This window comes from Ochotona curzoniae, unplaced genomic scaffold (assembly GCF_017591425.1).
Source record: "Ochotona curzoniae isolate NIBS_2020 unplaced genomic scaffold, NIBS_Ocur_1.0 scaffold_3890, whole genome shotgun sequence".
In the NCBI taxonomy this organism is placed as follows: Eukaryota; Metazoa; Chordata; class Mammalia; order Lagomorpha; family Ochotonidae; genus Ochotona; species Ochotona curzoniae.
The window spans coordinates 4684952-4757040 of NW_024467115.1; the positions used below are offsets into that span (position 1 = coordinate 4684952).

Consider the following 72089-nt stretch of genomic DNA (forward strand, 5'->3'; position numbering starts at 1 on the left):
AAGAAAATGATGCTGCCGCATGATCTATGAGTCAATAAATGATTTAATCAGAAGAAAGTGTTTTGAAGAGATGAATCTGATAGAAAACAACAAAATCCATGCAATTTAGTTTCCACTGATATTTGTCGGTGAAGTGTGTCTCTTCTAGACAATAAATACATGTTGTTTTGTTTTTTAATCCAGTCTACTAATCTATGACATTTGATGGAGCTTAAGCCAATTACACTCAGAGTTAAATATACATGGGTGGTACTATGGTCCTGTCATTTTAGGAATGGGTTGTTCATTGGTTTGGTCTTCTGTTGTCATTTTACTGGGATGTTCTTCCCACTTGCCTTTGGTTTTGTTTAGTGCTATTCCTCTTCTCTGTCAAGAGAACATCTTGAAGTATCATTTGTAGGGCAGGTTTGAAAGAGGCAAATTCTTTTAGCTTTTCTTTACTGTGGAAGAATTTTATTTCATTTTCAAAGATGAAAGAAAGCTTTGCTGGGTATGTTATCCTAGGCTAACAATTTTTTTCTTTTAGAATCTGGAGTATGTCACTCCATTCTCATCTGGGCTGTAGAATTTCCTGTGAGAGATCTCTTGTGAGTTTAATTGGCATTTCTTTAGATATAAATTAATTTTCTTCATTTGCACATTTAAGGATCTTTTCCTTATGTTCGATTGAAGAGAGTTTGATAATCATATGTCTTGGTGAAGATCACTTTTGGTCAAGCGTGATGGAAGTTCTGTGTCCCTCCTGGATCTTGTTTCCCAATTCTTTCTCTAGATTAGGGAAATTTTCCTTGATTATTTCATTAAATACATTTGCAAACTCAGCTTCTCTTTCTGCACCTTCTGGGACTCCCATAACTCTTATATTAGGCCTCTTAATAGTGTCTTTCAATTCTTGAATACTTTTTTGGTCTGATCCAGCTTTGCTTCCAGCTTTTTGTTTGCTTCCCCCAGATGACAGAAAATATCTTCCAATTCTGAGATTCTTTCTTCTGCTTGCTTCATTCTATTTTGGAGACTCTCCACTGTACTTGTAATTTGTTCTACTGTGTTCTTAATTTCTGATATACCAGCCTTGATTTGCTTTATTGCTTCCTTAAATTCCTTGAACTTTTGCCTGAGCTTCTCATTGTTGATCAGAATCTTTAAAATGAGTCTTATGGATTCTGTATGCCCCATTTTCTCAATGTCTTCCTCCGTTAACTCTGAGGCTGACATAGGGTTTTGCTCCTTTGAAGGGGAGTGCTCAGTAATATTCATTGTGCCTTTGTCTCTTCTTTTGCTCTTGATCATTGTACTTCGGGTTAACAGAGTCTTCTCATGCGGGCAGGTTTCTGAGTTGTGTCACCCACAGGTCTACAATGCGATTTTACTCATTGCAGTAGGTACACAACTTTTTGCTTGCAGCCAATTGTGCCACAACCTCCAGTGAGTTCCAGATCTGAGTTCTTATGTCAGATTTCCACCGTGGTCTCCACAGCCCCAGCTCTTAGCTCACCACTCTCCACCTCCTGTGATACCGTGCTGAGGCTGCACCTTTGTCTCTGCAACCTTTCTCCCACTTCCGGTTGGACAGGTCCCAGGATTAGAGAGACACCAGGTGTCCTATCTAGTTAGGTTGTTGGTGGCGCTGATCTTGTCTGAACCTGTTGGATGTTACGTCTGGGTGCTGCACGGACCTGTTTTGACCCATACAACACCACAGTTGGTATTATTTTCCTGTGGGACTTCAGTGAGTTCTTGGAAGCTCAGCACATGCACAGTTCACTGTTGTCCCTTGTAATCCCAAAGCTATTGCCGCAGTGCGCAAAATGGTACCTGATGCACCACCACTACAGTTCTTGATCTGCTGGCCGTCAGATGTGAGGGCTACCCCACACTGCTGTGCCCACTGCTTTCCTGTGTCTGTCAGTCTCCAGGTAACCCTCTGCTATTGTTCTGTCTTTTCCTATTTCCTGAAATATGACCTCTCTGCTTCATCCTGATTAAATGTTTCTCCATCCGTTTGAACGTGTCCTTATCCTATTCTGCCATCTTGATTTATTCCAATCAATCAGTTCTGTGAATAATTTGATTATATCTGCTTTAATCTACAGAGCAGTTGGAGTTTTTTGGTGATTGGTCATGTTGGTGTAAAGGAGGTCATGAAGTTCCTGTAGACAGTCCATCAGCAGTATCAACTTCTGGATTTCCCACATGGCTGCAGGTCAGTAATACCAATGTGCAAGGGAAAGTAAGATTAGGTTGAACCAGAGCTAGAAGAAGAAGTCTGATTCAAGGCTAGATGGGAGTGTCCAGCTGAACAACTCCAAGTAGATCTATCCAAACTAGTATTGATACTCCCAAAATCAGAAGCTAGGAAACATTGTTTTACCTCATTTATTACTTTGAAAGGCAGGGAAAATAAGAGAATACACAGAAGAGAATATGTGCATTTAACAGAATAGGCATGTTCTCATAAGAGAATACAGAAACTGGTTAGTCTAAACAGTAGTTTATTTTCTCACAGTTCTGGACACCAGAAGTTCAAGACCAAGGGGCCAACAATCTGTCAACAATTATCAAGCAGTTACCTTCTCACTCATGGTGTCCTCACACTGTAAGTCCTCATGTGTTTCTATGCACTCACTAGTCTCTATTTCAAGGATGCCAGTCATATGGATAGTCAACCCACATGACCTCATTCAATTCAGTTACTTCTTAAAACTGCTTATCTCCAAATACTGTCAAATTCAAAGGTACTAAGGAGGGACTGGAATTGCAACATAAAGATTCTGAATGAACACGCATCAGCTGATAACACCTAGCACCAGAATCTAAGTAATCCGGTGACACATGACTCAGTACCAAAGTATGCAAATACCTAACTCAGCACTAGGCAAAGCAAGAAAGCCAAAATGTGTGTGTATTACAGATTTTGATATTCAAAAGTAATGTTAAAATAATAATTATAGAATTAAACTTTGTTATTGCACTTTCTCACCCCAATAACCACAGAGTTTTCATTGTTAGCTGACCTCTGGCTAGCCTGTGGCAAATCCTGGGTAAATCTGTGGGAGCAGCAAATGCTACTGGTAGGTGCCAGAGGCTTTGCATATAATATACAAACCTGCAGGCGAGTTTTAGTTTTGAGAGGCCTAAAGAGAAGAATCAAAAGAGACTGCAATTTAATACTTTCATTCCTATCCAGTGGTGAATTCTCTCCTGAGCACCAAAATATTAGATTCTTTTCTGTCACGCTTAAACATTTGCTATTCTCATAGAAGCATGATGTTGACATTTCTGGTTGCTAGGAGAATCATAGTGTCGGATACATATACAATAGAATTCTGTTAGTTCAAACATGGGGCTTTTTAATCAAAAGCACTCTCCTTTTTATATAAATAAAATCTGAATTTAGTGGTACAGGGAAATAAAATCACTACTATTTGAGAATGTGCATTAAAGGATTTTTTGGAGCAGCTTTCAGAGTTAAAGAAAAATAAAAGCCTTGAAACAAAGTGGATGATCACTAGTAGCAGAATAACTGAATATATCATACTGTATAAATATGTATTTATATATATATACATACATTGTATATATGTAACATGAAATGCCATAGGTTTCCTAAAAGGAATCAATTATATATATGCCAATTGAATTGTAAAATTTTCACCATATGTTGTAAGTGCGGAAAGCAAAATGCATAAGTTCTATATTTTCACCAGTGCTCACAGTTTTTGCAGCAACTAGAGGTTGCTGCAAATGTCCACTGACAGAAGGATGGATAAACAAAATGTTGTACGTTTATATACATATATACACAAATATATTATTATTGAGCCCTAAAAGGAAGGCAATGACACATGCAAGAACATAGATGAACCTTAAGGACACAATACTAATTGAGATAAGTCAGTCATGAAAATACAATACTCTGTGATGTGACACATATGAAGTAACTAAAGTAATCAAATTCATACAGACAGAAACAAAAATGGTGGTTGCCAGGATCTTGGGGAAGAGAGAAAATAACGTTTTTTGTTTAATGAGTGCAGAGTTTCATATTTGCAAGATGAAAGGAGTTCTAAAGACTGGCTGCATAAAAAACAATATCACTGTATTTAACATGACTAAACGATACCGTCCAAGATCATTAAGATGGTAAATTTTGCCACATTTAAATCTTAAAAATATCACATTGGCTATAATTTACTTCAACACACAGGACTATTTAAACAGTTTTATATAGAAAAATCAACACCCTAAATACAGTTAACTTTTGAAGTTATAATCTATAGTAACTGGGTATAGCAGCCAGGTGGGAAGGGGAGGAAGTGAACTTGGAAGGGGAGTCCCCCCAAATAACTACAAGTCCTGCTGCTTTGTTTGATCCTAGCATGGGCAGAAGTAGTGGCAGTGCCCAGGCAGTCAGAGGTAGGAACAGGATGGATTTTACAGCTTAGATCCCCACCAGTGCCAAATATGATACCATTTTGTGACCTCAAAAAAAAAAAAAAAAAAAAGCTCTGGAATAGGGACAACAGCAAGCCAGGAGAAACCAGAAGAGCAGGCACTTGCAGCTCTATGCATTGTACTGATCCCACCAGGAAAACAATACCAACTCAGCATCACTCGAGTTCCACTCAAAAATAGTCCAGGTTCACAGAGACCTAATTTTCAGCAGATTCTGGCCAAGAAGCAGAAAGAAAAAATCTGTGTAATGAGCATGACTGACAACCCTGTGAACTAGAATAGCTGGTGTCTCCCTAATCCTGGGTACTGCTAGAACAGGAGCACAAAAAAGACCTAGCAGGCAAGAGTGCAGTCATATCACAAAATTATAGGGGATGGATAGTGGTGAACTGGGAACATAGCATGGGAGCCCCGGATTGTACCTCACTGAGGGAGTAGCATGAGCAACAGTAAACAAAGGATAAGGCTCTGAATAGAACCAGTGAAGTCGAACTGTAAATCTGTGGACAGCATAGGTTAAAAACAAGCTACAAGGAGAAGAATTTATTAATCACAGTAGCAATGACTAAGGGCAAAAAAAGAGACAGAGGCACAATGAATGGAGTTACTGACACCTTCCCTGCAAAGGAGCAAAAGCCTTTGTCAACCTCAGAGTTAATTGAGGAAAACATGGAAGAACTGCTGGATAAGGATTTAAAAAAAAAAAAATTGTTACACAACTTCTTAAAAACAAGAAGCACATAGAGGAGTTCAAGGAATATGTTCCATAAAAAATAGCAACATTGAAACAAAAATCAAGGTGAATTATTAGAAGTGCAGTACACAATATAGCCAATTAAAAACTCAGTGGAAAGGCTCAATAATAGAATGAATAATGCATAAGAAAAGAATCTCAAAATTGGAAGGCACCCAATAGTCTGCAAAAAATGATCCTTGCCATAACATATCATAATCAAGCTTTCTTTGGCTAAACATAAAGATACTGAAATATACATGTGAATAAAATCAGCTTGCAGAGGAACTGCAACAGACTAACAGCTGACCTCGCAGAGGAAACTCTATAGGCCAGAAGAGAAGGGAGTGATATATTCCATATCCTAAAAGGAAAAAAAAAATGCAAGCCCAGAGTAAGTTATCCAATAAAGCTTTTCTTTGTCTTTGAAAGTGGAAGAAAATTCTTCCATGGCAAACAAAAGTTCGAAGACTTCATCTCTACTAGATCTGCCTGACAAACATTACTTAAGGATGTCCTCTGACAGAGAAAATCTGAAGGGAATTGTGGAGAATCTCCCAATAAAATAACAAAAGAGGGACCAGCACAGTAGCCTAATGGTTAAAATCCTTACCTCACATGTACCAGGATCCCATCTGGGTGCCAATTTGTATCCCAGCTGCTCCACTTCCCATCCAACTCCTTGTTTGTGGCCTGTGAAAGCAGTAGAGGATGTGCAAAAGCTTTGGGACCTTGGACCCCTCTGGGATATCCTGAGGAGGCTCCTGGCTCCATGCATCTTCTCAGACCATCATGGAGTGAAATTATAGACCAACAACAACAAAAAGTACCCCCAGATCATATGCAAATACTTGTAGACTGAAAAATATGTGCCAAATGAACAATGAACAATGAATTACAGAAGAAATGAAAGAGGGTATCTAAAAGCTATTTGAAATGAATAAAGGCAATGATACAATAGTAAAACTTACAGGACACAATAGTGCAGTGTTAAGAGCAAAGTTAATTTCAATCAATGCTTATGTCAAGAAATTAAAAATACACTAAGTAAGCAGGGTAATCACACACCTGAAGGAAATAGGAAAGCAGCTGCAGAACAATCCTAAGATTAGCAGAAATAAGAAATAATAAAAACAAAGGCAAAAATAATTCAAATACAAAACAAATAGAATAATACATAAGAGCATGAATCAAAGAGCTGGTTCTTTAAGAAATCAACAAAATAGATTCCCTCTAGCCCACTAATCAAAAAAAAAAAAGGAGTGAAAAGAAACAAAATTATAGAAACAGAGACAAAAAAGGAAATAGAACAACAGATATCTCAGACACATACAGATTAATCAGGAACTACTACAAGCAACTATATGCCAAGAAATCAGAGGCCAGGGAAGAGATGGATAGATTTTTTTTAACAAATGTAATCTGACAAAATTGAATCATAAGGCAATTAATAATCTAAGTGGGCATATAACCAGTACTGAGATTGAATCAGTAATTAAACACCTCCCAAAAGAGAAAAGCCTTGGACCAGATGGCTTCACTGCTGAATTCTACCAAATATTTCAACAAGAAATTACCCAATCCTGCACAAGCTTTTCAAAACAACAAAAAGGAATGAAATCCTTCTAAACTCTATGAAGCTGACAATACCTTAATACCAAAGTCAGACAGACACACAACAGAAAAACAGAACTACAGACCAATATCGCTGATGAACACAGATGCAGAAATTCTCAACAAAATACTACCCAAGGCCCAGTGGTGTGGCCTAGCGGCTAAAGTCCTCACCTTGAACCTGCATGGATCCCATATGGGCGCCGGTTCTAATCTCAGCAGCTCCACATCCCATCCAGCTCCCTGCTTGTGGCCTGGGAAAGCAGTTGAAGATGGTCCAAGACTTTGGGACCCTATACCCACGTGGGAGACCCAGAAGAAGTTCCTGAATCCTGGCTTCGGATCGGCATAGCATTGGCTGTTGTGTACACTTGGGGAGTGAATGATTGGATGGAAGATCTTCCTCTCTATCTCTCCTTCTCTCTGTATATCTGACTTTGTAATAAAAGTAAATAAATCTTAAAAAAAATATATTATCAAACAGAATCCAACAATAGACCAGAGATGCCATTCATTCAGATCAGGTGGGATTTATCAAAGGCATGCAGGGATGATTTATCATTCACAAATCTATAAATATAATACAGGACATCAACAAATAGAAAAATAAAAACCACATGATCATCTCAATAGATTCGAAGAAGGTATTTGATAAAATCCAACAGCATTTCATGCTAAAAAAACCTTAAGCAAGATGAGCCTAAAAGGAACACAATCAAAGCAATATGCCTGAAAGCCAATGCCAGCATCATACTAACCAGGGAAAGAACTGAAGCTTCTCCACTAAGACCTGGAACTAGACAAGGATGTCCACTTTCACCACTTCTATTCAACGTAGTATTGGATGTCCTTGCTAGGGCTATTAGGCAAGAAAAATCAACTAAAGGAATGCAAATCAGAAACAAGGAATTAACATTATCCTTGTTCACAGATGACATGATTCTCCACATAGGAAACCAAAGCTCAATCAAGAGATAATTGGAAATCATGAGATTGGTAGTACCACAGGATAAAAAAGTAATTAATATGTATATAAGTGGTATAAGTATACACAAATAACTCAGCGCTTGTGAAAACGCCAATAAGTACAGTTCCCTTTAAAACAACACAGATGTAAAGACATGTATGATGAAAATTACAAAACATTGAAAAAAGGAATAGAAGAAACATTAAAAGATGGAGAAAGCTACCACTTTCCTGGATCAGCAGTATCAACATCATTAAAATGTCCATATTACCAAAAATAATATACAGAAAAGATGATAAAAAAAAAAGTTCATCTGGAAACACAAGCGACCACATGTAGTCAAAGCTGTTCAGAAGAATAAAAATAAAACTGGAATACTCACAATTCCAGACCTCAAGACATACTACAGGGTAGTGGTCATCAAAACAGTCTGGTACAGGTATAGAAACAGAAGATCAGTGCAACAGTACAAAAGCCCCAAAATGAGCAAAAAAAAAAAAAAATACAGCCAACTAATCTTCAACAATAGAACTGAGGAGTCTTGGTAGTGTTCATCTGGAGGGCTGAGGCAAAAGGAGACCTCTGCAGTATGGTGGTTGCAAAGAGTGCCAGAGCCTGGCCGAACCCCAATGCTTGAGACTCAGGCCATGGTCACTGCTGCCACATGGTGAGTGAGTCCTAAGCATTCCCAGACCCAAGGGATTTCTTCCTTCAGGGTAAGTACACCATGAGGGAATCTTGGGAACTAGATTAATCCCCTGACTCCACCCTGCCATCACCATATTGCAGCAGGAAGAATTTGGGCAGTATTCAGCTGGGGGGCTAGGGCAAAAGAAGCCCTCTGCAGCGTGGTAGTTGTGAAGGGTGCCCTAATCAGATTGGACCCAATGCTTGGGACTCAGCCCAAGGATACCATAGTCACATGGTGACAGGGTCCTAGGCTCTTGGGTGGCCAGTGCACCCGTAGGACGCCAGGCTCTGGCTGCTGGCTGCCCAGCGGTAAGCTCTAGGGTTTAGAGGGTATGTAATTGCTGACTAGGGACATTGATGGATAAGGCCAGTGTGAGTGTAGGTAAGGGATGAGTCTTGTGTAATTCCCAGTGACGAAGTCATGGAACTTGCTTGCAAGCATGGGGACTGAGATATGGTGGTTTGGAGGGGAGAGTCCATAAGATCTATTTGGGACAGTCTGATTCACCAGCCCACGTGGGAGTCCTAAGATGGGCTATTCGCATAGAGCATCACTGACTGCCACAGACCAGTCCACACGAAAGCTATTGATGGGATCCTGTCTGGCAGGGCTAGGGTACCAGTACCTGACAGAGTGGTGGAACAGGGGATGGGTCACACTTGGCAGGGTCAAGACACTAACCAGCATGCGGGAGAACCAAGTCCAGGGATAGATTCTGTGGGGGATGTGTCGGGCTCACCCTATGGAAATACAAGTCACGCTGGTTAGTTTGAGTTGGGGTGGTAATGGGTTGAGCTACGTGTGACCATGGAACCTGCCATCTCTTATGGGTAAAGGAACCAACAACAGTCTGGGCAGGTCAAGGCAGCAGCACCTGAAGGTGCATCCTAAAGCAGGATGTGGGTTGGGCTGGGCTGCAAATGGAAGGGGGCAGACTAGGCAGGGCAGAGCAAACCTTGGCTCCCAAGGAAGACAGAAATCAGGTTGGAGAACAGGTCATGCTGAGTATATTCTTACACCGACTAGCCTGCATGAACCAGTGATGCTAGGCCACAGCATTGAAGGCAAAGGCTGAGACAGTAGAGAGGCTAAACCAACTGAGTCAGAGCAACCACTTGCATGTGCACAATCCATGGCTGGGAATAGGCACAGTTGGGGATCTGTGAGAGTACACCCTTGCTAGCTTGGGGTTCCTGCTGCTGAGCGTAGGAACTGGAATGAGCACTGTGTTCTGGTTTGGACATGTTTGCAGTCTCCCTTGGTACAAGTGTGATCTGGGGCTGGGTGCACTGGACTGAGCTAGACTCCAGCACCATCCCATGCTCATGAGTACTACAGTAGATGTAGGACAGACAAGGCTTTGTCTCTGCCCCTACTGAGCCATGTGTGAGCTGTGTCTAGGTATGGACAAGCCTTAGCTGTGCTGAAACATCCAACAGCAAGAACTGGAATGGGTTGAAGGACAGTCAGGAAAGGCCACTGTTCCTAGTAAGACAGGAGGTAGACTAAGCAGGGCTGGCCCATGGACCCACTGGTACGCACAAATCTGGCAATGGGAGAGGTTCTGATGGAGGAGCTTGGGAAACTCATCTGTTGAGACACAGTCCCTGCAGGTGAGCGCAAGAACCATGATAGGGAGCAACCCAGACCAGGCCAGAAATCATACCCATCAACATACATTTGGCATAGGTCGGGGGCAGACCAGGCTGAATCAGTTCACATCACCGCTGGTAACTCCAAGTACAGAACAGAATGTGGTTCAGGCCAGGTCGGTCGCAACACATACCAGTACACATTATGGCTGGGATTGGATGCTTGTTGGGCTGGGCGAGACTGTAACCCTAATCAGTGTCAACTGGAACTGGGTGTGGGCTGGGCCAGGTTATAATACCCACTGGCAAATGCCAAGGTGATGTGGGCCGTACCACACTTGGTTGCAACACCCAATCAGCACATGTGACAACCAGGGAAGGAGGGGCCTAGCCGGTACGGGGAATGTGGAGGACTCCCATGCTGGACCACTATTACCAATGGAGAGTATGAGTTCGGATGAGGGCAGACAAGACTAGGCAGGGCTACAATACCTGTGGGCCTCATGTAAGCTAGATTAGGGAAAAGCCAGGCTGGGCTGACTGTTCCAACTGGTACAAACATGAATCAGAGTGGGTGAGGGTTGGTTGGGCTTTGCTACAACATCAGTTGGCAGAGGCTGCCATTGGGGGCTAATTCTGTCAAGTTAAACTGCAGAACCACCTGGAGAGTGCATGATCTGGGAGTGGGAGTGGCCCAGTAGGGAAATAGTGGGTGCCTCCCTCTTGGGTTACCATTCCCACTGGGGAGCATGAAAAATAGGACTGGTGTAGGGGTGTCTAGACAGAACCGCACTCACCAGCATATGTGTGGGCTGGATAGTAGGGCTGGTTGGGTTAAACTAGGCTTCAATTCCCATTGACATGTATAAGAACTGAACGAGATGTGGGACAGAGTGAACAAGTCTGCTGTACATTCTGGCAACCACGGGAACCAGGGAAGGGAACAGGCTTGGTGGGGGTTATTGGGAGTTGCCCCAACAAGCCTGCAGCTCCCACTGGTTTATTTGAGAACCAAGTATGTACTGGGCAGAATCAGGCTTGACTGCAACACCCATTGGTTCGTGTGGAAGACAGGGCTGGAAATAGAACTGACCAGCAATTGCAACCACCAGAATATGCATAAGATGATTTGGGCGACAGACTATACTGGACTCTGTACTAGCAAGCACACACAGGAATCAGATCTGGGATCACCGTAGACAAAGTTTCTTTGGGGATCCTCCCAACTGAACTGCTGATCTCAGAACCTCAACCATGCAAAGACTATGTCACTCAGTGGATTCTGAAGAGATTTCATTCTGCTTGGAATGGCAAAATTGGCAGCAATTCAGACCTATTGAACTATCAAAACTGCTTGAGCAGGACCCTCGGAGCATTCCCCACATCAGAGACCTGGGATGAATGGGAGGTTGGGTGGGGCTTCTCCCTTTATCTCTTCCCTTACTCCAGATACAGAACTAACATATATATATATAGGAAATACATATAAAAAAATAGAACTGAAAATAAGCCGGGGGGAATGTATGGTTTCTTTAGCAAATGCTGTTGGAACAATTGAGTAAACAGCCTGTGGAAGTTAAAACAAGACCCCCACCTACCACCTTGTACAAAAATCAGTTCTAAATGGTTCAAGGACCTAAATCTGCACCCAGAAACTATCTTACTCTCTGAGGAAAACATGGAAAGTACTCTAAAAGATACAGGCATTGGTAAAGGTTTCTTAGAAAAGTCACAGGAAACATAGGCAGTCAACACCAAAAATAAACAAATAGAACTACATCAAACTAAGAAGCCTCTGTACATTAAAGCAAATGAATAACAAGTGCAGAAACAACCAACAGAATGGGTGAAAATCTTTGCACAATACACAACTGATAGGGGGCTAATATCCAGGCCTTGAAACTCAACATCAGCAAAACAAACAACACTGTGAAGAAAAGGGCAAAGGAAATGAACAAACATTTTTCAAAAGAACAAATTCAATGACTAACATATGAAAAAAAAAAACGCTCAGGCTCCTTAGCTATCTGGAAATACAAATAAAAACCACACTGAGGTTCCACCTAACTGCAGTGAGTTTAGCCTACATTCAGAACTCTACTCTAACAACACCTGCTGGTGTGGATGTGTAGAGAAAGGTATGCCTACTTCACTGTTGAGTGTAGATTGTATGCTACTACAAATACTATGGAAGTCAGTAGTACTACATGAACCAGCTATCCCACTTCTGTGAATATATTCAAAGAAAATGAAATCTGCATATGAGGAAATGACCTGCAATTCTATATATTAATAGAAACACAATCTAAAATAGTGCAGACATGGAAACAAGCCAGATGCTCATCAAAAGAGGAACAGATACAGAAAATGTGGTACATCTACTCCATGGAATACATCTCAGCATTTAAAAAATGAAATTCTACCTCTTGCAAAAAAATGGTCCCAACTAGACACCATTATGCTCAGTGAAATAAGCCAATCCCAGAAGGGTAAATAACATATGTTTTCTGTGATAAAATGCAATCTTCATGTAAAATACCAGATCAACAGATAAACAGGTAAGCATGTATTTACATATATCCACTACATGAACTCTATAATGGAAACTAGTATATTGAGAAGTAAAGATACACTGCATTATACATCATTACTCCAAAATAAAAGGACACCCAATTAAACTGTTACATATGTATTTGCAAATAGGATACTAGATTTTCTACCATTTTCTATACCTATAATGTCAGGATACATTTAAACAGAATGATGGACTTATGTCTATTGTCAAAGGACTTTAATATTGTTATAATATAGGTAAAAATATGAGGGGCTGATGGAAGATGGGGAGGGTGAGAAGGAAATCCCTGAGTCTAAGAATTTGTAATACGAAAATTAAAAATTAAAAATAAATACACTACAGCAACTATAACAATCACTAAATGCTTTTACAAATCCAGAGTTGTACTAATAAGGAATTCTTCAAAGTGCCTTAGTAATCCCTAGATTCATTTAATGTCAACTTTAATATGAAAGTTGAAAGGTCATTATATTCTATCCTAGAAATACTTATGTTTCAAGGAAGTGGCAACTAGATTTTCTACTTGATCTTTGCTGTACCACACCACACTGTGAACACACAAAGTAGAGAAGCCTTCATTACTGTGTACACCCAGCACCTGGATGCTCCTCACAGTACCCAGAATACTGAAAGAAGCTGAAGATGTTGCAGCTCTTGCTACCAATCCCTATGCACTTGACACACATCATTAGCAGTCTCTATCTCAGCAAAGTCACTTTCTCTAGTCTAATATCCAAGGTATGATTACAATTCTGTATTCGAGCCATGTAAGTTTGCCCATTTAATCATTAAGAGGGGCTCAAGAATATTATCATCAAATTATTTGAATAAAATCATCATTTAAACATGCTTAGCTCAAAAAATGAACTTGAAACACCTTGATGAGTAGCTCCATGTGGTAGCGAAACCATTCCTGGAGAGATGGAAACAGGAACCCTTACATAATTTTAGTCTCGTGAAAATAAAGGGAAGTACCCTAGGCCATTTTGCTGATCCATCGCATTTTCCAAAGCTTCTAGCTCTTTTCTAGCCTTAAGTTTTCTTTTTTTTTTTTTTTTACCTATATCCTTCTGCATGTATCATGGCATTCATCGGGACCTTGAGTTGTGGAAAGCACACTCCTATTCATCAGCCAGCTGTTGTAATGTCTATATTCCTCCTCCAGAAAGGCTAAAAACACCATTAAAATTTTTACATTACTCCATTCCATTAGGTACTGTGGAAAACTCTGCTATTTTATACGTCTTCATTTTGTGTCTTATATCAACTCAAGAGAAGCTGGAGCTGACCAACCATGCTATTAGGTTTGGCGCTGATGGAGTATCTGAGGCACATGACTTGTAGTACTAAGAAATGGCAGCACCCTAGTTACATGACTTTGGTAGATTCTAGCAAGTCTGGCACAGGGTCCAAGTGAAATGTAATGGTATTTCATGTTATATATACTACATGTGATGCTAACATATTTCCATATATGAAGCACCTCTGGCCAGTGTCTTTGGCATGTAAATTTATATCCCAGGAAAAGGAAGGTTCTTCTTAGATTGCCTTGAAAATATTATAAAGATTAACTTTCACAGTCTTCTTACTCTCCACTTCATTTAAAAGTCTACCAAGAGGTCTACTAGAATTTTCCTACTATTACTTATTTGAAAGACATGGATGACTTCAAAGCTGAACCTCCATAACATTCCATTAACAGCTGACATTTCTGAGATTCTGGCATTTTCTCAATATTAAAAGCTCCTTAACCAAATGCCTGAAATCATTTATTCTCAAGCTTTCTTTCTGGGGATTTCCTTTTCTTGTAAACAAATAGATTATTGAGAAATAAGTTGTAATGTTTCCATATTATTAAGCAGGGTTTTTTTTTTTAAAATTCAAGGCTTTAAAAATGGAAATTACTCATTTAACAGAAATTTATTGTTAACGCTGTATTTAGTTCTAAAGATGGTGTGGGGGGATGCAAACATAATCAGCTGGCTAAGTAAGGGCTGCTGAGAAGTAATGAACAAAAAGTGTATGATGATATTATGAAACTGCACTTCCATAAGCTAGGAGAACAGAACGGAAGAACTCTTTCAGATTAGGAATCACAGAAGATTAAACGCATGGTTAATGCTTACCCATTCACAAAATAATGGACTAATTCAACAAATATTGATAGCTGAATGTATACCAAGCACTGTGATAACTCTTATAGATAACTGAATGTAAATATGATATAGTAATTGTATCAAGGGAGTTTCACAATATATTTTTTTAAAACGTGACAATTTAAATAAGACATAAGTGCCATTCTAAAGGTTCCTAAGGGAGGTTTCACAAAAGAGCATGTGGAAAAGTTCAATGTGAAGAAACATGGCCAGTAAGCGGAGTAGAGCCAGCAAGAGGTGTCAAGAGTGAGCTGTTTGAGAAGAACAGCAGCTAGCTAGCTGAGGACAGATGTTTTCTAAATTTTCCTTGAGTTCTACTCACTCCTTATTATATACTCCCACCATGTCAACCTATTTTAGGCAAAGAGGATCCATTTGCACAAACGCATTCAAGCCTACAAGTTAAAAGGCCCTATTTGAGTTCCTAGGTTCTAAACCCAGCTAAGGCTCCGGACTTCAAAGGCTCAGTACTTCAGCCTCTTGTTGATGCTGCTCCCCTGGGGGCAGCGACGCCAGCTGCTTCCCTGAGGGGTGCCTGTCAACCAGCTCCCTTGCCCTACACGGGCCTTGGTCACCAAGTGGTTGGGGGTTCTCTCTTTGCCTCTCAAGTAGATTATTTTAAAAAGGACAACTATCTAATTGACAACAATGGTATTAACTGAGAAAGCACTTAGTGGGTGAATCAATAACAACATACAATCTGCTTCTAACATCTCCTGGCTTAAAATAATATATGTTCATTAATTCTTTTTGATGAACGCACTTAGAAAACACCGTGCTTTTTTTCTACTCAACGCTTAAAGGCAACGTTCATTATTTTGAAGTTTCACTTCAAGGCCTACCATGGCGTGCCTGAGGACTGCGCTCACCCTTCTCCCAGCTGGATGAATTATCCCTTCCTCTACACGGGCGTAAATCATATTTCGGCTGCCAAACTTATGACTCAAACGCCTCGGAAGATATTCGGAGCCTGCCGGCGGTATCCTCCCAAAGCAAAGCTGTTTCCACGTGAAGCAACCAAACACCATCTCCTGAACTGAAACTCGGCGACCGTGAAGGCTCCCTTTATAAAAAGCAAATGAGAAGGCAGCGCCCCCTTTTGCGCCCACCCCTCCAAGAGCCAGCATCCAATCAGTGTTCAGCGTGGTGCGCTCGGCGCCTAGGATTGGCCGGGCGCTGCCGGTGCGGCTGGGGGAGCGCCCGGAGCCCTGTCCGTCACTGGCGGCCGCTCGGCTTCCCGGCTTCGCCGCGCGCCTGGCGGGGCCGGGGGGGCGGGGCCCGGGAGCTGCTGCGCCTGCGTGGTGGGCGTTCTCGGAGAAGCAGCTGCCGCCGCCGCCGCCTCCTCCGCCACCGTCGCCGCCGCTGCCTCCGCCTCCGCCGCCGCCGCCGCCGCCGCCGCGTTCGGGTGTAGAATTTGGAATCCTTGTGCCTGGTTAACAATGAAGCAGAGTTCGAACGTGCCGGCTTTCCTCAGCAAGCTGTGGACGCTCGTGGAGGAAACGCACACGAACGAGTTCATCACCTGGAGCCAGGTACGGGTCGGCCTGTGGACAGCCGGCGGACGACGGGCCGCCTGCTGTCGGTGGCTCGCGGCCTGCGGCCGGGCGCGGGGGCGGCGGGGCGCGGGGCCTGGCGCTCGGCCGCGCGCGGGGACCCCCGCCCGCTGTATTGTTGGCGCGCGGGGAGCGGCCGGCGCCGCTCGCCTCAGGCCGCGGTGGGGGAGGGGCGCGCGGGGCCGGCCGCCCGGTAACGGTCCGGCCCGGTCAGCGTTCGGAACCGGCGGGGCTCGGGCAGCCGGCGAGGGAGGGCGCGGGAGCGCGTCACCGCACACTCGTGCTGACCGGGGCGGGGGGCGCAGCGGGGCCCCGCGCCGGGATCCTCCACGCCGAGGTTGATCTGAGGAGATCTTTACCCTGGAGACGCGATTCTGCACACGGGCTCGCTCGCTCGCTCTCTCTCTGTCTCTCTCTCACACACACACACACACACACACACGACACGCGCGCGCCCGATCTCCCTCCGCACACACACACATGCGCACACACACACACACGCACACAGCTTTGTAGCTGGGGTCTCTTCGGAGGAGGGCAGGCAGGGAAGTGTAACGCAGCTTATCTGTCGGTTTTAAAAATATTACGTAGAAAATGACAGAATAGTCATTGGCGATTGTGAGCCATTTGAGAAAAAAAAAAAAGGTTTTTATGGCTCTGGTATGAAAAGTGCTGATAGACAGGTGTTCAGGAGCCTGGGGGCTAAAAGGAATCATTGAATTTCACTCGTCGCCAGCAGATGGGTACATGGATGCCCTTCCCTGGTTGTTGGTTTGATCTCAGCGCGGCTTCTAAACAAGGGTGACCTTAGTGGAGCCCCCGGTCTTGCAGAAGTTTCACCCTCATGAGGTCGATGGGTGGCCGAGGTGACCCAGGGTCCCTCTTCTAAATACAGGAAAAGAGAATAATAATAATAATAGTGCATTATACTTCTTAGCTGTCGGAATAATTTTCTTGGAGAGGATTGGGTTTCTCATTGAGGAGGAACCCCTGTTTGGCGGGTCGGGACAATTTCATCTGTAGAGTTCTTGAAGAAGACTTCTGTACTGTCTGGCACCTGTTAGGTGCTGAGTGAATGTTATCTCCCCTCTACTCCTCCCTTTGATTTGTGTGCTTTTCCTGTTACAAGAAACTTTCAATTTTATTTATCTTAACAGGAGCACCATACTGAGTACAGGAAGTTTTAATGACTTATTCTGTATTGTGTCACTTGTTCATTTTTGTTTTTTAAATTTCAGGGTTTTAGTTTCTTTTAATCAGCATTGTCAGCCGTATTTTTACTCAGGCATGAATAACCTCACCCACTATATATGTGCATATTAAGGATTTGATGTGTAATGTACAGTTGTTCAGAGAAAGGTGAAAAATAGGAAGCCAGCCACTGGCCTGTCCTTAAAATAAACAGATGTCTCATGCTTTTCATCTCTCAGAAGGATTAAAAGTCGAAAGGATGGGTCAGCACACACTCATGTACTCATGTTAGAGGTTGAGATTCTCTTTCCCACTCCTGTTGACTTTATTTCTTTGAAGTGCTCTTTAATTATATTGATAATTGATTTTAGTGGCAATGAAAACTTTAATAAATTCTCAATAGCCAAAATAATTTACTAATATTGCTGTTTTCTGGGAAGTATCAGTTATGAGCATTTCATATCAATCTGCATCATTTTATGAATTCTAAACTAAGCAAGTTATTCATATTTTTGTTCTATTAAGTCAAAGTTTATGTTGTAACTACCTGTTTTGTAGGACACCAGTGGGACAATAAAACTCAATGAGATCAGTGTTGCTGCCAGAAACAGAGAAACAGAAACGTAATAAATGTGTGACCAATCAGTGAAATGGAAATGCAATGCGAGTAATAGGAATGATAAAGATTGTGTTTGAAAAAGAATATTAGAAGTCATCTTGTTTTAATCTCATCCTTGTATAAATGAGGTTTTGGGATTTAAACAGGGTAGGTTATTTGTTCTTAATTCCACGGCTTGCCAAGACTGGAGATGGGACTCTGGCATAGATCGTCCAGCTCCCAAGTCAGCCTCACATACGATCACTGAAGTTAACACAGCTTGGTACTATAGTTAGTTTCATAACAGGATATGCTCCCCTCAAGTCAGGGGACAATCCTGGATAAATGTTGACCGGGGCCAAGACTAAGACTACTGTCTTTTAATTCTGTTCTTCCACAGATTTTTCTGAAGGCAGTGTTAACACTAAAAGGTAAAACTTCATTTAAGACATGATGTTATTAGATGGGGGAAAAATGTTACTTAATTTTTTAGTTGCTATTTATGGTTGTTTCTGGTTTTCTTCAAACTTATTGTGGTGAACTTCTGTTGAGGTAATTTAGCCTTGTATTATCTGAGTGAAAATCGTATTGAGGCCTTTTAAAAGAAGCAGATGTTTTGTGAACCATTTTTTATGTTTTTTTTTTTTTTTCTTAAACTGGTGGAAAATAATTTAGTTCTCTAACCTCAGTACAAAGCAAGAGGAGAAAACTCTTACCAGATGCATTTTGGAAGGCTTGGTTTAATGTCCCTAAAACATTATATAACTTTAGTTTTCCTTAAACCTTGTCATATGCAAAATTGAAAAGTGAAATAGTATCTTAGTTCTCATAATTAAACAGATATGCTGAGTGATCAAAATTATTCTAAAGATGTTACTTTTTTTAAAAAAAAAGCTTGTTGCATGTACATTTTAAATTTCCCCATATTCTTCCCCAGAACAAAATAAAATTCTGCCCCCTTTCCCTCCATTTTAAAAACTTAACAGTAACTTCAACAATTTATATAGTTAGCTATAATAGACACTAATACATTGCCAGAGTCAAGGGCAGAAATGGTATTGACAATCCAATAACTTAATGCAGTTTTAAATGTGACATGGATCTAAAGAGATGACACATGTGTAGTTTAGAAACAACTGGGGAAACTTGATACTCAGACAAGAGGTTGTGGAGATTAAATGCAAGTTATTGCCATAGATGGTAAAGAACAGCGTTTGTTGCTAATGAAATTTGGTATTTAGTATATTTGAAAAAGACTTACTATAAAAGAAGGAAAGAACAGAAATCTCATGGCTTTATTAGTGTTCTTGGCCTTGTCCTGCATTATTTAAGACTAAGTGATTTCCATTAAACACCTCAAACTCCACTTTTCTGTGCTCTAAGGCTTTTTCTGCCTTGTTTTCACTCCCAGGCCAGCAGAGATGAATCCAGAAAAGGGAGCAGTAGCAAAAGCAGAAGTTTTTGTTTTTTCTGGCTCTTTCGAATAAATGTGAGGAGTAGTTTCCTAGATTTACTAGTAGTAGTGTTGTTTTGAATATCACAGAAACCACTGGGATATGGAGATCGCCATACCCCAAAATGAAAACAAGAAAGGCCATAGATATGTTCAAATAGGGTTAAATTTCAGTGTAGATGGATATGCAAAAAGGTTGAAAAGTTTAATTACTGTGTTTATGTGTACATAAGACAGAGAATGACCTGGAGCCTAAGAAGGAATGGTTGGTGAACTTACAGATTGGTTTTTAAATTCACAAAGTTTTATTCTGAGCGAATTTTAAATATAGGACTGAAAAATTAGATTATTATTAAAATTTTTTGAGTATTCTAAATCAAGAGTGTCACCAGATGAATTTGGGCAGTAACAGCTGTTACTGCTCTGCTAACTTGCCAATATTTGTGGATGGGCTTTAAAGAGAAGGTACCTATCTCCTGTCCCACTTAGTAGTGGCTTTCTGAATTTTGTTAAATGCTCAGAAGAGGAGAAGTTTTGTATTGTGTTGCTTATGCCTTGGAGTTTTAGGTGGTAGGTGGACTTTTTTCACTCAGAGGTCTTTTTGTTTTGTTTTTAATAATTTTGTGTATAGAAAGAAGTACCGAAATAAATATAAGCAGAGACACAATGATTAAAAAAATGGGTGAAGAGTGTGTGAGACAGGATAAGAGGTCAGGAGGTATTCATTTCTCCATTTGATATAATCCAAGAGTTGAAATTCTCTAAGTATAATGTTGTCCATTTAGTCAAAGATTAATGTAGTAGACAACTCACAGATTCTTGCAGTTCCTGTGTAATTCTTGTGAAATTTGTATGCTAGGAGTTCATACAGTAGTGACCCAAAGTACCTGCTTTCATTGAACTTAAACTCTAGTAGAGGACACTAGAATATAAACTGAAAAGTAAGAAAAAATAAGTTAGTGGCAAATACCATAAAGAGAATAAGACAGGATAAACAAATTATATAGATTAGGGTCCAAACAGAAGACAGAAGATTTATTTACTTGTTACTGGGAAGTTAAGCTCGCTACTGTGAGGTAAATGAATATGCTGTTGTAATAATTTGGGAGAAAATACTAAGGTGGGAGATAGGGATGGGGAAAGAAGAGTGTGGAGTGCTTATGCTTTATGTGTTGTGAAATAGGTGAAACCCCTTTTATAGAAATTAAACATAATAAGGATTTATTTATTTGAAAGGCGGAGTTAAGTGAGTGAGACAGGAGGACCAACTTTCCATGTGATAGTTTACTCCCCAAATATCCACAACAGCTGGAGCTCGGCCAGGTGTAAGGCAGAAGCCTGGGACTCCTTCCGGGGTTCCTATGTGGATGGCAGGAACCCAGTCACTTGGACCATTTTCTGCTTTCTGAGACACATTAGCAGGGAGCTGGATCATAGCAACCAGTACTCAAAACTGACACTCACTGGGATGCTAGTGTGTAAGATCTAACATAATGAGCCTCAGGGCCAGCTCCAATCACATAGTTCCAACAGGAAAATTTTAATAAGCCTACTATTTCAGGGAAATTGAAATAAAGAAACTGGGGAATGTAGGTTTAGTTTTCAGAATCAGCCACTACCAGGGCTGATTCAGGTGAGAACTCTTAAAGTCAGTGCTAAGCTCTTGACCTTTGTTGGACAGAGTATTGCCACATCTCAATGAATGGGTAGGGCTGTCAATGGTACTTCACTGTTGGAACCTATTGGAAATTATTTCTTTGAAATTTACTGGCATATGCGTGAGACCCCCCCCAGAAGAAGTTCCTGGCTCTTGGCTTCAGGTCAGCTCAGCTCTGGCCGTTGCAGCCACTTGGGCAATTAACTGGCATATGAAAGATCTTTTCTCTATGTATTTCCTCCTCTGTACATCTGCCTTTCCAATCAAATAGATCTTTAAAGAAAATGCTGGGATATATTCCTTCTAGGGCAGGAGTTGAAAAACTGCAGCCCATGGGCCAGCTGTTCATAAATAAAGTTTAATTGGAACACTGCCATGCTCAGTCTATCTAGATATTGCATGAGCTTTTTTGCTTTTTCCAAAAATTGGAGTTAATGAGATTAATGATCTACAGGCCTAAAATATTTATTCTCTGGGCTTTAAGAAAATGTTTGTCCATCTCTGCTCTTGAGTACCCTGAAAGATCATTCATGGAGAGATGTCTTGCAAACCCTCAAAGACAGGTTTGAACCAAGGAAAGCTAGTAGTCATTGAGTGCTCCTCACTGCCATGCGTTAGAAGAGCTAGGTGCTGCAGAACCTGTAGAAGCCTGCCAAGTGTGCACTGGAATCAAGAACAACTTTCTTTTGTGATTTCTCTCTCTGGTATTCCTGCTGCTGCTGAAGATTAACTTAACAGAAAGCAAGATGATTAAGGGGTTCTGCTCCATGTTTGCAGAACAATGAATTTGGAACAGTAACTTAAACTTCTTGCAGATGGAATTTAGGTAGGATGACGAGGAACTTCTCCCTGAGAAGGGGACATTTCAGCAGACTCAATGATTTAAAAGGGTGGGCCAATAGCAGTTATGGCATTATGGGCTAAACTGCTGCTTGGAATGCCCACTTCTTGTATCTAAGTGCAGGTTTTGAGTTCCAGCCCCTCTGCTTCTAATCTAGCTTTCTAGTAGTGTGCCTGTGGGAAAGAAGATTCTGGCCCAAGTGCTTGATTCCTGACACCCATTGTGGGAAAGTTGAGCGGAATTCTTGGCTTTGGTCTGGCCCTGGATATTGGAGGATTTATCAGGTGAACCTATAGATGCAAAACAGTTTAGTTTTTCCCTTATTCCTCTACCCCTTCCTCTTCACTCCTGTTTGACTACCTTTCAAATAAATTAATATTGAAGGATATAAGAATTCCCATATGGCTGGAGTATCTTTAGAGAAAGCAAGAGTGAGGTCAAGGATGATAGTCAGCCCAAGAGCTATGGTAAAAAAAAAAAAAAAAAACTGGAAATGAAAGAACCTATTAGAAGATTAATAAAGATTTCCAAACTGATACTAAAAAAAAAAATTGGTGACTGTGATAGGGTAGTAGCAGTAGAAATTATGAGCAATAGTCAGACTTGCTACTAATTTTTAAGGTGAAGTTTTAGAACTTGTTCATAATTGGCTGTATTTGGAGGAAGGACAGAGAATGACTCATAGATTTGGCATGATCAGTAGGGTGAATTCTTTTGCTTGGATGTGGAAAATTAGGAGAAGTGCAGCTTTGGGATTCTTTTTAACCATATACATTAAAATTAAACTTTAAATTAATTTTGTAATCAAAAAGGGATCATTACTGCTACTAGTTGAGCATCACTAATCCAAAAGTCTGAAATACTCAAAACTTAAATTTTCTTGAACAGAGAAGGCACTAAAAAGTTGTGGATTTTAGAGCATTTTGGATTCAGGTTTTGGGGTTAGTGATGCTAAGCTAGTAAAATCAATACAAATGTTCCAAAATCTGAAATATTTCTGAATACCTTATCTGGTTAAGTATTCAGATAAGGGATACTCAACTTATATTTGAAAATGATCCATTTTGCTTACATTGGTTGACCATGGTTAGTCATATGGCCAGTCTAATTTCAAAAGGGGTAAGGAATGCAGTGCTTAGAATGTTTCTGAATATTGGGACTAGCACAGTAGCTTAATTGGCTAATCCTTTAACTGTAAGGGCCTACATCCCCTTTGGGTGCCAGTTCATGTCCCAGATGCTCCCTTCCCATACAACTGTTTTCCTATGGCCTGGGAAAGCAGTGGAGGGCGGCCCAAAACCTTGGGAACCTGCACTGTGTGGGAGACGTGGAAGAAGCTCCTGGCCTCAAATAGGCTCAGCTCTAGTGGTTGTGACCATTTGGGGAGTGAACCAGTGAGTGAAAGATCCCTCTGTTTCTCCTTTTCTCTCTAAATCTGCCTTTCCAATAAAGATAAATTAAACTTTTAAAAATAATATATCTGAATATTTCTACACAACTGGAGTGACTCCGTACTTTAAGATGTCCAAGTGGAAATGTTAAGTAGATTGTTGGGTCTAGTACTTTGATTTTGAGGATTGCATTCAGAGCTTGTAAATGATAAAGTTGTGGAGTGTTGGAAATTGTGGAGGGACATGCAGCCACTTAAGAATGAACTAGCAGGTTGAAGATCTGTAACTCTAATTTTCCAGTAAATAAGCTTTTCTTGTAATGAAATAACTGTGTCATATATTATAAATATTTTTGTATGGGGTAACTTCTGTTAATTGCTGGAAATTAGAACATAAAGTGCTTAGCCTCAAGGGAGTGCAAACCAAAGCAATCAAACTAACTTATTCTTATTTCATTATTTACCTGTTAGTTGGATATTATTGCTAGTAATTTTTACCAACCCAGTGGAGGTAAAGTGTTATCTCAGTGAATTTTCTGAGATTTTTATTTGAAAGAGTTACAGAGGGAGGGGGAGAGAAATAGAGAGAAACAAAGCTCTTAATTACTCATTCACTCCACAAATGGCAGCAACAACCTTGGCAGGACCAGGACAAAACCAGGAGCTAGGTGCTTCTTCCATGTCGGTCTCCAGTGTGAGTGACAGGGGCCTAAGCACTTTGGGCCATCACCCACTGCTTTTTTCCAGGCCATTATAGAGCTGGTTCAAGGCTTGCATTTCCTGTCTACGTGTTCAATCTATCTGAAATTCTTTTTTATATTTGGTTTGAGAGATCCAATTTCACTGTTTTCTGCGTTTAGGTGACAAGCACCTTTATGGAGTATTTATGGAATACTTTTCTCCTTTTTTCAGTAGTCTGTATTGCTACTTCTCTAGTAAGTCACAATCCCATACCGTATATTGAGAAATGCTCTAGTCACTGGTTCAATCCCAAATGGTTGCAATGACCACAGACAGGACCAAGCCATAGCCAGGAGCCTGGAATTCCATCTGTCTCCTGTGTGTGCAGGAATCCATGTACTTAGGCCATCCTCTACTGCCATTCCTCGGCACATTAACAGGACACTTAGGAGCTAGGCAAGGAAGAGTTGAGCCAGGCCTCTGCTGAGGCCTCTAGATTACTGCAGCAGAAAACTAGTTTGGAAATGGAACAGCCAAGACTCAAAACAGCACCCATACAGGATGGCGACATTGCAGGTGGTGGCCCAACCCCCTGCACTTCAGTACCAGCCCCTGGACACTGTCTTAATTGGTTTAGCTACTGTAAGAGAATTCTATAAATGGAGTGCCTCAAACAACAGGACTTGTTTTGTACAATGCTGGAGAGAGTGATGTCTAAGACCATAGTGCTGTTCAGTTCAGTTCCTTGGTGAGAGTTGTTTTCCTTGTTTGTGGACAAGTACTTTGTCCATATCCTCATATAGAAGGAAAGAGAGAAAGGGCAAGTGAGTATTCTTTGTCTCTCTTACTGTAAGGATGCTAATCCTATGGAGGCCTTAACCACTTCATGGCCTTATGTAAACCTAATCATCTCCTAAAGACTCACCCTCTAAAAACCATCACATGACAGGTTAGAGGTTCCTCATAAAACTTTGGGGACATATACAGAGATCCTGTGATTTTTTTTATCTCCTAGATTCTTTATTTTGTTCCATTGAACAGTCTATCATTATGCCTGTATTGTACGGTCTCAGTTGCTCTAGCTTTATACAATCCTTTGGTGTAGGGTATCTTGTTCTTGAGAAATACCTTGACTTTTGTTAGCTTTTATGTTTCCATACGTGTGTCTTAAAATCATGTTCCATTTTTAACAAGTCTATTGGATTCATTTTGTATGCTTTTGTAATATTTTGATATTAGGTTTTGCATATCTGGGTTTCTTAAATACCCTACAGAAGTTATAAGTTGCAAATTTTGTTCTAAAGCACATTTCTAGATACTGTAGATAATTAGAAATACAGCATGATCATATTGATAAATCAATGTGCTAATCATTTTACTAATTTGCATTAATTACGTAATTATATCCCTGAGCAACTGTGGGTAACTTTTTTTTTTTTTCTTTCAGAATGTGAGGCCTTCAGTTGCTTTCTTTTGCAGAGACCACAGTTTTAGAGTGTTAAATAGAAGCATTGGTCATTTGATTTTTGCCCTGTTCTTAATTTTAAAGGGAAATATTTGGAATATTTTCTCGTTAAATTCTGTTTGAGATTTTATCTAATTTTTATTTGGTATCAAACAGCGAGTTGGAAGGAAAAAGTGTAGAAAATAGCTTTGAAGTAGATGAATCACTGAGAAATACTGAATTTAAAAATGTATAAAATTGTAAAGAATTGTAGATTCAACTTGAAATTTGAGGAAGAGACAAGTATGGATGTGAAGATATAAATAAAACCAATAACTCTGGAGTGGGTGAGATTGTCTAGGCGAGTGTGAAGCATTTTTTTTTCTCTTAAGAACCATTTGAATATTTATAACATCATTCACAGGCCGCACAAACTTTCAGTTTAAAAATTAGCTTGCTATTTGGGGCCAGTGCCATGATGTAGTAGGTTAAGCATTCACAGTGATGCTGGCATCCCCTTAAGCACCAGTTGAGTCCCGGCTATTCCACTTTGGTTCTAGCTCCCTGATAAAATGGCTGGGAGAGCTGCAAAAGATTTTGGGGGTCCTGTGTCTGTGTGAAAGACTGGGAAGAAACCCAGGCTCCCTGTTTTGCACCTTCCCATCTCTCGTTGTTGCAGCCATTTGGAAAATGAATCAGCAGACGAAAGATCTCTCTGCCTCTCTCTTGTAAATATACCTTTTAAATAAAAAGAAAGAAATCTTTAAGTGAAAATTAGCCCGTTAAAGATTTTTTTTTTTTTAATTTCCAGTCTTCTGTAGTCCAGAGGCTGCTGTTTTCAGTCGCTAGAGCTTCAAGAAAATAAAGTGTCATCATCAAGGATAACAGTCAAAACAACAAAGAAAGGAATAAAGCCTGCTCTTTTATTTAAGAAGTAGAAGAAACCTTGAAGGAATTATAAGAGGAAAGTAGTTCCTAAAGCCTCAAAGCAGAGAAAGTTGATCTAGAAAGGAGGAGATAGTACCAACTGAGTTTGTACAGACAGCAAGGGAAAGACCAGAACTGATAGGAGAAATGAATTTGTCAAATGACTTTTTAAAATAGTGTCAGTAGCTCATGAAAACTAAAACAAGTTTTTCTTGTGGGTGAATGGATTGTCCTAAATTGCAGAAGAGAGATTTTAAAATAACTGCTAGGTAAATTTCACAAAGAAAAATATGAATAGGAAGACTGGGAGGGAAATAAGGTAGAGGGAAAAAGAAAATGTTTGTATTTTTAGTTTTAATAATTATCTAATTGCTGACACAGATACTGTTGGACATTTATAAGTTTATTCTGGTAAGGAAAATTATTTGTTTTACTGAATAGTCTGCAGTTATGAATGAGACCATCTGCTTCTACACTTCACATTTGATCTTTTACCAAACATAATTATGTTATTATTATTACAAAAACAGAGAGCAATAGAGTTAGGGCAGGAAACCGCAAGTCTACATGAGTAAATTTGTTGTTTTATCTGTATGTGTTAGAAATTTAATATGTGATTTTTTTTTTCCAGTAGCTTGGTTCTAAATGTTAGATAACATAACATTGAACTTCTATTTTTGCCTTTCAAATGCAAAGTTTATTAAATAATCCTTTTCCCTCCTGATTTCATGCCCTCTTTTGCATGCCAGCCTTATTTCTTTATCTGTTACCTATTAAATCTTCAAATAGATTTGTTGCTGCTTCTGCCCTCTATTCTATCCATTTATCTGTTTAATTGCTTCTTGCTTAGTACCATACTTTAAAAAATTATTTTCATTTACTTGAACTGCAGAGTTACAAAGAAAGGGAGACAGAGAGAGTGCTTCCATCCTCTGAATCACTCCCATAATTGTTGCAATGTTGAATGGTAGGCCAGACCAAAATCAGAAGCACAGAACTCCATGTGGATCCCCTACATGGGTGGCAGGGGCACAAGTTCTATAGTTTTCTACTGCTTTCCAAGGTGCTCTGTGAGCTGGATCAGTAAGCAGCCAGGAGTAAAATTGGTATCTAAGGGAATGTTGTGTCAACAGGGTTGGCCCTAATACAAACTCTTTTTAAACACTAATTTGTCAGCCTAGAGTAAGTTAACATTCCTTCTCATTGGTTTTAGCATTTTCTTGCTTATTCTGTTAATATCTTTCACATATGTTCATAAGCTTAAGTATCTAATATTTGGTTTTATTAGCATCTCTTCATTTTACTTTGAAGTCTTTTTAAGAGTTGAAAGCTGTACAACACTATGTTTGTATTCTTTATATCCTGTATTTTTACTATTTTCTTAAATGTCCTCAGTACTTCAGAAAATTATTGGAAATGGACTTAAATGTTTATTTTAGTGAAGAAAATTAGAAGTCAATGCATATTTTCATAATGTGTGATTTCTCCAAGATTTTTAAGTATCTCCATATTTTTTAAATGTTATTTTTGCATACTTGGTATTTTTGTTATTAGACTCATTCCATTTTAATTTCAAACTTTTTTTAAAGTAGTGGCAAAATATAGTTAATGTAAAATTAACTCTTATACCCATTTATAGGTGTCCAGTTTATTGGCATTAAGTACATTCTTTTTTTTAAAGATTTATTTGTTTTTATTGGAAAGTCAGATATACAGAGAGAAGAGGAGAGACAGAGAGGAAGACTTTCTGTCTGCTGATTCACTCCCCAAGTGACAGCAACAGCCAAGGCTGAGCTGATCTCTGAAGCCGGAAGCCAGGAGCCTCTTCCGGTCTCCCATGCGAGTGTAGGGACCCAAGGGTTTGGGCTGTGCTCGACTGCCTTCCCAGGCCATAAACAGGGAGCTGGAAGGGAAGTGGAGCAGCTGGGGCAGGAACCAGCATCCATATGGGATCTTGGTACATGCTAGGTGGAGATTAGTATTAGGCTATCATACCAGACCCAATCTATAACTTACAACTTACCCCTTCCTCCAGGAGAACAACTGTTCTCCTCTGTGTCTCCGTGAACTGGCTAATATGTGGAATTGTTCAGTATTTTTTCACCTGAGACAATTCTTATTTCACCTGCCATAATGTTTTCAAGGTTCATCTGTGTTATAGTTTGTAAGGCTGAGTAACATTTTAAATATTTATTTTGTTTATCACTCAGACTTTTATCTTTTGGCTACTATGAATTCTAGTGCTATAAATATGGTCTATAAATATTTGTCCAAATCCCTGCTTCCATTTTTTTGATTATTCAGATTATCTGAAACTGAAATTTCTGAATCACAGGAAGAGCCACCATACTATTTTTCACAGCAGTCATAACAATTTTACATCTGCCAACAGTGCACAACAGTTAACTTTCTCTATTAGTTTCCTTGCTTTTGATAATAGCCATCCTAATGTTTGTAAAGTAATAGTTCATTGTGGTTTTAGTTTTTCATTTCCTAATGATTACTAATTTTGAGTGTCTTTTCATGTGCTTATTGCATTTTGTATATATTTGTTGGAGAAATGTGCTTTTGTTGCTCATTTTTTTTTTAGTCACATTGTTTCTCTGAAATTATAGAACTTCTGTGAACATACCTACTCTGGATATTAAGTGCATGATCTGCAAGCCTTTTCTCCCATCCAGTGGATTTCCTTTCCATTGTATTGATAATGTTCTTTGAATAAACGTTTTAAGATTTTATTTAGTTAGATTTGACAATTTTTGCTTTGGATGCCTATATTTTGATGTGATATCTAAGAAAGCACTGCCAAATCCAATGTCATAAAGCTTTTCTTTTGATTTGATTTGATTATTTAATACTTGAATATTTATTTATTTGAAACTCAGAGTTACAAAGAGAGGAAAATATTTAAAGGCAGACATTTCATCTGCTGGTTCACTGGCTAGATGGCCTAACAGCCAGGGCTAGTCAGTCCTGAGCCAGGAGCTTCTTTCAGCTTTAGAGTGCATATATATTTTCATATGTTAGAAGACTTTACTAATTGGCTATTTATTTATTTATTTATTTCAGAATGGCCAAAGTTTTCTGGTTTTAGATGAGCAAAGATTTGCAAAAGAAATTCTTCCCAAATACTTCAAGCACAACAACATGGCAAGCTTTGTGAGACAACTGAATATGTGTGAGTACAAGCCTCAGTTTAATTAGAGTGCTGTTATCAACCAGCAGTTCATTTTTCTCATGGGGATGATAAAATGTATTCTATACAATCACCAATAATTTTTGCCTTTTTATTTTCTCATGTGAATTTTCTTTTTAGATGGTTTCCGCAAAGTAGTTCATATTGATTCTGGAATAGTAAAGCAAGAAAGGGATGGTCCTGTTGAATTTCAGCATCCTTACTTCAAACAAGGCCAGGATGATTTGTTGGAGAACATTAAAAGGAAGGTAAACTATTGTTAACATGAGTTAATTAGGATATTGACATTGAGTATATTCAAGGAGTTTTATTTTCACTGTTGAAATTAAGAACTAAAGAAATACACAACTACTCCTTGCATATAGTAGGTATTCAGTAATACTTTTTTCAGTGAATTATACCTTTTGCTTAAATCAAGTATTTATTAAATGTATAAAAGGAAGGTGGAACATGAAAGAAAATGGCTTAGGATTTAGTTAATACTGAAAGAAAGGAAAAGAGATAGACCCTAAGTTGTTCTTGCTTTTGAGAGCTCCACATTGGGAGAAAAAGTAAATTGATTATTCCTTGCTTCATCTACTATTGAAGTTCATTATTTCCTGAAATTCCAAACTGAGGTTTTTGGGACCAGATTTCATTTATTGAACAGGATACAAAACCTGCAATAGGGAAGGTATGTGTTATAATGGTGTTTCATATCTGATTTCTAAATTTGCCTTTGAAAGGTTTCATCTTCAAAACCAGAAGAAAATAAAATTCGTCAGGAGGATTTAACAAAAATTATAAGCAGTGCTCAGAAAGTTCAAATCAAGCAAGAAACTATTGAGTCCAGGCTTTCTGAATTAAAAAGGTAAAGTATTGTTTCCAAATATTCTAACATGGCACTTGGTTCTGTGTTCTGGGATTGGAGACTGTGTATTGTATATGTGTATATATATATATTTGTTACTCTGCAAATGCAACAGCTGGGACTGGGCCAGACCAAGCAGCTAGGATCTCAGTCTGGGCTCCCACATGAATGATGCCTACCAGGTACTTGGACAGGGTGTGTCATTAGCAGGAAATTGGAATTCTTGATAGAGCTGAGATATGAGTGGCCCAATTAGTGTCTTAACTGCTATGTCAAAAACCATTCCAAAATGATAAGTTTTTAAGTTCATATAGCTTTTGTAATGGTGTTCACACACCATAAGTGCAGGCATTTGGCCTAGTAGTTGGAATTTCTGCATCCCCTATTACAATGTCTGGGTTTGTGGTGGCTGTTCTAACTTGTACCAGTTGTTGACCTTGTTTCATGGCTTCTCACTTATGGTATAGTGATGGAGTTCTAGGGTCTATCATATACGGACGTGGGAGTATAATGGAACATGCATCCCTGTATCCAGATGAAAGATGGATTCCCAATGAAACTGTTGGACATGTGTAGACAATGGGATGCTGGACTGTCTGACATTGTCTGTAGCAACAATGTCGGGGTATGCTTAAATAAGAGACTGATAGAATTATAATTCCTTATGAAGGACTACACTATTGTAACAAAATTGGAAAAATCGGACGAGGGTTGGGAGTTTGGGGAGGAATCCTAGCCTATACAAAATTGTATCACATAATTCAAAATTCAAAATAAAAATATATTAAAAAAAAAAAAAAGAATGGGTTTGATGCCCAGCTCCCAACTTTGCCATCAGCTTCTTGCTGGTGCTGACTGAGACTGTGGTGAGGGCTAAAGTACTTGGATTGCAGATTCTCTTATGGGTGACCCAGATTGACTTTCCCAGCACCTGTCTTTTGCCTGTCCCAACCTTGGCTGTTGTGGATAATTAAGAAATGAGTCAGTTGATGGCGTACTCTGTCCTTTCTATCTTCAAATAATAGTGTTCTTTTTTTCAAACCTACCCTCCTTCACTTATGATTGTGCAAGATATTTTTCTCCATGTGGCCTTTCTTTTAGCAGTAGGTAGGATATGAAAAGAAGATATGCAAGTAGATCTAATTGATACTTATTTCATATAGATTTGGGAAATATACAAACCTTTTCATGTATAATAAAGCACCTTTCTTTTGTATTACATTTCTTTGTAGCATTATGCTAATAGCTTACATATAGAATAGATGTATAGTATATTACTTTTTTTAGTAAGTGGCTGGGTTTTCCCTAACCCAAATAAACACTTGTGAATAATTATTTCATTTATTCTTTCGCCTAATTCAAATAAGACATTAATTTTTCTTTACCCACATCTTTTCATTGAAGGTATAACCTTGGAGTGTTATTCCACTTTTAATAAGCTGTGCATTTTCCATTTTGTGAATTTAGCCAGTTATACTGTTTATTGTATTTACCTTTTGCTTATTAGTTGTTCTTTGACCCAGCTCTTTGAATCTCAGATGTAATTCTTAAAAAAAGGAAGTTCCAGGTCATTCTTTAAATTTGAGAGAGAACCATCTCCCACCCACTTTTATGGAAAGTAGCAGCAACTTTAGAGTTCAAAAAATCACAGTAAATCAGGAAAAATGAAAGAAAATGTCCTTTTTGTTGCTTCTATATATATATGTGTGTGTAAATTCACAGTTGCTTTTTTCATAGTTCAGGTCCAGAGAGATGAATTCTGTAGAAACTTAACAAAAAAGTAGAAAGCTAAAGAATTTAATAGGTAGGTTTTCCTGCATGCCTTCTCAGGATAACAATTCAGTTTCCGTTAAACATAGGAAATGACGGAAAAGAACCTATTACTGCCAGGCATGTTATCCAAGCATTTTAAGTTTGTACTTGTGCTTGAGAAAAATCTGCTAATGACAATAAATTCACAAAAACTTGAGACTCAAATCCACATCCACGTAGAAGTAAGCAGTTTCCTTGTTTAAGCCATCTGGTTCATTAATTCCTGCTGAAAAAATTAGCTTCCAACTATAGCTAAGGTAATCTAATAAACATTAGGTATCTTGGGTAGGTCCCCTCAGTTCTCTGCATCTTAGTGTTGTCATCTATAAAATTTGTGAAATATAAAATGGCATTTTTTAAAGAATGTAAATAATAAATACCTAAAATGCTAATACAATGCCTGGAAGTATAGCAGATCTTAGGTAAATATCACTTCCCTTTACTTCCTAAAGTGATTGAAAATGACTAAAGTCACTTGCTAGCAACAATTGAAACATTGGCTTAGTTTTTAAGGATATTGAAGTACATTTTTAAATGTTGTATTGCCTACTATATGAATATAGACCTGGTTTCTGATTATATGTGTTTATTTTCAATGCACTTAAATACAGTGAGAATGAGTCCCTTTGGAAGGAGGTATCAGAATTAAGAGCAAAGCATGCACAACAGCAGCAAGTTATTCGAAAGGTAAAAATCTCTTAAATCTCCTCTCCTGTGACCACAAACTGCATTTGTTCAGTTAATACTGTTTGTAACCAAAATGGCTCTTTTTGGTTAGCAAGTAATTAATCTTAGCTTTTTATGAGATTATGTGACATAAATGATGAAGTTAGAGAACACCAAGTATTACAAGATGGGTCTTCAGAAAGTTCATGGAAAATGCATGTTATGAAAAAACTGTGTTGATTTCAAGTATTTTGAATTGAAATGAGCTTTTTAATTCCATTTTCTACAAACTTTTAAAAATATCTCTGAAACACACAGTCTTACTGTGTGGTAAAAAAAAAAAAAATAGGTATAATAAAGTCTCCACGATAAATGGAGATTTTCCGAACTAGTTGAATAGATTTTGGCTTAAAAAAATTGTTTATTAATATATGGCATTATTAGCCTTTGTAAAAAAGAGGTTGTGTAGTGTTGTAAAATAAATCCTAGATTTTATCATCTGAGTTAAAAATGGAGGAATTTAAAGCTGTCTTTTGCATTGTATTGTCATTTAATCTTTTCTTATTAGCTTTCTTTATTAATAATAAGTGAAACATTAATAAGCGCAGTTATTTTTTGCTCGTGAGTAACCTAGGCACTAGGTTTAAGCAACAAGTTTTTTTGGGAGTAGGGGAGCTTCAGTTTGTTCCTGCTCAGAAGGCCCTTGAGCTAAAAATAGGGTTATGACTGATAGGATCTGGGTCTAATGGAGCAAGCTTAGAGCAGAGATGAATAGCAGTGACAGCCTTTGGCCTGAAGTCAAAAATAGGTAGCCCCCCTTTTCTATTTCAGTGCTGTGTGTATGAAGGTTGAATGTAGTAGTATCCAATTCTATTTTGTCCAAATATATGTATTTTTAAAACTTGTGTATATTACTCTAACGCACAACCCTGTAAAAAATTTTATTCAAGTGATAGATGTACTTTCATGTGTATTTTATGAAAAAAAAAGGTTAAATTAAGAAAAACCATTGTTTTGGTTAAATATTAAAATACTTCTTTGGATTTTGTTTTCTAAAGGTAGGAATGAATAATAAACAATTATATTTTAATTTAAAATATCTTTAAAAATATTCTTTAAAAAACTCAAATCTGAATTTGAATCTACATGTTTTCAAACGTGATGTTTGTATCATGGTAACAAACGATGATTTTTACTCTCCTAACTTTGACATTTTACTGTTTCTTCTTGGATTGAGAGTTATGAATGTGAAGTGCCGGTTTTAGGACTTGTTGGGTGTATAGGTGTTCGGTTAAAATGTTTCTATTTTTGTCCATTGAAAATTGATATGGTTTGTAAAGCAGAGCGTCAATTATCATCCCTTGGAGGGAATATGAAATGTTAAAATTGTACAGTAGGTATTTTTCATAGATGGTATCCCACTTTAATCATGTAATTACATTTTATAAAGCTTGTAAGCAAGACTTTTGCAGAGGTTTTAAATAGCCCTTACCCACTTAACACAGTCTCTCAGTGATTTACTGCTTGTTATAGTTTATTTTATGGTTTTTTGTTCACCATTTTTAGAAAGGACATTGTTTATATGGGCAGTTTTACCTGCTGGTCTTTGCATTTTTTTTAAAAACAGTTTGAGGTAAGATGTTCCCAGTATAATCCAAAAGCATACCCTTAAGTCAGCATTACCTAGTAGGCTTGCTAAATGCGAAGTTATTGAGCCCAATTTAAGAATTTCAAATGTAACAATTTTATCTTTGGAATGATTAGATATTAAAAAGGTTCTAAGCCAGCACAGCTGGAGCATGGACCATATTTTAATAAATGTTATTATAAAATATTTAGAACTTGCTTGCAATGATCTGTTAATGTTTCCATCTAGATTTAGGCAGATGTTGAAGGTTAAATCAGTTTCCTTTGATTGCTAGCAGGAAATTTTGATAAATGTTTCTCAACAATAATCTTTATAGAATCAACCAAAACCTTTTTCTGATGCGAGATTTTATTGTTTTCCCTGAGACAATTTGCAATTGCTTTGCATATAACTATACTATTGATGTAAGAAAACTGTTGCTTATGAAACACTTTTTTCTTCTGCATAGTAAAATGCAAATTTCTTGAAAAAATTTTAAGTACTACTGTGAGATTTATACTTCTAGGTAAATTAGCTGTTTATCATCAACATAAATAACTGCCTAGAAGTTAGTATGTTACTTTACACATTGGTTCTGAGAAGTATACAAATATGTCAATATGTGAGAAATTTTACCACTTTTAAGATGTTGATACATATGAGTTAGTTTGATAAGATACTTTGTTATATTGAGTAGAGAGAGTGTCACAGAATAATTTTTACTTATATTTTCCTTTTAGATTGTGCAGTTTATTGTTACACTGGTTCAGAATAACCAGCTTGTGAGTTTAAAACGTAAAAGGTAAGTTTCTATGATAAAACCTTTTTACCCATATAATATATAAAAACAATAAAACATTGTAAATAATGTTTAATTACAAGTGGCCCACATTCGTCTAATGGCCAAAAGAACCTACCTTATATTCATAACATCTCCAGATTAAAAATTGAGGATCCCTTGCCCAAAATGTTTCGAATTTTAGAATATTTGCTTGTACATAATGAAATATCTTGGAAATATAACTCAATTTTCTAAATTTGGAATCCATTTATATTTCATATGTAGGCTATGCGAACAGATGGATGATACATTTATGTAATGTTTTTAATTTTGTGTATGGAAAAAATTAATATATTGTAACTGAAAGGCTAGAATGATCTTTTATACCCTTGGAGACCATGAATAAACCACATATATACGTGTATTTTCATTGTGACCTGTCATAGATAAGGATAGATGGATTTATCTACTTACAGCGTCACATTGACAAAATTTTGGAGGATTTGTACATTTGAATTCTTGTATTAGAAATGGTCAACCTAAATTCTCTACTGCTGTCATCCTTGCTGATGATTTTGAGAAATGGAGATAGCTAAAATGGCCATTGTTTAATTGTATAGAGTTAATGAAGGATCAATGTTTTAATTCACATCAGAAATTTATGATAGGAATAATACAATTGACGGAACCAGTTGAAATTGTAATAATGTGTCCACATGTTTAAAGAAATCAGAATTAATCTTGTTCAAGTGTGCTTAGTGAGCTCAGTCTTCTTTAGCCTAAATTTTAAACATAAGTGTGATATCTAAATATGTAAAGAGCTATGTCACAGCTAAAGCGAAGTAATAATGGACAAAGGCATAGTTGAAAAGAGAGAGAGATTATCTGTAAAGCTAAAATTCGGTGAAGTTAAATGAAAGCTTTGGGCCTTGATTCTGTTTTTTTCCATCTGTTTCTTAATGGTATTACTATTTTTTGTGTGTGTTGTTACTATTTAATATAATTCACAAATAATTTTATAGTAGACTAGGCAGTGAAAGATATTTGGAGTTAGTGCTTTATTAATGTTACAAGAACTGAGAACTAGGAATGGATATTGTGGCACAACAGGTTTTGCTGCCAATTACATCCTGTATTGGAGTACTGATTTTGAATCACAGCTACTAGGCTTCCAGTCCAATTCCCTCGTAAGTGGTCAGGAAATCATCAGATGATGGTTGAAGTAACTGAATTCATGCCACCCACATGGGGGACCTGGTTGTGGTTCATGGTTCCTGGCTTGTGTTGTGTTGTCTTGGCACAGCATTGGGGCTATTGCTATTGCTTAAGGAATGAACTAGCAGATGGAAGGTCTCTCCCTATCATTCTGCCTTTAATTGAATTTTAATAGAAAAAAAAGGTAGAAGTCTTAAATAGGATTTAAGAATTCTTAATTTCTAGTTTTACTTTATGTTGTTGTAAAAGACTTCTTTGGATTGGACCTAACACAATAACCTAATGCCTGAAGTCCTTGTCTTGCATGTGCCAGGATCCAATGGACGCCAGTTTGTGTCCTGGCTGCACCACTTCCCTTCCTCTTAGGGGGTCTTCTGTCTAGCAGGTCCAAAGACCACCAAGGGGTGAGGCGACAGTGTTGTCATGCAGCAGAAACAGCAGAGACAAACTGGTGGTGAAGAATGCCCGGTTTATTTAAGAGAAATCACAAGCTTATATAGGAGAAGGGGACAGGGAGAGGGGCAGTCCTGGCAGTGCAACAACATTGTGACTGGCTAACAGATATGTCTATCTCTTGTGGACCCTCCAATGAAATTAAAGGTCAGGAAGCATAGGAAGCACAGGCAATTGTGTGTAGCAGGGCGGGCTCGTTAAAGCAGGATGAATATAACATTTGACTTCCTAGAGTTGTTTAAGAAGGAAATCCTAGCAGAGTAGGGAAGAGAGACTGGGGTGCAGCCCATTGCTCCTGTTGCATGCGTAGTGAACAGGCCATGTTGGAGTCTGTTAGCTAAGGGCACAGTGTCATGTGCCTATGGTCTCCATATGGTTAGGCAGGTGGAGTTTCATAGGCGACATCTCCCACATCTCTCCCCTCTGCTCTTAAAACAAGCTCCGCACCCAAGATGACCTTTGTCCCGAGACCCTAAGATGTTTGAAGTATTTTTGAACAAAATTTGACACAAGAACAGTATCTGTTATCATCACATTGCAGGCAAAACACCTGTCACAACAATGTTACTTGTTCTTGATGTAAGTCCAATTTATGTTGAAGAGTCAGGAAGGCAGGCCAAGTCCCAAGGGCATAGATGATTAGCATAGCCACATTGCTTACTGCTTCTACAGTCCAAATGGTCTAAGTTAATGATAGTGCAGGTACTGCAGCAGCAGCCATTGTGATCACAAGGGAGATGGCAGCGGTGATGATGAGGCCAGGTGCATGTTGGGTCCAATGTAGAGAGGATCTTGCCATGTGCTTGCTTTCAGGATCCCTTTCACTGATCTTTGGCTGGGCTGGAGTCCCAGGCACTGGCACTGGCACTGGCACCAGTCTCGTTTCAAAGATTTTAAAAGACATATTAAGCCACAAATGATCAGACAACACAGGTTTTGAGGTGTAAAATGAAAACATCACTAATATTAGTAAAGGCTATGTGATTCCAAATGCATAAGTGGTCATTGCAAACCACATTTGAGGCTGAGGAGGCTACACACTGTGGAATTTAAAAGGTATCTTCACCAGGGACCAGATACCATACCTGCCTATTATGCCATCTGACTCCTCATATCCCTCCCTAGGAGAATGGACCCAGCTGCTGCCAGGGAAACAAGACGACGACCATTCTGGCTACTTCGTGCTGAAAAGGGGCGTTGAAAGGCTGGGGGAAGCAGCAAGGCACTCTTCAGGAGGGGTCAATCTAGAGGTCCCTGATAGAAGATAGAAGTCTTCAGGTGTCTGGAATATTGATTGTAGCTTGGAGACTTCTCTTTGCTGAAATTTTGGCTCTGACAAGGCTAAAGCCACCTCGCATCTAGACAGGAAATAATCAAGTGTTAGATTTTCTAAAAATAATTACACTTCACCAATTGCTGTGAATCGTAAATCTGAGAAAAACATTTATTCTAGAAGATAAAGCACAATAACACAGCTACAATTTTAAGAAACCATACATTAACAGCTGTAGTACAGAAGAGTCTTAGTAGATGAACAGAGACCTCCTCTATGGGTTAACAAATGAGGAAGACAAGAACTCTGCATCAGAGCAGTGAGGGTGTCCTACCTCAGTGGAGTCTAGCAAAAGCTTAAGAGGGACATTGGTAAATAGCCTTGTATGGGACTGGCAGAGTAGTCATAGGCCAGGCAGCCCTCCTGGAGGATTTAAACTTCTATAATTTTCTGCTTTAGGTAAGAACAGTTGGCTTTAAATGAGCTAATCTGGGGCTCCTGAGAGGTCCTTTAGGTCACTCTAAGGGGAGAGTGTACCAAAACTAGAGCTAAGGACAGAGAAGGCTACTCTCCCATGTCCAGAAGGAAACTTTGTAAGATTCCCTTCACCGTGAGAATCACCAAGGGCTTCTGGGTGCTGATCTCATGTGGCACTGGAGTCTTTGTAGGATCCTGAGCTGCTTCAGTCCTGTGTGAGAGACCCAACTGGAAGTGGCTGACCCTGAAGTTCTCGGCCTTCAAGGGCAGCTAAACCTCCAGTGATCTCTTTGGCGGATGGGACATGGCCCTTGGTGTTTTTCTTGACAGCCCTTGATGAAGAAGTCTGCTGCTTCTGCAGCAAAAGCTCTTGGGTGGCCACCGAGAATCTCACTGGTACCAGGATTACAAACCTCTTCTTATCCTCAGGCTCTGCTAACGAATCCCCTCCTGGTCTACAATAAAAGACCATGTGACCACCTTTTAGAGGTTGCCAGGTGCTCTCAGGTCCCACTGTAAGTGTCTATACATTTTCTAAATGTGCAGAGCAGTCAACAATCTGTTTTCTAAAAATCGCCTGTTTTTCACTGAGTTCAGATCTAGCTGAGGAATTTTAAGATGTTTCTTAAACATTTTAATGAAGATTTCCCTGTGGCCCTAATCTATTAGGGATTTAAATAAATCATGAGGTCAGGGACAATCACTGTGCCTAATCCATGAATTCCTTAAGATTCCCTTTTATCACCCAATGTTGGGAGGGGGTTGGCTTCCTTCTCCTCTGTTGGTTCCTTGATGGCGATGGACCTTTCAGGACAAGGTGCTGCAGTTGTCTTGTTGGAGGGGTGTCCTCCAAAGGAGGGGCTCCACAGCTTGACATTGCAGGCATGCACCCATACAGACTGTGGCTCAGTTTCTGGAAAAACACAAGCAAACCCTCTTTCCAATGATTAGCAAGGTGTCAAGACCTGTCCACTTTTGGCTGGCTGGTTCCCTTCATCAAACCAAAGTCATTTGCATTGGACCAGCAAGTGGCCTCCACTGACACACAGCTGGTGGCTTACCAGAGGGCGAAATCTTAGGTGGTTTAGATTTTGTGTAAAATTTTAGACTTTTTATGAAAACTTTAAAAATATGAATAAAACTAAATTAACATGTTCCTGAGGGATAGTATTTGCCCCCCTCTGAAACAACTCCTGTTGCAAAAACTGCAAAAGACAACCCACAAAATCTAAAATAGCTTACGACCAGCAGACACAGAATCATTATCCCAATGCTAACATCACACTCAGAGAACCAAAGAATTCCATAAAAACAAAGATGACAAGTGTGTGTGATCACATGTACACACCAAAATTTCATGAAAACCATCATCAACCAAGTTCAGCAGTTAGTAGTGTTCACCAGAAACCAGTAAGTGAAAAGCCATCAAGTCAACAGTCTTCAACCAATACCCCGAGAGAAAACAGATGATTACCACTATGAAATCCCTCCATCAGGCTGAAAATCCAAATTTTCATCTTTTCAATAGTGTTAATCCTAAGAATATGTAATGAACAATTGGATACAAATGTAGAGCTAAATTGTTAAAAGTGTGCAAACAAACCTTCACAGCTCCATGGATATACACAATAGTACTTCAATGCAACAAAAATTTTTCCCCGTTTGGCATTTAACAACAACCTTGACATAATCCAACCAGCCTGATCTGATCATCTGTCTCCACAAAATTGCAGATAAAGTTCTTTGATATCTCCAGGAGGCCTCAGTTGGAGATACCAAAGTCCCAGAATTTGAAAGTTTTGAATATTTTGAATGCCTTTTTAAGAATACCAAAAGGGCCAAAATATCTAATAGAAACGCTCTTTCTAAACGTAACACAATTTTACTCAGTTATTAACATAAAGTCATCATTCAAATATTTTTAAAACAAGTGTATAACCTTTATCAATTGAAAGCAGTCAGAAACTTGATGAATAACTGAAAGCATAAAAATTACCTTGGTATAAAAAGACTTTGTACATTAATAAGTAGCATGCTGTTTTAATTAGCACTTTGAAACAGTTTAATAGTAGGTTAGTTTAAGGGGTCATGGGAATACCACCTCCATGGGAGTCTGTCTAGTGAAAATCCTATTAATTGGGAATGCTGCTGGAGTAGACTCACACACACCCCCATGGCTTTGGGGGAAAGGCTGGCTGTGTCATGGCCAGAGGTGCTTGCAGCGGAACCTGCTTGGCTGGAAGAGTCCCAGAAGGTGGAAGGCAAAGTCTAAGTGGGGGGTGACTCCGACTGGGGTGGCAAAGGGAGATTAAACCAATAGAGGTGGCTGCGGCCCACTGTTGGCCATGGGCTCTCCCTCTGAAGTCCCCTATAACTGAATCTGGAGCAAAGTAAACAAGAGTGACCAAGAGCAGGTGCATCCCACAGCTGGGCTGAACTGCTACATTAGTATGCCTCACTTCCCTTTCCCTCCAAACACAATTCATCTGTACTTTGTTTCATACCCAATTGGGATTCAATACCACTCTCCTGAAAGTCGGAGGAATCTGTCTCTGGAGTGGTCCTACTCCATGTTTTGAATTCTGAATCCCTTGAATTTATTTGACCTATGATCACCATGAGACACAATCAAACCTGTGTGGCAAGAGCTCCACAAAAAAGCAGATATCCTCTAACACAGAAATCAGAGGGTGAAAATCTCAGAACACAAACTGGGAGGTGAAAAATCTGAATCCACAAGTTAGAACAAGAATTTCAGGGCCCACTGGTTAGGGTGTAAAATCTCTGTGCACTGGTTAGGGCAAGAAATCTCAGGGCTTACTGGTTAAGGCAAAACATTCTCTGCCTACAAACCAAAGTTGGGGCCTCACCCAATTTTACCTGATGTCTTGAACTCCTGAGTCTTGAACTGCCAAAGTCTCGATCTCTTTAGGTTCCTGTTTGGGTGCCAGTCTGTTTAGGTTCCTGTTTGGGTGCCAGTTCCTCTTAGGGGGGTCTTCTTTCCAGCAGGCCCAAAGACCACCAAGGGGTGAGGCGACAGTGTTGTCATGCAGCAGAAACAGCAGAGACAAACTGGTGGTGAAGAATGCCCGGTTTATTTAAGAGAAATCACAAGCTTATATAGGAGAAGGGGACAGGGAGAGGGGCGGTCCTGGCAGTGCAACAACATTGTGACTGGCTAACAGATATGTCTATCTCTTGTGGACCCTCCAATGAAATTAAAGGTCAGGAAGCATAGGAAGCACAGGCAATTGTGTGTAGCAGGGCGGGCTCGTTAAAGCAGGATGAATATAACATTTGACTTCCTAGAGTTGTTTAAGAAGGAAATCCTAGCAGAGTAGGGAAGAGAGACTGGGGTGCAGCCCATTGCTCCTGTTGCATGCGTAGTATCCAGGCCATGTTGGAGTCTGTTAGCTAAGGGCACAGTGTCATGTGCCTATGGTCTCCATATGGTTAGGCAGGTGGAGATCCAGGCGACCTCACTTTCCTTTCAGCTCACTCATTGTGGCCTGGGAAAGCACTAGATGTCTCAAAGCCTTTGCCTCTGCACTCCGTGGGAGACCAGGAGAAAGCTCCTGGTTCCAGCTTTAAATCAGTTCAACTTTAGCCATTGAGGCCATTTGGAAAGTGAACCAGTGGATGAAGATCTTTCGTTCTCTCTCCTCTGTAAATCTCATTTTCCATTAAAAATAAGTAAACCTTAAACAATAGAAAAAACTTCCTTGGAGGATATTACTGAAACTTTTTATTACTGAGGTGACTTTGTATATGAGTAAATTGTTGGAAACAGCTTGAATTTCTTATTTGTTTGCTTCAATGAACTGCATGAATATTTTTCTGATTTTCAGGCCTCTACTGCTAAACACTAATGGAGCCCCAAAGAAGAATCTATTTCAGCACATAGTCAAAGAATCAACTGATAATCACCATCACAAAGTAATTTAAAAAATAGTCTATTTATTGTCTTATACTTGTTTTATTGCAGTATTTAATGCAAACAATTTCAGTGAATAATAATCCAAGTGTTCATCTCCCAGCTCTATAAACATTACAATATAGTGCCAGTTGCCTATTGCCAAGTTTTTTTCTTCTCCTCCCTTCTTGTTCTTTTTGAGAGAATTATTATATTGAATTAGTATTTATGATTCTCATGACTGTTTTCTGTATGTGCTTCTTGTAATAATACTAAGCATTATTTTGCGTGTATCTGAACTTTTTATAAATGATGCTAATTCAGATGTATCACTTGGCAATGTGCGTTTTTACTTGTTGCTATTTATTAAATGTAGAGATTTCATGTATTTAAATGTTATGTTTTAATTTAACATAATGAAATTATGGTAGTGTGGTGATTATGTGTCTTTCATTGTTTTTAGTTTTTATTATAAATTCACACTGCTAGAATTTCTTTTACTCTAGCAGTAGTAAAATATTTATGTTCAGTCTTTGTCACAGATTTATTTTTCAGATGTATAGGCAGTTACAAATTGGTTTAGAGTTCCTACCTTATTATTATCTTTTTATTACTATTATTACTTTCAAATATTTGAGTTTAAATATTGCTGAGATTTATAATAGAAGTATTAGGATTTTTTTTTTCTCACAGATCCAACTTTACACCCGATCTCTTCTGTTTGTAAATAGTTAAGTATACCTAGATTTTAGGATTGAAGGCTCACATAAATGGGTGAAGATCTTTTTTTAATTTAACTTGGTTTATATAATGTATTATATATTATTATCTTCTGTTTTACTATTGTGGTTGAAAGTATATGCTTTTGCATTATAATATTGATTTGCTTTAAAAAGTTGAATTTTTGTTTTTAATTTTGTAGCTGTTATCTGAGTACAGCTCTATCTCAAATTTTTTTTAATTGCTATAAGACTGACATTTGACCTTGAAATTGTTGAAGTGCCTTTTTTTTCTTTCCTTGATTAAGAATATGTAAAGCATTTCACAGTAGTAGCTCAGGTGAGGTAAATCACCATCAGCCTAGTAGTGATCTGGTTACTTGAAATTTCTGGTGAAATCCTAAGACTTGTAATTCTAGATATAAAAAATACTTCCAGTTTAGAAGACCTTTTAGAAACATTGTTAGCCATGCCATATTTGATGTATCTTATTATAAATGTGTTAAGTAGAATGCAGAGAATAAACCTCCTGTGAATTGGTTTTGCTAACATCAGTGATAAGTCCCATTAGGGCCAAAGATATACCTATTTACTTAGCATTGTATCTGGATCATTTAATAGTTGCTGTCCTATGAAGCAGTATCTGGTGTTGTAGTTTCTCTGGTTTTGGTTTCAGATACCTTGTTCTTCACTGATTAGGTTCCACACAGTAGGACTGAAGGTTTAAAGCCAAGAGAGCGGATATCCGATGACATCATTATTTATGATGTTACTGATGATAACGCAGATGAAGAAAGTATCCCAGTTATTCCAGAAACTAATGAGGACGTTATATCTGATTCTTCCAGGTGAGAGGTTTGTAAAATAAACATTTCTGAAAATATTAATAATCTTTCTTTATAAAGAGTTAAATTCAAAAGTGTTCTATATCTAAATAAACTTACCTATTTCATATTTGGGTTCCTCAATTGAATAGTTAAAATAAGCCAAATTATTCAACCAACTAAAGCCCTCCCCCATTTCCTCTTGAGCAAAGAAGGATTGAGAATCATTTGATATTTTTTTTTAGTGTTAAATACTTTCCAGTGATTCTTTTTGTGCCTGAATATTATGAAGTGTTGGTATTTATGGTTAAACTACATACCTAAGAAATTGAAAATGTGTTTTGAGAGAATTTCCATTGAGAATGAGTGAATGCAGTGCATTTATTCAATTTGTCTGAAATGTGATTGGTTCTTTCTTGTGTCACTGATCCTGCTGTAGCCAGTACCCTGATATTGTCATTGTTGAAGATGACAATGAAGATGAGTATGCACCTGTCATTCAGAGTGGAGAGCCGAGTGAACAAGCCAGAGAATCCGTGAGTTCAGGAAGTGATGGCAATAGTCCCCTCATGTCTAGTGCTGTCCAGCTAAATGGCTCATCCAGTCTGACCACAGAGGATCCTGTAACCATGATGGATTCCATTTTGAATGATAACATCAATCTTTTGGGAAAGTGAGTACTCATATATTAATGTTGTCTGAAATTAGTTTTGCTTTATTCACTTCACATTCTATTTCTCTTAGCTTTTCGTTTCTCTATTTCTCTTTGCTTTTCATTGCTGAGCCTATGTAGCCCACCTTGGTCTAGATGGAGCTATGTAATGAAAAAAATTTAATCATCCCAAGAATAGTAGGCTGCTCTGTTTCCTTTAATTTCTTTGATAAAATACCTATTTTGAGTGTCCATTGGTGCTTGTGATTTTTGTTTGAATCAGGACTGTGAAATAATATGACATTTCTTAAGGGATTTAATGGTGTAAAGAAAGCTGGTATATAATAAGAATCTGTGATTAAATACTTTATAATGTAGAACAAAAGTAAGTTAGGCTGTGTTGTTGTGGAACCTTTTTTCTGTAAATAGTGATGTTTTGTTAACCTGAGTTCAGATTTTCAGGAATTTGAAATCTTGAATAAGATCTAAAGAACTGGTTAATGATTTAGCAGTAGCTAGCAGTGTTTTCTTGACCAAGTTTCAGTAGTGAATTTAAACATGAAAAGAGGAAGACCTAATATTTGGTTTTTTTTCCTTAGGGTTGAGCTGTTGGATTATCTTGACAGTATTGATTGCAGTTTGGAGGACTTCCAAGCTATGCTCTCAGGAAGACAGTTTAGCATAGACCCAGATCTACTGGTTGATGTAGGTACTTTGTCTAATCTTTATTATACTGGTAATTTATGTATTTATAATATTTAAACACCAACACAGCTTTTTTTGTACTTTCTTGGTTTTGCATTTTGGTTTTTTTTTCTTAAGTAAATATTTTTGTCTGAAGGACTGGAATGGATTGATTTGGAACATTGAAGGAGGATGATGACTGCTTGCCTCTGAGTAGCAGTTCAGTGACTTGCCCGTGAACAACGTAACCATTCTGTTGAACAGCTCTGTTAAATCTAGGTCTTGTCTGGACTTGTTCTGTTGTTTTTCTGCAGAACAAATTGTCACTGAATAGAGATCTGTGGCAATTGGTTATAGCCTGGAAACAGCATAGATACTTTTTAATACTTGAGAAATTTTTCATTCAAATATATTTGTTATGTATGCTACCTGTAATAGTTTTATATCTGCAAGTTTCTCCTGTTCCAATTCCCACCACCGTCTGTATGAACTTAACTCTAATATATGGATTTAAATCTCTCTTCCACTTTTCTGGTACTATCCAACCTTCTGGCTGTCTTTCCACTTGTAACTGCTGTTCTTCTTTATGTAAAGCTGCTTCTTTATGTAAAACTTTATGGCCTATCACCCCTCAGATGAATACTGTTCTTATTTCTATTTTTTGCTGTTAACAGAGTTCTGTCTTTCCTTTTGAAACGTTTCATTGCTTTTGTTTGTTCCCTGTCGTGTAATGCAGCTTTCCCACATGAAAGAGTATAATCTTAAACCTTCTAAGGGCATCTTAACAAGACAGAAAGGCATTAATTAGTGCCTTTACATTCTTCAAGCTTATTTTCATTAGTTTATCTTAATTCTGTACTTCTTACTAATTTTTGTCAATATCATATTAGTTTGTCACCCCTTTTCAGAATACAGTCATTATAGGGGATGGATTTCACTTTCTTTGAAAATTTTCTTTATGTACTGAACTTTGTTAATCATCTTAAGTAAATTAAACACCCATGTTGATAATATATTTCAGTTTATTAACAGTAAGCTGGGGCCCGGCGTGGTGGCACAGTGGTTAAGGTCCTCACCTTGCACGCCCGGAATCCCATATGGGTGCCGGTTCTAATCCCGGCAGCCCCGCTTCCCTTCCAGCTCCCTGCCTGTGGCCCGGGAAAGCAGTCGAGGACAGCCCAAAGCTTTGGGACCCTGCACCCACGTGGGAGACCCAGAGGAGGCTCCTGGCTTCAGATCGGCATAGCATCGGCCCGTTGCGCTCACTTGGGGAGTGAATCATGGGATGGAAGATCTTCTTCTCTGTCTCTCCTCTCTGTATATCTGCCTTTCCAATAAAAAAAATAATAAAAATAAATCTTTAAAAAAAAAACAGTAAGGTGGCAATCCTCCTTGATTCTAATACTCTGGGTCCTGAAGTATTTCAAGGTATATGTTCTCTAAAATGAATTAAAAATCTCATAATTCTAGCCACATATATACCATTGCCTCTTTTAAACTTTGGAATGTATGTTGAATGCACTTAAATTTGTCCTCAAGACTTTACCTACCCAAGTGCTCCCTGTTCAGATAACAGTAGATTATGCTCTGATTCTTTTCTGCAGTGTTTCTGGTTCCAGTCCATATCCTTTCTTGGAGGAAGTGCTTGCTTCTTTTCGGAGGCACATTCCTAGTCCTGTCCTTTGCCCTCTCTATTTCTTTTCTATCTTGATCTTTCTGGTCTTACAAAGTCAGCTTTTGACATTTTGCCCTTATTTACCGTTCTCTTTAACTCCTTTACTGCAAACCTGTGGAAATAAGCATCTACCTCTTTTTTACTCATTTATTTTGAAACACTATTTTCTCACTTATTTACTCTGAGCCTGAGGTGCCTCCTTATTTTAGTTTTCCGTATTAAATGTAACTTTTTCTTTCTTAATCCATTGAGCAAGAGGAAGGGGATTTTGAATCGTATCTTCGGAGTTCCATTTTTGACTCATGCTGCTTCCTAGATGTTATTAATGTTTGACACATTAACCTCTCTCACCCAATTTTCTAAGGGCTGTTACAGGAATTCTAAATTACTAGAACTATTAATACTGTGACACTTCTTTGAAAAAAAATTAAGATTTATTTATTTTTATTAGAAACTAAGATTTATAGAGATAGGAGAGACAGAGAAAGATTTTCCTTCCGTTAACTCATTCCCCAAGAGCCTGCAACAGCCAGAGAGAACTGATCCGGAGCCAGGAGCCTACTTCTGGTCTCCCACATGGGTGCAGGGTCGCAAAGCTTTGGGCCATCCTTGACTGCTTTCCCAGGCCACAAGCAGGGAGCTGGAAGGAAAGTGAAGCAGCCAGGACCTGAACTGGCACCCATGTGGGATTCCAGTGCATGCAAGGTGAGGACTTTAGTCTCTAGGCTATTGCGTCTGGCCCTATTCTGTGTTTCTAACCATTCTGTTTGTTTAGGAGCTTTTCTTTTTTCTTGCTGTGTTTTACTTCCACCAAGGGACTCTGTCCTTTTTTCTCCTTATTTTTTCTACCTCTTTTTAATTCTTTTTAATTCAGACTTGGTCTGAAATGTGTACTTTTAGCTTTTAATATTTTAGAGATACTTTAATTCTGATTCTGTGTCTTTGGAATCATCATTTAAACATTGCCTCAGATTGCTTCCTTTTGTGGTTTCTTTAGCAATCACCCTTTATGGTAAAGATGTGAATTAAAGAGTTCATAGCTTTTCTGTGGAGAATCAGTCCTTAATGGTGTGGAGAATTTGCTTGGGAGTAACCAACATAGTCAGTTCCTTTTGTTTGATGTAGCTTTTATAATTTACTGTATATCTGCTGGAAATACTAAACAAAATATTCCTGTGGCAATGAGTGAGTAGTAAGTTGGAGGGAGCATAGAGAAACCGGAGCTTAAACTGCTTGCCTTCAAAGGCATCCTTCAGTAGGGACAGAATCTGGTTAAACCTCTGAGATAGACAGTAGCGGACTAAACCACCGGATACTGGTAATCATGTATTACTGTCTCATTCCTCTTAAGTAATCAATGGGTAATATGAGAAGGGAAGGAGGAGGAAAGAGAAAGCAAAGGAATATCTAGGAATATTTTTAGAACTATGAAATATGGAATGTTAATGAAAGAAATCATTATCTCGAGAATGGAGGACTCTGCTTATGTCCTGGTTGCATTTTTTTTTTTTTCGTTGTCTAGACCATTTGCTGTGCTCGTTTTCATAAAATACTAACTTAAAGCACTGTGGATTTGCTTAGGATGTACTCAAGGCTTTCATTTTCATTAAGATGTACTCATGTCAACTGACTGGCTTTGCTTTCATTGTACATAACTTGCTGGTCAATTCAGAACTTTACAGAATTCCTAGAAGAAACCCTAAACTTTTGTTGTTGCTGATACTGTACCAAAGAACTCTGCCTCCATCTTCTCATTTTCCAAGATCTAACCATTCTCCAGGGCTTAGAATATGCCACGTAACTTTTTAAGGTCTTTTTGTTTTATTGTGTATCTCTGTGAGTGCTTTTTTGACTTCTCATTCTCTTAATATCTTAGTGCTTTGGAATCCTACCATTCTTTTACTGTGAACCTGTTGGGCTATTTGATGCTGGTCTTAATGGTCTTTTAGATTGTAAGCTCCTAGAGAGCAGGAATAACATCTTCACCTTGTGTTCTGCATGATTATTTCTTAGGGGTTTGGTAAATCCCTGTGGTCGAATGACTTTGAATCTTATGACTTAAATTAAAACTGTATCTATAAACCCACTGGACTGAGGAGTACAGTAGGGGGGAGTCTTAGCACTTTAAACTTACCTTGTTAGATGAGGTAAAACAAACTAACAAGTAGATGTGCTGTTGTGTTGGGATATTCCTGGTATGGTTTAGGAACCTCTGTCATGGATTCTATAGAAATTTTGTGATAAGTAGGTATTTAAGTATAAGCTTTGTATTAAAGTATGGACTCAGTCTTGGATGTTACTTGCTGACAAAGGCATGAAGGAAAACAAATGACATTAATTGACTATAGTAATGAAGAAGGGAGATAGGGAGAAAGCACCATTTATCTTAAGTGTTTATAGAGAAAATCTTGCAACCTGAACTTTCATCTAATGCGTGGGCTAGCTTGCTCTGCTTTTGTTTATTTGTTCTTTTTGCTTTCCTTTTCCAGACTGGTTTTATTGTGTGAATACTTCTAAGTGTAGGAACTACATCTCATCTCCCAGTGTGGTTGTATACAAATTTTGAACACACAATTTTTTTTTACTATTTTTTAAACTTATCATCTTTCTTGTTTGGTCTTTCAGCTTTTCACTAGTTCTGTGCAGATGAATCCCACAGATTACATCAATAATACAAAAGTAAGTTTTAATTCATGTTGCTCAGGACCCATAGCTGTAAAAAATATTAAAAATCCCTATATAGAGAGAGCAATATCGCTCCCAATTTTAAAAACCATTTTATATTCTAAGGTAGTATGTGTGATAAAAATAAAATAGTAAAATCTAGATGAAGACTTAGCCTTTGGCTAGGGGTGTATAATTTCCCAATCCTACTGACATTTATGATATTAACTACCAATGTATAAGTGGCATTTTTGGTGCTGGAAAATAAATGAACTAAACTTCACATTTAAGTTATGCCATTAACATGAATTACTATAATAAGATTATTTGTATTTTGAAAATGCTGAGGTTTATATTTTTATTCCTTCTATAATAACATCTCAACATTCTTATTGAAAATTTAGTGGTACCCATAATCTTTAAATTTTTTAATTTTACTAGCATTTTTAAAAAACTCAAGAATTTGTGCTAATTTCAGGAAAGCTGAGTTGAAACAGTTATACACAGGACTTTGGACCTTTTTTTTTTCTTTTTTAAGTAATAAATTTGTTGTTGTTTCGTTTTGTTTTTAGTTTTAACATATAGAGCACCGGTTTGTCTTAGCAAGTTTTGACAAGATTCTTTAGAACTGATTTTTTAATGAGTAATGAAGGCAATTCAGAACCAGTGTTTATAAATAATTCATTTACTTTATATAGCTTTTTGCTTAAGTAGGTATATAATTCCCTTATTGCATATCTATCACAGCTTATTAGTAACCCTTGTTTTCCATTGACTACAATGGCAAATCAAGAACCAAATTATTGAAATCAGATTCTTGTTTTATAAAGTTGAAAAGGGGCATATCTCAAATAATTATGAGTAATTAGGGTGAGAGTGTTCAATTTCCTGACTGTTGTCTTGCATGTGGATATCCTGATGAGATTTTCTGCTTTTTTCCAGAGTTGTGGTAGCTTAAGAAATGTGTGAATTAGTAAAATGATCTTACTAATCAATATTTGGGTTTTATATCAGCAGTTTTCTATAGAAATATTGGTTTTGCAGTCCAAATATTCCCTGTTACAGCTGTGTTCCAGTGAAGTTTTGATTACACATTGGAACTATGCTGAATTAGGCTTGTGGACTGTGGTTGGGATAATATAAGATTGTGTGGATCATTAAACTGTTAATATAATCATACTATTGTTAGAAGATTGTAAATTCATATAGTAAGACTTGTATATTCAATTAGTGACTGTTTTATTGTTTATTGCCAGACATTGAATTGTTTGTTTTTTAGTTGTCATATTTAAGAAACCTGTAATTTGATTACAGTTTTCAGAAATAGCAGTTAAATACTAGATTACATATTGCATTGTAATATTGCATTGTAATATTACAGAAATATTAGACTTTTGTCATTCTGAATCCAGATTAAAGGTTCTAAATAATTAGCATTTCATCAGTAATTCATTCCCTTGCTCATGACCCGGATTACAACATTTTGCTCATAAGTGAAGATGCCTTTATTCCCCTCAGTATGTAATTAAGATTAGAAATGACTATGTGGGAAATGAAACCCAGGCCTTTCTGTTTCTCATGTTTATAACAACAGTGAAGTCCTTGAAAATACCTTTTTAGATAGTATAAAAATGCAGATGATATTGCATCAGTGTTTATGTGTTTATTGTTAATACTAAATGAGATACTTTAATGTCAACTTTGGAAATGTGTAGTTTGACGCCATCATCTTGTCTGAATCATGGAAGCTTGTATTACCTCATTTTATGGTGGCTCTTAGGGGCAATCACAGGTACTAGTGTACAGATTTTGTTACACCATAAATACTTAACCAAGGTGCAGATATCTGGGACTTACAGCTTTTAAGGAGGAATTAGGTACCTCTTCACCTCAATGTTTGAACATCACTGAAGTGAGCACTGAAGAATGTACACTTGATCTTAGCCAAAAGGCCAAGAAGCAATAGCACTGAAGAATTTAACAACGGTAGAGATTTAATTCCCCTGTTAGATATAAGGACAGAAGACAGCAGTTGAAAGACTGCAGTTTGAAATGACAACAACAATTGCAGAAGCTACAAGAAGTACAAGAGCAGAAATCATATCATCCTTGAGGCTTCAAAGACCTAGGGATAAATAATGCTAAGACAATATCTTCCTGTGAGCTACTATAAATATGTTTAGCTTGTTTATTGAAGAAAAATGTGTACTGCATTTTAAATGAATTTGATTGCTTAAAGTATTAATTATCTCTACTAATATTTAAAGTTTTCTTTGATTCATTTCAGTCTTCTACTCTTGACAGATTCTGTGTTTGTATCGAAATATCCACTCCTTTTTCAGTGTCATGGTAGTTGAGAGGGCTTGATGACAATAGTGTTCTTACCAGTCTTCTACTTAAGTATCTACGATTCATCTTTCCTTGTTTTCTGTTTCTATATTTCAGATAATACAGTATTTACATATTGTAATTTTTTTGTATTTTTAGGGACATATATGAAACAAGTATTTTTAATTATTCTTTTCCTTTTAGTCTGAGAATAAAGGATTAGAAACTACCAAGAACAATGTGGTACAGCAAGTTTCAGAAGAGGGAAGAAAATCTAAATCAAAGCCAGGTAAGTGTATGTAGCTGTAGTAATAGTATTTGCAAGTTTTTTTTTTTTAAATAACATATTGAAGGTAGTGCATGCCAAAAAATGTCTTTTTCATATTTAACAGGTGAACCAAATATAATGGTTTCATTTCTGTATTCATTGTCTCAAGGCTTTAGCATATGAAGAAAATTGAATTGGTGTAGTAGCAGTTCTTAAAGTTGAGGTCACAGTTCTGTCTTTTGAATTTTTGTTTTGTTTTTACTTTAGGAGACATGAAAGAGCTCTCATTTCCGTTTTTTAAAAAGAAGTCTGTATTTGTGAGGCAGAAAGAGTGAGAAGGAGACAGAGTTCTGTCATTTTGCTGGTATACTCCCGAAATGTCCACAATGGTTGTAGCCAGGTTAGGCAGAAGCTGGGATTCAGATTCTCAGCCAGATCTCCCATGTGGATGGCAGAAAGCCAGTCGGTTGAACTGTCTCAACTCTGACTAGGATTCAAGCCAGACAGTTTTAATAGCATGCTGCGAGGCCCTAGGTGGCATCTTAATTGTTAAAAATAACCCTTAAGTGTTGAGTAAAGGACTATCTGTCATAAACATTTTAAAATTTATTGACACAAAGTATTGTTTCTTACTTGGCTATATAAAGTGTAGTGATTACTACTTACATGTATCCTGTTTTCACTTTTCTCCCTTCAGCCTGAATTTAGTACAAGCTGTTGATAAAAGAATGTTTTCTGATTTTTAGATAAGCAGCTTATCCAGTACACTGCCTTTCCACTTCTTGCATTCCTTGATGGGAACCCTGCTTCTGCTGTTGAACAGGGAAGCACAACGGCATCATCAGAAGTTCTGTCCTCTGTAGATAAACCCATAGAAGTTGATGAGCTTCTGGATAGCAGCCTGGACCCAGAACCAACCCAAAGTAAGCTTGTTCGGCTGGAGCCATTGACTGAGGCTGAAGCTAGTGAAGCTACACTGTTTTATTTATGTGAACTTGCTCCTGCACCTCTGGATAGTGATATGCCACTCTTAGATAGCTAAATCCCCAAGAAGTGGACTCTACGTGTATATATTCATCAAAATGATGAACTATTTATTTTAAAGTATCATTTGGTACTTTTTTTTGTAAATTGCTTTGTTTTGTTTAATCAGATACTGTGGATTAAAAGCACCTTTTGCTTTTCTCACTAGCCACACTTGCAAAGCTTTCAGATGTTATTCAGCTGAGTAAATGTGTAAAATTTAATGCACATTGCTGCATATCTTTAATTTGGATTCAAATATTCGCTTCTTCCAATTGTAGTAAATTGGATTTCTTTTCACAAAATGACCATTAACCTCAGTTAAACTTTGTTTTACTTGTTTGTCTGTTTGCATTCAGTGGAAGCCACTAGAACTGAATGGTAGAACTCCTAAAGCTTTCTCTATTCCAGTTACCTTTATTAATATTTTTCACTTGGTTTATTTTTAAAACTGGGAACATAAAGTGCCTGTATCTTGTAAAACTTTGTTTGTGTCTCAGCTCAGAGAAGTTCATTTATGTTCAGAGAATTTCATTAACATTCATAATGGAAGGCGAGGTGTATACAGTGCTTTCACATGGCTTCAGCTCCACATACATTGAAAGAAAGTGGGGTTGGGATGGAGTCAGCCCTATCCACTTAATTGGACTAGTTTTAAGTTCCACTTTGTGTTTTTTTCGAACCATATTCTTTAGTAAAATAAATATACTGAATGTTGCATAATAGTGTCTTTTGTGTGTCTTCTTTGGAGGTGACACCTGCGTGAAATACTTTTTCCTTTGGATAGGGTTCAGATGACTGTTGGTCCTCCCTTTTTTTAGACTGATTTATTTGAATGGCAGAGCTTTAGATAGAGGGGGAGACAGATCTTCAATCTGCTGGTTCATCCTCCAAAAGGCTTCAACTGCTGGGGTTAGGCCAGGCCAAAGCCAGGAGCTTTGGTGCAGGGAAGTAAGGACTTGGCCTTCTCCTGCTTTCCCAGGTACATTAGCTGGAAGCTGGATTGGAAATGGAACAGCCAGGTCTTGAACACAAGCTCATATGGGTTGCTAAAGCTGCAGGCAGCAGCTTAATTCACTGTGGCACAGTATTGGTCCCTGACTTCTCATTAAAAAAAAAAAAAAATGGAGCAATGTAGCATAGAGGATTATAATGGTTTCTGCAACACTGGCATTCTGTATGGACACCATTTTGTTTCTTTCTGATAATGGCCTAGGAAAAGCCACATCCTGCTACCCAAGAGATTACTCAGGCCTGTCTGTTCCTGATATCTGGGGAGTAAACCAGCAAATAGCAGGTCAGTCTCTCTGCAACTCTTAGAATAAATCAATGTTCCAGGAAAATTACTTCAAGAGGCAAGGGACAAAATGGAAGACACAGACCTTCCATCTACTGGTTCACTCCATTAAAGCTCACAATAGCCAGGGTTGGGCCAGGCCAAAGTCAGGAAGCCAGAGCCATACTTCACTCAATCTACCACTATTCTTAATATCATCTGGAAAAAATAGACCAAATGTTGCAGTAAGGCAAGGCTGTAATAGGAATTTTAATTATTTTAAGAAATTATACAGGTGTGCTTTATGTTTCTAAAAATAACTGAGATGTTTCTTGTCCCAACTGAGGAGAAATATTAATTTCTCTCAGGAGAGATGATAGAGCACCTTCTCCCTTTTGAAAGTTGTTCACAAAAATTGTAGACTTAGGCCCGGCTGAGTAGCCTGGCAGCTTAAGTCTTTGCCTTGCATGTGCAGGAATCTTATATGGGTGCCAGGTCTAATCCCTGCTGCCCTGCTTCTCATCCATATCCCTACTTGTGCCCTGGGAAAGTATCAAGGATAGCCCAAAGCCTTGAGCTCTGCACCTGCATGGGAGACTTCAAAGAGGCTCCTGGCCTCAGATCAGCTCTGTTCCGGCTGTTGCAGCCACTTGGGGAGTGAATCAATGGACAGAGGATCCTCCTCTCAGCCTCTCCTCTCTGACTTTCCAATAAAAATAGGTAAACTTGTTTTTAAAAATTGTAGAATTCAAGTGAAGATTTTTTCACACAGAAAGCTGGAAGCAGTTCAGTTTGTATCTGAATATTATGTAGGATGAAGATTTTCAAGGCAGGCCTCTGTATTTTGAGGTCTTAGTATTTTTCTGTGAAGTATTGATATCAGTATTTAGCTCTGACAGTGAAATCTTGCTGAATTATTTGAGACTCTGGTAGTTTTTGTTTTAAAGATTTATTTATTTTGCCTAAAAGTCAGAATTAGGGAGAGAGACATTTTCTATATGTCATAGCCAGAGCTAGGCTGGTCTGATGCTGGTAGCCAGAAGCTGCTTCTGGGTCTCTGAGTGCAGGGGCTCAAAGACTTGTGCCCTCTTCTACTGTTTTCCTAGGCCATTAGCAGGGAATTAGATCATAAATGGAGCAGCCTGGACACAAACTGGTCCCATATAGGATGCTGGTGCAATAAGTGAAGGATCAGAGTGCTATACCACTGGCCATCCCCAAAGACTGGTAGTTTTCTGCAGGCTTTGAAGAGGTCATTTTCCTAAGGATAAATTGAGTTTAAAATGAAAGTCAAAACTGAGAAGGGCTTACAATGAAAAGTCATATTTTATTTTCTCATGTGAAATGATTAAGCTGCTTTTCCCTTTGGGTATTTTGATTTTCCAAAGAACTGCAAATAAGCTGAAAAGCATTTCTGGGAAAGAAGGATCAGCATTTGACATACCAGTTAAGACAATGCTTGGAATGCCCACATAACGTATTGGAGTGCTTGCTTTTGAGGCCCAGCTCTGCTTCAAGTACTGCTTCCTACTTGGGTGCCTTGGGATGCAGCACATGGTTGCTCAGGTGTTTTGAGTTCCTGCTTCTTCCAGCTCTCTGGTTTCGGCCTAACCCAGCCCCAGCTGTTTCAAGCATTTGATAAATGAACCAGCACACAATAGATATTTTTCTGTTACCCTTTCAAATTACCAGACACCACCACTGTTACGCAGACACCACCACTAGAATCTGTATGGCCCTTCTAAGACTAACAAGAGCCCCTCACGTTCCCTTCCCCCATTGCCATCAACACCACTGGAAGACAGTCAGTCAGAGACCACACTTCAGAGTTCAGCTGAAACTAAATCCAGAGTACCCTACCAAATTGATACCTGGAGAGACATCTTTAGAAAATCCACCCATTAAAAGCAATAGATACATGACAGATGTACAAGTATAAGCACAGGGAACTTTTATAAAGGAAATATAATAAACATAGAGATAGGAACTTTTATAAAGGAAATATAATAAACATAGAGATAGGCAGAAAAAAATAATTCACCCACTACACCAGTCTTACAAATGATGAGAATCCTTGCACAGTAATAATTAAAATATAATCACCACCACAAAAACATATAGAAATACAGAACCCACCGGAAAAAAGAACAAAGGTTATATAAAAATAAACAATTTTTAAACAGATATGACAGAACTAAAGTGATTATCAGTCTAACCAGTAAGACTTCCCAAAACACAAACAACACTTTACCATCAGGATGCAAAGGATGGCTTATTTTTGCAATGTCTAGCATGAATTGAAAACAATGTCAAGTCAAAGGAAAGGAAAAAAATGGGAACCTAGCAATGTTTCTGTAGACAAATCATAAGGAAGATAAGCAAAAGCAAAGAAACAATTTAAAAAAATACGATAGGACTAAGTCATTACCATTAACTGGTTGTAAATGGTCTAAATTCCTAAGTAAAACATAGAGATTGGCTATGTGGATATAAAAAAAAAAATCGCTACATATTATGAAACTTCACTGGAATATACAGATTGAATATGAAAAGATTGAAATAGATATTCCAAGCAATTAGAAGCTAAAAGTAAATCACAGTTAACTAAGACAAAAACAGTAAAAAATAAAGACAATTTTAGACCATGACGCTCTGTTGGTAACTCACACAAGTCCAACAGCTATAAATGTATTTGTACCTAATGTCAGAGCACTCATTTTATAAAGCATTAGATCTAAAAAAAAAGTTGCAGTAATTAATAATGGAATACTTTTCTCAAGGGATAGGTCGTTGAGAAAATAGCATCAGAATTGAGTCAACAGAAACAAAAGGACCTACTAGACATTTAAAGACTATCCCATTCAATTAGTGCAAAATACACATGCTTTGAAATTGCACATGGAACATGCTATAGAATAGACCATTTATTAAGTAGAGACAAGTCTCGGCAAACTGGAAAAATCATTTTTCTGACCATAATGGAAGAAAAATCAGAGATTATTAGAGGGCCTAAAAATTCATCAAATGGAGACTGGGCAGCTTGTTCCTAATTGATTAACAAATCACAAAGCCAAAAGGGAAATTCTAAAATCTGTTGAAAAATAGAAACAAAACTCATGAAATACACCAAAAGCAGTATTGAGGAAAGTTTATAGAAATTCATATCGAATATCGATACATAAAATAAGCAAGCTAACTGCAATTCAGTGATCTAACAAGAATGAGTCAAGCTGTTCCTACACTTTCTTCTTAGAGTTTTTATACTATCGTCAGTGAAACAATAGTACACAAGAGGAGACTTAAAGATATAGTAGATGTAGAATTTCTACTTAATGAGGGTCCTTTCCTATCTTCTCGGCCTTTTGGCCAAGATCAAGTGTAATGATGGTCCTTTCCAATCAATTCACATGGTGAAAGCTCTTGTGGGAGAAAACGATTTTGAATTCCAATTTCACGGGTCCCTGGCAACAAAATAAAAGCCATTTTGAAACCAATTGTCAAGATAAAATGGGTAGTAATACAGAAAAAAAAAATGTTCTGAGTATCACAACTGTAGAATAAATACAGCTTCCTTCTACCCCTCTTTCCTTCTCTTGGGAGAAGGTAGGACATGACAGCCTTGTCTGCAAGACTACCTGGGGCCTAGAGGCGCCGAGGTGCCTGAGCAGCATGTGGGCAGGAGTCTTGGGTGTTGCTTCCTGGATCCTCTCCACGTCCAGCAGACCGGTCTCCTAAGCCTCCCAGGCACCCTTGCTCTTACCACATTTGCTCTGATAACCACTGATGCCTTCTGGTATCAGCGGGAGGCTTGTGCTTGCTCTGGATGGCTTGAGATTTGGGATCTCATCTCTGGGACCAGGATCCATGGTGTATGCTCTGACCTCAGTGCAAATGGAGCCATCACTTTTGCAGATTCTTACACATACCATAGGAACATAACTAGGTTGACGTGAAAGGTAAGCCAGTGAACTAAGTAAAGACTTCAAGTAACTCCCCCAAAAGAATACAATTTGTGAGCAATGAGGTTCATATATAATGGCCTAAGGGAGATAAAAGCAGTTCTGCATCAAAGATTAGCCCAACATGCCACAGTGTCTCAACTCTGCAAGACTTGTACTGACTCCCTGCTCATGGTCTGGAAAAGCCAGTGGAAGCATGTGGAATACCTCGAAGAAGCTCATGGCCTCCTTATCACTGCCTGATCCCTAACTATTGTGGCCATTAGCAGACTCAACCAATGGATGGGAGATCTCCCTCCCTGTGACTCAATTAATTAGTTAACACAATACACACATTCTCTGAATTCATTTATTTAGAGATAGAATACAGCAATTCAAAATTGCAGAATACAATATAAATACAGAATAAGGTTGGGAGAATTAGGTTGGACTGTTTGGTGTACATTAATAAATATTTTTAAAGAAGTAAATGTAGACTTTCAAAGCTTCATATCAGACAATAACACAAAATAACTAAGATTTTATATCATACTACTTGTTTTTTAATGTTGAAGGATTATAACAACCTATACATTTTAATCACATGGCAGGGAATACAAAAGCATTTTAAAAGTCTTTTAAACTGTGTAATCTTCCAGTAACAGGAATTTTTTTTTTGTTTCCTTATAACTTTCTATCTTCTGACCTCACTCTGTGAGCAGAGGGGTTCATGATCACTTCATTATGCAACACTAAGGAGGCTTAAAATCAATTATAAATGTATTTAAAGGAAACTATTTTTTGAATGTCAGGGAATGCTAGCTAGTTTTGCAAGGCTTGAAATTTTCCAATTTTGCCACTGATTAGCTATTTTAGCCTGTACTTCAGCTTCTTTAAAATGAGAGCTGGACTAGATTATATATAAGTGCTTACTAAAGCCTAGCGTTTTGCAACTTTTGCCATGAATAAATTTACCATCTCTGAGTTTCAAATCCAACTTTCAAAATTATTTTCAACAACTTTCATCTAAGCCATGATTTTCTGTACAAAAACTTCATCTTAAATCTTTTGAGCAAGCATGTTATATTTTCAGTTTTATAATGACCAAAACAGGTTTTTTTTTTTTTTTGGGTGAATGCCATCTCAAATTGCAATCTCACTAGGTAATTCACTACCCAACCACCACTGATCTTTCTATGAAGGCTCTATGCCTCAGCCTCTGCCCATAACCACTCTTTTCCATCAAACATTCCATCTCTTAAGTTCTTCCACCTTCATATCAAACAGAAAAGTTGAGAAGGCTTTTTAGACAACTGGCATTTAAATGCCTTATTTAAACAATTTTAGAATAACTGTATTTTGCCACTCCTACAAGGTAACACACACAATATGCAAGGATACCTCAAAAAGTTCATGGAAAAGGGAATTAAAGGTGTTTTTGAGACAAAATTTTTGAAATCCATGCATTTTTTCTAACATGTTTTCCATAAATGCTTTGAAGATCCTACATATGTCAAATGGCAGTCATACATTTATATTTTCTGAAAGTTTAAGGTCTAACACAACTTTAAAAGCAAACTAAAACTTCATTGTTTTTACTCATAATTTCACAGGTACAAAGCAGAGGCTAAATAAAACCTACCAATGTCCACTTTTGTTAACTTACTATCTATCAGACTTATAAGATTCTTCCTTTGCAATTCATTTTAATTCATGTATCAAAGCAGTTGTCAACAAAACAATAAATAAAAAGCCAAGCTGTAATATCTAGTTCATGCCAGAACAATCCTAGGTAAGTTACACGGGAAGCACGCACACGCACATACACACACACAGTTTACAAAAGTTGGAAATACTGCTGATTTTGAATAAGCAACGATCAAAGTGGGACTTGCATGCCAGAGTCCCAGTTAATCAAAATCGCGATTTGTAAGAACAAGTGGTGCCACCAATGTCCAAACATACAGCACGATGCCAATCCAGCTAGAAGAGATTTTCACCCATACAGCTGTCCACTGACTCTTCATCTCACGAGAGGGTTCATACCTAAAATGTGCGGATGGAAATAAAAAAAGTTAAGGGGACACTGGTTAAAATTGAGCCTTCAACTTATTAAACTTAAGAAGAATTGTAGATTATTTTTGATATCAAAATATAGTTGCTGACTGTCTTGCTTTCCACCTTTCCACAACAGTGAGAGTGAAGAAAAAAATTGAAGAATTTCCTTTAATAAAGTAAAATACTTTTCAACAATTATCTTGCATCTTACTGTAAGTCACCATGGCATGTTACTAAGTAGAAACTGAATGACCTCTGAATAAATGTTACTATTAAATGAAAGAAACACAAGCAGAAAACCCTTACCTCCACTCTCCCTACCTCTTCAGATTTAAGAGGTTAAGCTGTTTGCATTATTGAAAAAAACTCTGATCTAAAATTTTAACATTTACCATTATTTGACAACCACATTTTTTAATTATTCAGAACTGTTTGGATTCTCATAGCCGAACATGCTGAAATGTAAGGATTTTAAAGGCTGCTCATAAAACTGCAGCAAGGAGAATTCTTTCTCTGGGTTTTTATGACATTAAAAGTCATCTAACAAATTGTTTAAGGGTAATATGAGTAAAACATTTTTAAAAGAACTGCCCAATCCGTACAGTGCAACTTAAATTTTATAACAAACCTTGCAGTAAGTACCAAAATGAAACAAAGCTTAAGAAAATTAAATATTATGTTTTCCTGCCAAAAAAATGCATAGATCTGAAATTAAAAACAAAATCAATTATTGCTGTGATGCAATAATTATTGCTCTCCTTTTCTCTCTTTCAAGTAAATCTTAAATATGTTGGTTTATACCAATTACAAACATGAATTCATAAAAATGCTTCACAAGACTTTCTATTTTAGTCTCTAACATTGCAATGTTTGTTATAACTAAAACAAGAAAGTAAGCATTTCCCATATTGGTTACACTGTATAAATATTTAGCTATAAATTAAGAAATGTATCAAAGGATAAAAAACACTTCACATCATGTTAAACAAAAGAACCATGAAAAAGTATCAGAATTCCCATATCAAAAATATTTCTCAAATATATGTACCTGTACCAGTTGGTAAGGGTCATCATGATATAAAGCGAAGCCAGGAAAAGCATGAAGTGAAAGAAGGAATAACTGTAGGTAACACCATCCCTTTCATTATCTACTGCTCGATGAACATCATCGCCATCCTCAAGAGATCCATCACTCCTGGCTCCATCGTCTATTAACGTTGATTCATCACTTGTCAGCGTGAGCTTATTAACCTGACTGTTATTTGAAGTACGGATACTGCATAAAAGTTTAGGAAGAAAAAGAGTATGTTTTAAAGAAATGACTTCTAAATAGCTGGAGTTGTTTAAAAAAAGGAAAAAAGTTTTGCTCACCTTGAATAAAATACACACAGTAAAAAGAGGATGAGTCCTATAATTCCTTGAGCATGCCACCACTGTACAGACTGCCCATCCTTTGGGACACTGCTTGTTGTATTGAAGCCAATTATGCTTAACAGACTGGGGTTGCAATCTGTTTCTGTAACAAGAATTAAGATGAAATTAAGATGTCAGAATCAAACAATTTTTTACAGAATACAGAATGATTATAGCTCTCTTTAATCTGTGGTACCCTTAAAAATTCAAAAAGTTTTGCTGGAAAAGTCCAAATGTAAAAGTAAAATGCTTGAGGACAACTTGTATTTATTAATGATACCCTGAAGGCTTTTTCTTGTTTGTTGTTCCTTTCAAATTTTATACTACTATTTTTACAGAAGCACTTGAAACAATGAAATCATTCAATCCCCAACCTCACTAGAGCTGAAAGACACATATTATTTTAATAAAGTTAGAAATAAAATTTACAAGGTCTAGTGCAGTTTTTCTATACTGTGAGAATTTAACACTGAATTTATGGGGCTTGTAAATTTGTCAAAGTAAAATGTTACAAAAAATGAAAAAAAAAATCTTACATATAAAATCATCTGTAGAAATTAACAAGGGATAATGACCTAATGCCTATATCTCAAATCTATTTTAAAATCTTACTTAAACACAGATATTTAGAGAATAATCTTCTATCTGCTGCTTCACTGTGCCTGTCACAGCCAGGACTGGACTAGGCAGAAGGCAGGAAGCCTGGAACTCATTGCAGGGTGTCAGAGCCACAGGTATTTAAGCAATCCCCTACTGCCTCCCAGGTTGCACACTGGCAGGAAGCTGGAGCTGGGTATAAACCTGGGAATCAAATTCAAAACACCTCAATATGAGATGAACAAGCAGTAAGTAACTGCTGTTCCAAATGTGTGCTCCTGACTTAACGAATGCTTATTCAGTTCTTCCCTTTTGAGAGTAAAAACATTGTTTAAATATTTACTAAGTGTCTGAAATATGCATTTTTTCTATTCACAAGACCAGATTTGTCAACCTTTATGTTATTAATAAAAATGCCTAAAAGTAATCTATCTGTAAAGCAAATTGTTAGTAATTATTTTCTAACCTGTTACCTTAAAAAAAACCCAAGGGTTCATTAATATGCTAAAACAAAAATCCCTCTCTCTAACCAGTGATTAAATTATCCACGGTATTAATAGTTCAATGAAATGAAGCTTGGTAAGATAGCTTATGATCGTTTCTTCTTTTTTTAACAAAATGTCATGATCTACCTTGCAAATAAAAGTGCTATAAAGAAAAGCCAAATTACATTCAATTACCATTCAGTCATAGAAGAAAAAAAAAAATCCTAATATCCAATGAAGCATTTGAGCTTTAATAACTATATTTAAACTGTCTTAAACATTGGGAAAATTAGATATATTTCTTGTAATTTTCATAAATTTCCTAATGCCTTCTGTCAGGTGTCTGTGACGAAAGAGATCATGTGGTTTTTATAAATGATGAAATATTATCATTACAGAGTTTTGTAGAGGAGACTAATTTTAAGTAGCTTAATCTCACAAAATGAACGTTATCTGAATAAAAAGAAATACTGCAGGACTCCCTAAAAACAAATACAAACGAAACAAACCTGGTTCATTGGTCATAGCAGACCATGTCAAATACATTGTATAGACTGTAATGACTGAAGACTGTAATAAACCAGATCTTGGCTGCGACTCCTACAGAAGAATATTAAAAATAATAGATAAATATTATGACACCTTTCAAGATTCATAACAATTTAGAAAGGTATACATTTCAAAGAAACCAATACTATGAAGAGCATACTTGAATCTTGGGCAGGATAGACATTACAGAAGCACCGATGCAGAGGAGCATGTTGACGCTGATGAAGGCCTTATTTTCTGAACAACTAGCTGGGTGAGTGTAGTAAACAAAGAACAAGACGATAGCAACTAAAGATAGCAGATAATTCAGAGTTGTTGCTGATAATAAGGCTGCAAAAGAAATATAACTGAAAATTAGGTGTTACAAATATTAGCAATTAAGCATTTACATTCATATATGAAAACTAACAGCAACATCAGTGTTCTCCAATGCATCATAACCCCTATATTTGCATAAAGATTGCATTTAAACTTTCAATTTTCCTCACATTTGTTAACTCTTTGGTCCCTGTAAACATCTGAGTTTTGGTATATTTTGAGAGTATAGCCATACACTAAAGCTTGTTATTACGTAAAAATCAATAGGCTACTTTAGGAAATTCCTTAGGTGTCAATAATGCACATAAGGGCATTCTTTACATACATGTTCCACAGTGGTTTTTACTTTTTAGTTTGCTAATTAATCGCAAATCAGACCACTATATGTTCAGCTATTTTTACCAATTATATTTCCTTTAAAATTTTATTGTTAACTTGCATGATTCTGTGAAATTCAGCTTTAAAAATACATGTCTTCAACAACAGGCTTAGACAAATTTATTTACACTATTAAGGTTCTTTTGAAATCTTTCTTGGTTCTTGGTACATTCCAGGTTAGTTTGTGAACAGAACTCCCAAAGTATTAAGTGCCAATCAAATGATATGATGCCACCTACTCAACTAGAATATTCTCATTACAGTTCAAACCATAAACATTTTAAGTACTCTCTCCAGATAGAACATATCTATCCCAAATGCAGCTGCTTTGTGAGATAAAAGCTTACCTGCATACCAACATCTTGAATTCCCTTCTTCCATTTTTTCAACCCATGATTCATTCCATGAATGGGCAAAATCAATAAGTAAGACTAGCTGTATAAGTATGAAGCAAAATGCACCTGCCATGCCCACATAAAACCACACTGAAAGGAAAAAAAACACATATAAATGAAAGGTTGGTTCATTTTTCATTATTCAAACTTCCTTTTTATAACATCAGTATACAATACAAAAACCACAGCTTTACATAAACATCTCAACCACCTGAACACAGAAAGTTGACTACCAACGGAGTTTGGAATTAAAAAATATAAGGGAGGGCCTAGTGCAGTAGTCTAGAGGCTAAAGTCCTCGCCTTCCATGTAGCACCAGGATCCTATATGGACACAGGTTCTAATCCTGAAGGCCCCACTTCCCATCCAGCTCCCTACTTGTGAACTGGGAAAGCAGTTTAGGATGGCCCAATGCCTTGGGACCCTGCACCTGTGTGGGAGACCCAGAAGAAGCTCCTGGCTTCAGATCCCCACAGAAGATCTTCCTCTCTGTCTCTCTTCCTCTCTGTGTATCTGACTTTCTAATAACATAGGCAGATAGGTAGGTAGGCAGGTAGGTAGGTAGATAGATAGATAGGAAGCTAGATGTGGTTCATGGAGACAAAGATCATAATATGATGTCAAAAGGGGAAACAAAATGAGTATTTGGGAACTACATATAAATACCCCATAATTTCTGCTTTGAAAAGTTTAAAATTACTCTAAAATAAAATGCAAAGTTAATAAATAATAAATAAATATATAAAAGGGCGAAGAGAAAGAAAATTGGGAAAGGAGAGGTAGGTTCAAGATGGCTGACTGTGGCAGGCTGAAGTAACCGAGGGTGCAGGAAGAAGGGGACGGGAATCACCAGAGGAGAGGACTATACTATTGGGAAAATCTGTCAGGGAGTGGCAGTTTGGGGAGAATCCCAGCATATATGAAATTGTAACACAAAATTCAAAATTAAAAAAAAAAAAAAACTGGGAAACAAGCAGGCTTATGGCTCTTAGCAACACTTACTACAATGTTCTTTATAAATCATGAACATCATATAATCAAAAACAAAAGATCTTACCAGTCGTGAAAGTTCCTTCTGGAATAAAGAATGCCCCAATAATAATTGCAATTGCTGCAGCGAATTTAAAGAACCAGAATCTAAAACAAACACATAATTTTTAAGTTAAATAAACTATAACTTCAACAAAAAACTTCATACGAAATATTTTGAGAGCATCTTAAAAGAATATAATCATTTCATGTAACCAGTGCATTCCTACTGAGGATATCCTAAAATCCCAAGACTATTAAACCAATTTAAAGACAACTTTAAGGAAAGATGTGTCTGTCCACTGTGATAAAATGATATTATAGTAAGTAGGATAGCATGTCAAAAAATGAGGTATCATATACAAAAGAAGATTTTTAATAAACACATGAAAAATGCCTCCACACTCAAAAGTTTATAATAATGTAATAAATGCCTAATGGAGCAAAATAAAATCTGCTTGTCACATCCAATTTTCCCTTTCTTATTCCTCCTGTTTCTGGTGGCACATGTTATTACATAAGCAAGAGCAGATGTTTTTTAAAAATTGAACATGTGGGGGAAAAACAGATAAAACTTCTAACGTGCAAGTAGAGTAGGGTGTCAGTCTATGTTAAAGAAAATTAACAGAGCGAGTTCAGAAGTGTTAGTCTAGGTTCTACAAAGCAGTAATTATTAAAAAAAAAAAAAAGAAGAAGAAATCAACACCTTCTTAGTAATAGTGTTCCACTTTGGCTGCAAGAAACAGTCTGATCCATCAAAAGCTAAAGGTGCTACAGGAATAGCTGTTCCTTTAATACAGTTGTACAGATCTATTCAGTAAGAAAATATAATGCTCTACAAATCAAACGTTATACTAACAAATGATCTAAGGTTACTATTATTTAATATCCAAAGTCCGACACTCTATGGCAGAGAATTTTCTTACCCTGTTATTCATAAACAAAATAACTCTACAAAATGTTTATTACACCTTATCTTTTGTATAGACTTATACAGAGACTACTCAGACCTTATGAATTGACTTTTACTCAAAACTTACCCATTGTGTACTGCAGCTCTCGGATCACTGCTGCTCTTCACTTTGATCATCAGTAACGAGAGGAGAAGGTAGAACATAGCCAAGCCAAAGCACAAACGGTACACAGCTTTATAGCCAACCAGAATATTGCAAGGGACCACACCTTTCTCATTCTCACAAAATCCAGGGATCTAGGAAAATAAAGAAAGATCTATGATCTATGTTTTTTCATTTAAATAAAAGTGAAAATTTTACAAGTCGAAGATTTAAAACCCTGAAGCTCACTTATGCTGCATGAAAATTACGTACTGAAGGCAAGTCTGGTAAATTTTTTTAAAAAGTTAAAATTTCCATATAAGCAAAAAATAGAAATGTCAAATTAGATGTGTATATTGTAGATTTATTCTAAATTTTAAAACTTGCACCCTGTTATGCTAATCCAAATTGCATGTCTAAAAGAGAGAGAGTGAAAGTTTAAAGAATCCCAGAATAAGTCTGTTTCTAAGCAACAATGAATAATAATGACTTAAAAGTCAATGTGGGGCCAGCTAGATAACATATCAGTTCAATCCTCACCTTGCTTGTGCCAGGATCCTATGTGGGTGCCGGATCATGTCCCAGCTGTTCCACTTCCCTCCAGCTCCCTGCCTGTGGCCTGGGAAAGTAGTGGAGGATGGCCCAAAACCTTGTGGGAGACCCTGAAGAAGCCCCTGGCTCCTGGCTTTGGTTTGGCTCAGCTCTAGCTGTTGTGGCCACACGGGGAGAGTTAACTAGTGGACAGAAGATCTTTCTCTCTGTATGTCCTTCTATCTGTAAATCTGTCTTTCCAATAAAATTAATCTTTTAAAAAAGTCAATGCTACTTAAATCCATTTTAGGTTTTGATCCCTATTCTACAGTTTCAATTATGAATGGATTTGGCTAAGTAGCATATGAGGTGGTGGTGGTTAGAATCCTGAAAAAGACTAGACCACCTCAGAAAATCAGAAAGTAATCAGAGTGAGAGAAAAAAAAAACTGTTTGAAATAAGTGGGAGTACTAGTCAGAACTATACCTTTTATTAGTGAGATTTAATTATTTTGTTGATTTCCTTCCAGCCGCAGCACTTTAAAAAAGTTTTTAATAGGACACTAGTCACATAGAAGTTATCAAAGATTAACCCTCACAATTTCCTTTATTTCATTTTTACACAGAAACTATCTCAGTATTCTTAAAATTCTTTTTCTTGGTCCAGGCGATGGCTCAATTAGCTCATTATTCCCCTTTTCCCTTTTCAAGTGCCAGGATCCCATGGTTGCCGGTTCATGTCCTGGCTCTCCACTTCCCATCCAGTTCCCTGCTTATGGCCTGGGAAATCAGTGGAGGATGGCCCAAAACCTTGGGACCCTGCATCTATGTGGGAGATGAGGAAGAGACTCCGACTTTGGAGAGGCTCAGCTCTGGACATTGCGACCATTTGTTGTGCCTTTCAATCAAAGTAACTAGATATTTTTAAAAAGTGCTCCTAATACTGTACTTTTTCTTGGTTCTTCATTTCTCCATACTCCTTGGGAGGTTTTCCTTTGTCCATCAATTCCATTTAAGGAGAGGCTTGCACAAAGTTCCTGCACTGAGTACCCTGGACGGTATTCAGCATAAGGTGCTATTATTTGCAACTTTCATTTGTTCTCAAGGCCATCACTAACTCTTTTTTGTGAGTTACACACTCACAAAAGGTTCCTACTTCCTCCTAGAGTATTGTTAGAACCTCATGTTTGTGTCAACTCAAAATTTATGTGTTGAAACCAAACCCACAAGAGGTAATTAGATCATTAGGACACAGTCCTTGCTAGAGGTGACAGGAGGAAACTTCCTTCACTCCCCTCACCTGGTCTGTCAGGTGAGGCTACAAGGATAAATGGCCATCCGCAAACCAGGAAAAGAATTCTGATGAGAACTGGACCAAGCTAGTATGCTGACTTACGAATTCTAGGTTCCAGAACTCTTAAGAAGTAAATTTCTGTTGTTCAAATCACCTAGTCTATGATATTCCTGTTACAGCAGCATGAACTATGAAATATATATAAGTACATCATGCTGTACTTCCAAATCAGCATAATAGAAATTTATTTTCCCCATCTTCTTTTATGATATGACCTAACTCCCTGGGGGAAAGAAGCAACCACAAAAAAAAAAAAAAAACAACAAACATACTCTTTCAGTTTTTTGTTTTGTTTCAACCTATACTTCCAGTTCTCAGGGATTAGAACCTATCAGTTCTGATTCATTATTGCAAATATTTAAATGCCAGATGGAATCAATTCTACATCAAGAAAACCCATTTCCAGTCCTCTGTATTTTCTTTGATTATATCACAGCAATAGCTTTCGTATTTAACTCATTACCTCCTTAACTATCAAATTCATTTTCTTCAAGCAGATACTCTGCTCAAAAGGCTTTCTTACATTTGTAGTGCTTCCCATTTTCCAACCTATACCTACAGAAGTTCAATTCCTTTGTCAAATGTCTTTATTGGAATTACATATCTTCATTTTACATAGTCTCTAATACCTAAGTCAGTTTTATGCAGACACACATACACACAAGCCATCACTTAATCATTAAACAATAAGACTAACCTTATTCAATTGTTCTTCCATTCCTGGTATCAACATTACACAAGCTACACACACTCCAACAAGCAAGAAAAGTGCATAGATTAATCTAGTTACAGTGGAGTTGTTTCCACTAGGACAGCATCGGCACAGCAAACATGGTGCACTGCCACATAAACAGGGTATCTGGGGAAAAAAGTATTAGAAAAAATTAGAGCCATACAAAATGACACAACAAAAAAAAAATACATTCAATATGTTCAGAAAAAGAAAAAAAATAAACAGAAATTAAAATAATTATAAAGCACCAAAAATGTTTGGCTCATACATCATTTTACAAACTATAAAACAGTAATCTCCCTGCAAAGTTGAGACAAAGGTAAACAATAGAATCTCTTGTCCTATATAGCAAATAAAATAGAAAAGACAGTTTAATTAAAAATGGAGACTTTATAAGTAGCACAGGTGCTAACCTCACCTCCAAGTGCTGTCACTTTGCTCCCAGAATAATAAAGGGAAACCCACAATACTCAGAACCCGTCATAGAGGGAAAAATAAAAAGTGAGTGCATATCCTTTTGTTTGTTTGTTTTGGTGGTAGTAACAAAAACTGCGATTCCAGTCTGGCTAAAAAGGATAACCAAACAATTTCACCAATTGCTTTGTCAAATGAACCATATACTAACTGAGTAAAATATACCCTACTCAGTAGGACAGCTACTTGTCTGGAAAGATAAGCGGGGTACAGGGTATTTAACAACAAATGTCTCAAGTCATCTCCTTAGGGTTAACTACAATCTGGGAAGAGACTGAACACACTGTCAAACAGGAAGGTGGATGAACTATCCTGACCCAAGATCTACAACAGAACTACAACTTAGGCCAGAAGCGTTTCAGCTATAGGAGAAAAGTACTGCAGAAGCCCTACTTGCTATGGTAACCAGCATAAGCCATTTTACATTAAGCATCAGCAACACAAACGTAACTCTTCTGTCGTAAGCAACAGAAAAAAACAAACCAAAAAACCCACAGTGGTATAAGAAAAAAAAAAAAAATCAGCAATACAGAGTAAAATTTTCTGAAAAGATACAAAATGAACCCTATAGATTGGCCCATCTTTCTGTCTGGAGACAGTGCCTATTCCAGAAAGGGGGTTTAGGTAAAACTCAACAGGAGGAGTTGGGAGTTGATGGAAATGAATATCACTAGAGTTTATCAGACGGAATGCTGGGGAGAATAAAAATACAGCAAGCAATTCATACTTGAGTACCTTACTTGAATAAATCATTGAAGGAGGTAGAAGAGAACTTGTGCTGGGAGTTTTACCTCTTAAGCAGAGATATTTAGCGATATCAGAAGGCTACTATTCAGTACTGGGGGTGGAGGTGGTGTCACTATAAGAATAGGGGCAATATTAGTTTCACTTAATTCATAAAAGGAAATACCAAAAAAGTCAAACTCTTTCCTAGCAAGTCACCTTTGTCCAGGAAGAAATGTATTTATTTAAAAATTTTTTAAGTATAGTCAGCACTCAGGCACATTTAAAAATGGCAAGCATGCAAGGAAGTGGGAAAACATAAACCATAATGAGAATTAGGAACCAACACAGATGACTCAGTTCCTATTAACAAACAGGGCACTGTTGTAATGTTAGTACTCTATTTCACATGTTTAAGGAGACAGTGAACTACAGCATCGTAAGGGGATTCACCAGATTTATAAGTCCCATACAAACTTCCAGGTATGAAAAATAAGGTATCTGACTACGCCAAATAGCAATAAGACAGTAGCAAGATGAATAAATCTGAAAAGAAAGCAACAGATGTTTATCCAAAATGAAAACAAGATAAAAATAAATGATCAATGTGTGATGTAACTTCAAGCAGCTCTAGTGTAGCCCAGAATCAGGGAAGAGGTTATTTTTGGGTAACCACCAAAATTCCCCCCAAATTTAATGAAAGATATAAATTCACAGATCCTTTAAGTTCTATGAAATCCTAGAAAAATAATGATTAAAAACTCCACCAAGTCACTCATAATTGCTTAAAAACAGTGATAATCAGAAAACTCACTTCAACTCTGAAATCAACAATGAAAGGAAAAACTACACTCAATGAAAATATCATTCAGAAATTAAAAGAAGATATATATTTTCAGACTTGGGAAAGACAAAAGAATACAATTTAACCACCTAATCTACCAGAAACGTCAAAGAAAAACCTTCAAATAATAATCAGCACAAAAGAATGAAGACAATGAAAATGGTGAATACATTTTTTCCTTACTTAAAATGTGTACCAAAATTGTTGATACTAAATGCAAATACACAGGAAAATGGCAGATGAATAATCTTGGGAATATGAAGTTCAGATGATTCAGAGAAAAAAATCAGAGAAAAAAGTTGAGAGGAAAAAAATGTTTGAC

General features: G+C 37.7%; 2 protein-coding genes across 6 annotated transcripts in view; one reads left to right on the forward strand and one right to left on the reverse strand.

The window, feature by feature from the left end:
* Window positions 1-16097: 16097 nt before the first annotated feature.
* On the forward strand, window positions 16098-54336 carry HSF2 (heat shock transcription factor 2). Of its 4 annotated transcripts, none has more exons than XM_040965195.1 (13): window positions 16133-16315; window positions 29588-29696; window positions 29835-29962; window positions 30440-30564; window positions 32988-33063; window positions 35410-35471; window positions 42717-42804; window positions 44200-44348; window positions 44764-44997; window positions 45576-45681; window positions 49961-50014; window positions 52532-52616; window positions 53342-54336. In XM_040965195.1, the coding sequence occupies exons 1-13, from the start codon at window positions 16223-16225 to the stop codon at window positions 53635-53637; spliced, it is 1605 nt and encodes a 534-aa protein (XP_040821129.1). In that variant the 5' UTR covers window positions 16133-16222; the 3' UTR covers window positions 53638-54336. The 4 variants fall into 4 exon arrangements, with proteins under 4 accessions (XP_040821131.1, XP_040821129.1, XP_040821130.1 ...); XM_040965196.1 differs by having other exon boundaries at window positions 44200-44347; window positions 44757-44997; XM_040965197.1 differs by lacking the exon at window positions 49961-50014 and having other exon boundaries at window positions 16098-16315.
* A 5356-nt stretch (window positions 54337-59692) lies between these two features.
* The window catches only part of SERINC1 (serine incorporator 1), a 21063-nt gene continuing 8666 nt past the window's right edge, over window positions 59693-72089 (reverse strand). The window contains exons 2-10 of one of the 2 annotated variants that reach the window (XM_040965477.1): window positions 69691-69852; window positions 67095-67264; window positions 66083-66162; window positions 64978-65115; window positions 64095-64264; window positions 63895-63985; window positions 62262-62406; window positions 61939-62166; window positions 59693-60878 (exon numbers count right to left, since the gene is read on the reverse strand). In XM_040965477.1, the coding sequence (XP_040821411.1) occupies window positions 60743-60878; window positions 61939-62166; window positions 62262-62406; window positions 63895-63985; window positions 64095-64264; window positions 64978-65115; window positions 66083-66162; window positions 67095-67264; window positions 69691-69852 (1320 nt within the window). In that variant the 3' untranslated portion in view covers window positions 59693-60742. The remainder of the gene's footprint in view (window positions 60879-61938; window positions 62167-62261; window positions 62407-63894; window positions 63986-64094; window positions 64265-64977; window positions 65116-66082; window positions 66163-67094; window positions 67265-69690; window positions 69853-72089) is intronic. The other variant, XM_040965478.1, reaches the window with a different exon arrangement.

Coding starts and splice junctions, on each gene's coding strand:
- HSF2 (XM_040965196.1), top strand. CDS start 16,223: ATGAAGCAGAGTTCGAACGTGCCGGCTTTCCTCAGCAAGCTGTGGACG. Junction 16,316..29,587: donor AGTTCATCACCTGGAGCCAG/GTACGGGTCGGC, acceptor TATTTATTTCAG/AATGGCCAAAGTTTTCTGGT. Junction 44,348..44,756: donor CGTTATATCTGATTCTTCCA/GGTGAGAGGTTT, acceptor GTCACTGATCCT/GCTGTAGCCAGTACCCTGAT.